A 72,089-nucleotide genomic window follows, 5' to 3' on the forward strand; every position below is an offset into this window, starting at 1 on the left:
TGCCAGACACAAGCATTGATGGTTCTGTTCGGGAAAAATCAACGCTCCATGCACGTTTTTCATGCTCCTCGTATTCCATGACACTCTGGATAAGCCCAAAAAATATTAGCATTTGTTAACGAACTAAAAACTTTTCTCAAACTGCAGATATTTGATAACCAATTTCAGTCTTGAGAATGGATAGTTTTTAGTGTTTATAAGCCAAAATAGTAGTTGATGAGTTGATGTGAGTGCCACATCTACCTGCCGTGTGGATACATCCCAAATAGTTACAATTCCATCGTAATCACTACTAGCTATATGGTTTTTGGTGAACTTGTTCCAGCTCAGGCAGCTAAGTTTAGATCGTGTTGCCATCTCCACAACAGGGCAGTGCACATCTGTAGGTTCATTAACAACCTGCAAGACAAGCATAAAGTCAGATTAGCATCTGGAAGGAACCTTTTAAACATGGCCTGGCAAATAAATTTCAGGTTTACAACTGAAATGATGCTCCGTGAGCCGAAGTTAATCTTGCATATATTAGCTGATTGATGCTCGAATATGTTTACTGCAGATACCATAGTACCATAGGAATTTGAAGTAAAACAACAGCGTGCAGTCCAGATTAAATGACCACAGACCATTCTAATCTGGCACAGTAATTATTTTTTGTGAAAATCATTGAGAAGACAACTTTATGACACACTTCCCCTGTTTGTCGGTCAATGTAAAACCTTGCATATTTGACTAATTCATATGGATCATACTAAAATCCTTCTTTTTAATTTGCACCATTGATCCTTAGGATGTTATACCACGTGGAGGCCAGAATATAATTCCTCCAACATTAATATCTCCACCGATAAAAGATATCAATACGTGTTGGACAAATGTAATACCATAACAGAAAGGGGAGGTGTATAGGGGAAAAGAAGCCTACCGAAGAGAAATCAAAAACTTTTATGCGCCGTGAAACTCCAGCAGTGGCAAACAGCTCATCATCACGATCAAATTCTATACTGCAACAAGGAGAGTAACTTCACATATTTAAGCAGCACCAGAATAGAAACAAAATAGAGAGAAGACAGGAAGACAAATCTGATTACAGAGGATTCTAGAAGTTACACGGAAGTATCATAAAATAAATAAGGGGTATCCCATGCTTGTTGATCTTGGAGGGTCAAGATACCAGAAAATCTACTGATTTCTTCAAAATGAAATATTTTAGAACTGAATTCTACAAGGACATATAACAATGTGTTTAAACTTCAATCCATTGAATTTTTTTCATATTGGGGAGTGTCAATAATCTTGATTAACCTGCAGAATTGGTAGACAAGGATCGTCTCTAGATGAACAAATGCATCCTCATTTCTTTGTTATGTGAAATTATCATCTGGATCGACACTTTTTTAAAGAACTGTATGCTACAGTAGCAAACTTATGACAGAGGTACTGGAGAAAAGATCCTTGTTTACTCCAACTCAAGAGTAATCATCTTTTAATCCCAATTTCTTTTTGTTGGGTAAGGTAATTGTGATTTGCCAACTTCGACTTTATTTCAGTTGAATTTGTATAAAACCCATTATCTATCAGCAGGCTTTACATACTGAGAGTCTGAGACTCCTGGGTGAAATAAGTAGGAACTAATTGTCCAGACTTCCAACTTACCTCGAAACAATATTGGCTGAGTTAAAGAGATCCCCATGTTTAAGTTCAGCAATTACTCGTAACCGACTGTTCCAAATAAGGCCATAAACCATAATTAGAAGACATGAGTAAACATGTGTAAATGGTAAAAAAATCTTAGTGGAACTGAAATGTAGGGCCTACCTGTACCGGGTGAACGTACTTAGAACCGACTGGAAATCTTCTAGGGCCAAACTATAACCTTCTCTAGTTATGTTAGTTTTATCTTTTGTTTCGTGGGTCTCTAGATGGTTCACCAACTGGCGTCTCTTTTGCAAGTAAAATTCTTGAAGTTCATTAAACTGCAAGATGACAATGATTCCTCAACGAGAGAATTTGAAAAGCCAGGTGCTAGATAATTTGAGCAAACAGAGACCCAATTTCCAGTATAAAAAAAAACAGTATTTTATGCATAAAGCCCATTCTTCCCAGACTTTCTATTGGTAAAAAAAACAAAGAGAAACCAACAAACAGATGAACATATAGAAGATAATTATTCACACTGGTTGTGGAAGATTCAAGCTCAGTTAGAAGGAAATAATAAATAATTAGACACATGAAATTCAATAGCGCGAAGGAATACATTCAAATTCAAATTTATGGTGAACATGGGAGCAGAACACTAAGTGGAACATCAACTTTCCGATGAGAATCAGTTAAAACCAACCCTACATTAGACTTGTGAATTTATTTAGTCTCTCCTTGTACAAAAACTCCATTATTTAATTCTAGAATAACTATTAAACCGGAAAAAAAAAATTATGCTTGCTTAGTGTTCTACAGCAAGTCTGTTACAATTAAGATACAAACTCATCTTAAAGTATCCAGTAGATAAGGATGCACTTGCATCATATTATGTTTATTAAAAAAATAAAAATATAGTTATACGTCGCAATCTCTAATCTTATAATTTCTATAGTATGAAGCAAATAGGACATGATAATAACAAATTGTCTTTAATATAGTTTTACGCCAAATGGTTGTGTTTTATTATTAAATAATTCTCTCTTAATTCTGATATTCACAAGTAGTTACTAAAATCAAACCGATTATACTTGACTGACTATAACACATACGACTAACACTGATTTCTCAAATTACTAAACAGTCTACATTGCTATATTCAAGAATAAGGAGAAGATGAGACAAGTAAATTTATCCGTGTATATTAGTTTTAATGTTCAAAAGAAAATTTATATACCGACTCCAAACAAGCTGCAATATACGAATGAATTAGTTACATATAAATAGTAAAAGATGATCATATGGACCAAGAATTTTTTGTGTATATTCTTCACCAGTGACTTATTGTGATTCAGCTATGTGCTGAATGCATGTCCAATCTCAAGGAAGGATGGTCCGGGAGATTAAAAACACCCTTAATTAAAATCACAACACAACAATGAACAATCATGATAAATTTTGTTGATGATATTTTTATGGGATGCATCTGTGAATAACTGAAAAGGCAAAAAAAAATACAATAAAACATTTTATGGAGATCTTCAAAGCAATTTTATCCCCAACAACTTACTCACATAGGTCTGATCAAATGCAGTATACGACAAGTCCAGTTTTCACATAAATTCAGGCGTTCTGCAGTTATATGATAATGTATTGTTTGCAGATAGGGGCTTGTCAACTGAACATTCGCTAACCTGTGCATGAACGCGCTTCTTTCGTGTAACAGCCATACCAGATTGGCTTATCTGTTGCGAAGTCGGTCCACTAAATGTTGCATCCTTGATCTGGGTTCCAAGGGGATTAATATGAACTTTTCCCTCATTTTTCTTGTACTGGATGTTCACAGAAGTCATTCCTCCTTTTGTAGTGCAAGAGTTGTATGCAGAACCTACAATTCTTTCCATTGAAGAAGTGCGAGATCTCATTCTGACAGGATCATCAGAGGCCTTCAGTTTAACAGAGTACCTTTCTCTTGCACGGTATAGCTCTATCCTACGTCGTTCCACTGCATTTAAGTCCTCCTTGACATACACGAGATCATTTTGCACCTAACAGAGAAGAATAGTAAGAGGAATCATAATGTATACAAGGAATTACCAAAACATTTCTCATTAGAATTGTAAAGAGTCTCTCTTGTTGAATTTCAACAAAGTGGACTTCATGTAAATGATATCCCATTCCATCCCATCCATATTTGAAAGATATTCCATTCAACAATATCTGCAACTAACATCATTTTCAAATCATTACTCATTTACCTAAACAATGAAGCATAACTGAACTCAATCGTCAGAAACATTAACTGATGACATCAACCCAAGGTAACAGAAGAACCACTGAGAAAAATGAGGCGCTTTCCCAAAATTCAAAGAGGATTCAAAAAATTTTTTATTGGAAATTATGAAATGCATGGCTCAAAATTCAGATTTGATTTCATGTTCTTTTGAAATCAGCTTTCACCCAGCTGGTTTCTTTTAAAATTCAAACTTAAAAAAGTTACAATTGAAGTCGATTTCTTACCGACTGACTTTATTTAAAATCAGCTTCTCCTCACTCAACTTACAAAAGTTTGGAAATTATTTTTCTTTAGTAGATAGTTTGGGAAAGTTTCATGAATTTTATAATAATCAGTAAATTACTATGCAATTATGCAAAATACATCAAATGTATTACCAGTAACCAAAATTTATCAAATCTACCAGCTAATGCATAGCTAATTCCTCCAATACCATACAGTTTCACTGGGATTTTGGAGGAGGAACTTTACTCCGCAAGCATACAAAATTAGTCAATTTAATTAGAAAAGCTAACAAATTATAAATGCCAAAGAAATATCTCATTATCATACTCACATAAACCACTTCTCTTACTTCAAATTTATTATGACAAACCTCATTGAGTTCATTAGCTTTTTGCTTCCTTAAGCAGTGTAAGAAATCCAGCAGAATTTGCATGTTTCTCTCTGCTTCTTCTTGTTCCAATTTTCTCTTTTTCTCTGCCAGCAGAGACAATAAAGAGTCTAACTCTTTCACTGATACTTCACAACCCTGTCTAAGGAGAAAATACATCAAGCCTCTGCAGAAAGAGCAGATATGGGAAGTAGCTTAGGATTGAGGAATTGCGTGCTTCACTAAATTAGTAGGATAAAACTATTACGGTTGAGTAAATAGAAATTAGGTTAACAAAAAAATTCCTGGTTGGCACCATAGTCAAAATGACGATGGGTTTTGTTACAGTAATATAGTCACAATAACTCGTGATTACGAAAACATGTTAAGCACAGATGCAGCAAATGCCATATCGGGGGGTGACAAGATAGTTATCCATTATTGTGATTTGTGCAAAACCGAAGAGTTGTTTTACTTCCATTACAATTTATACTCATCATACTGAATCCACTATTTAATGTGATGCATGCCCATTGAACCAATAAGTGCAGGATACTTAATATTATTCAGGTTGAGGCAGTCTAATGAGTTACATGTGTGATGTTAGGTGTGGATACAGAACCTAGAAAAGGAGTCTCAAAATCTCTTAGGCTTGCAATTAACAAAAATGAAAAGATTGAGAAGTAGTGATGGAAAATATCAGAATCTATGTAGAATCCTGAAAAAAGAAATTAGCTGCAAGACTAAGAAACCAACAATGCTTTTGACCAGTTGAATAGCTTATATACTTTGTATCTTGTGGAAGAGAAAAATACTCAAGTTTGTTACAGAAAAGAGAGAAGGTTAAAGAAATCTTTTATGCTCTCTCTATATTGGATTAAGGAATATTTTTCTGAGAGATATTGGTCTTTTGCTCATTTCTTAGACGATATGTACAAATATACATAAATAGATAATTTGTCGGCTCTGATTGGACAGCACCTCATTTTGAGTGGATATAATTTACCTTTCAAAAAGAACATTTTGATAAATCAGAAAAGGAAGAAAGTGTAGCGAAAAACAATAAATGAAAATACAACAAAATAAAGTCAACAGAACTGAATGTTCCTATCAGTATCTAATAAAACATACTTCTTAAATTTTTACCAGCTAGCTTGGAAGACCTAATGCTTCTAGTCAAGTTCCCCTTTTTTCAAAAATTGTTCATATGGAAAACATAGAAATACTGTAGATACAACAAATTTAAATTACTTGGATATAAGAAACAATGCCAAAAGGTATCCCTTTCAAGGTGTTTATAAGTGGCATACAAAAGAACATATACTAAAGTCCTTAATTTTATTGTGTATATATGTCTAACACCCAACACCCACGTATGAAACACTTCAGGAAAGAGAAAAACTAGCTGAAGAACCATAACTCTTCTGGATGAGAAGGCACCTAGAGGCTAGAACTCTTGAAGTCTTACCAAAAGAATGGACATTTGTGCATAATATCACAATGAACTGAGCACTCGATTGCAGTTTCTTTTAGTAAACTAGATGAATTAAGGATATAATAGCGATCAAGCATAGATGGCAAAGAAAATTTCTTAAACAATAGTATTCTGGAGTTAATTTTCTATAAACATTATATGATGCCCGATAAGAGCAAGAAAAGTAAGACCAATAGGCAGGGTGGGTGAGGAACCACAGAGAAATTATATCTACCTCAGATGCAGGAAGTTCATCTATAACCAATGACCAAGTAAAAGTAGCTAAAGTAGAGTAAAAACAACCACGGAAGCTAAGGAGAATGAAGAAACATACTAAAAAAGAAACTAAACCCCATTTTTATCTTAACTAAATAAAATTCAATGAATTTTTAAATAAGAATCACCTGTTCCAGTGACTGGCGAAATTGTTCTACAGGAGATGCAGTTTTGGATAGTTGACGAGCAGATGTCTTCTTCAGTAGCTACAAATTTGGTACAGAGAAACCTTATCACAATAAGCTGCATTGTGAAGCAAAATAATTTCAAGACGCAAACTAGGTAAGAAACCATGCAATTAAAGCAAGCAAATCGTTTCGAACCGCCGGTATATCATCACACACTCAATGAATGAAATCATCTCTCAGAGGTTTAACAATAAAATAAGTAACTTACGAATATAAACAGCAAAAAATAATAAAATAAATAAACACAACAGATTTTCATATGTGCAATTAAAAGTAAAAACAACCTAATTTTAATTTGAATCATGCTGCATAAAACAAAAATTGGCTAAATAGGAACAAAATCAACCTTATCGAGGAGGAAATTGGGGAAGAGCTGAGAAGGGGTAAGAAAGTGAGAGCAACAAGGGCAATCGCTCTTGTTCTGGAGATGAGTGACGATGCACATGTAGCAAAAGCTATGGCCGCACGCGGTTAAGAAAGCATCCTTTATCATCTGCATACATATAGGGCACATCAGTTCCTTCTCTTCTTCCTCCGCCTCCATAGCTTCATCTCCTTGCAGCTCCGCCGCCGGCACCACCACTCCGATCGAGCTGTCACCCATCCCTAGGCGATTGTTGTGAAGTGGATCGAGAAATAGGGAAAGATAATTGCGTCAATTGTTGTGCCTCTGGGGTTGGTGGGCCTCAATCTGACATTTTTTCACTTTTTTCTGCTCATCCACTGTTCACCAGAAATGCCTCATTCTCACTTTGTTATCAATTCTCCACTTAAATATTTTTTAAATGATTATTAAAGTTATTTTTCGTCCTTTTTTATTTTTTATTTTTTTTCCTCCCTAGAATGCTTATATTTACAAATTACTTTAACCTAAAAAAAATTATGAAATTTGATTTTTTTTTTAAATATAAGAACTTCAATTTTTAATCGCATAAAACAGTTTTTATTTTTGTTTAATAAATATCAAGTCGCGGCTATTTGCAATAGTAGGTTCATTAAGTGTAAGATCAAATTATTTTTTAATGTACAAATATTATTATAATACCAAAAGTACAATAAAAATTGTTATATTACAATATACTAAAAACCACAAAAATTTAACAACAATACCAAAATTATCATATTTTCCATCTTTCAAAATCTACAAAAAAGTTTTTCCATTCCTCTTACAAACCTCAATATTCAAATTCCTCAAAACTCAACAAACCTTTCAAATAGGCCAAATATGAAGTCAAAAAACATCAGAATGGAAGAATCTGAGGTGGAAGAATTCAAGGAGGTATGCATTTATATGTTTTATTAGTTAAGTTATCGATTTTCAAAAACATTTCGCGCAGATACGATTCGACATTTACATGTTGAATTTTGTCCCCAAAACTCACATTCAGATGTCGAGTGAAACATACTTATTTTGACATCTTAGCGTCCATCAGAATGCACAAAATTCGACGCTTAGATGTCATGTCCGGTGTACAGAAAATCAACATTTGGTTGATGTAAAAAAATATTGGCATTAAACGACCAGCAAATGTCGAGCAAATATACCCAAAATCGACATTTGCACGTCGAGTTCTGTAGTAGATCGACAATGTTCAAAAAATCAAATCTAACTCAAAATGATCAACTATTAAGCATAATCTACAACCTCGTACTTATTGAAAGTTATAAATGATATTTTAACAAAAAAGTTTGAATTAACAACACTCGTTAGATTTTTTGCCCTTTTAAAGGGGTTTGGTCTTCGGTGTTAGATTGCATGCGTATGTGTTGGAGCACTCTTCATCTTACTGTGAAGGATTGGGTAGCGGTGGCGGTGGCGGTGGCGGTGGCGACGGCGAACTCAGGCGGCAAAGGTGGAGGGGTTTAGACATTCATTTAATAGGGCTATCAATATTTTATTCTTGTGATACTCAATAATTTTCCTACGGGTGAATTGTGTTTTGCACCCCAAAAATGATAATGATTGGCAGTTTGCATCCTAAAAATATAGAATTAGCAAAATCCACCCTCAAATTATATTTCACGGCAGATTGCATCCTATATTTTTGAGATTTTAACCAAAAAAATCAATTGAAGAGGGATACTTTAACTTTTTATTCTTGAACGTCTTTTTGATTTTTGATTTTGTACTTTTAAATTATTATTTTGCTTGCACGATAAACAAATACAAAAAAGCAACTTATAGTTTTATTTTGTTAGTCGAGTTGAACTAAAAATTATATGTAAAATACATAATATAATTTTTTTCCTTTTAATTTAAAAGATAATAAAATAATCCCATTAAAAAATTAAATTATCGTGTATTTAGATTATGTATAATGTATTTAATTACTTTATTCTATTTTGTTTTTCAATAGTTTAATTAATGATTGTTTAGTTTATGTTATTTTAAATATATTTACTACATTTTTTCAAAAGAAACTACAAAACTCTAATTATATTTTTCAATCATCTAATTTCTATCAATTACTCAGTTCCTTACAAAAATTCAAATCAAATTAAAGTCAGATTATATTTTGGGCAAATTATGAGAAACCTCCTGAGATAAGATCTAATTATGAAAAATCCCTCATTTATGTAATTACTTATTACGAAAATTCCCCTGACGTATGTTGCCGTCTTACACAGCTCTCTTACGGTGTTACTTTTGACAAAATCTTTTTAATTCCGTTGAATATTTCTTAGAAAATGTCATTTTGACCTTAATGGTTAATTGGAAACATACTAATTACTTAGGGGCTAAATTATAATATATTTAAAAAATAGTAATTTTTTAAAATTTTAAAAATATAATATATTTCTTCATAATATAATTATTAAAAGGAAGATGTATATAAAAAGAATTAAACATATCTTCTAACATTAATTTTTTTTATTTGTTTTGTATTTTTTTTATATTTAATATTTTTTATCAAATAAAATTGATTTTACATATTTTGGAAAAATATTCTCGTATTTCAATGCCGATTCTCGCTGAATCATCATTTGTCAGGACCGAAGAGTGTAAGTTTCTTAGCTTGGACATGACATTTAGCACATGTTGCTATTCCTGGATCTAGAGGGGAGTACGTTCGGTGGAATAATTTCTTAGATGTTTAGAGCGATTAAGCACATGTTGCTATTCTTGGATTTAGCACATATAAGTCATCGCTTTTACTTCTTTCTTTCGAGGGATATTAGAGTGATTATTAAGAATTAAGAATTTAATTAACTTGTCCTCTCGAGATGGTTTTCTAGTTTCATTTATTTAAGTCGAGGTTCCTTTTAGAGCTTTTGATTCGGATTTGACGTCCTCTCTGTTGGTTTAAAAAAAATTAAGGGTAAATAGCACTTAACCCCCTTGTGGTTTGGATATTTTGCACATGACCCCCTTATGGTATGAAATTAGGCACATAACCCTTTTGTAGTTTGGACATTTTGCTCATGACCCCCTTATGATATGAAATTAGGCACGTAACCCCCTTGTGGTTTTGACATTTTGCACATGACCCCCTTATGGTATGAAATTAGGCGCATTACTCCCTTGAATGTAAAACTGTACAACACTAAATTACCCCTAAAGAGTACAGACTTTGTTTCGTAAAAACATAAAATTCGATAACATCTCTAATATAATATTCTATATAGAAAAATCGATTCTTCCAATGTCTCATTTCTGGGTCCAATTTAGAATAATAATCATAATCATAATAATATTAAAGTTTTGAAATATGTAGAATTATTTTATCGAATTATAATTGAACAAAGAAATTGATAGTTCATAATTTTATATCGAGGTTAATTCTTTTATATTTGATTTGAAGCATATGAGATTTTTAAATTGGTTTCTAAAATTGAATAAATTTTCAATCGCACCATAACTAGTATTATATACCTTTTGTGTTGTAAAATTAAAAAATATAGGGATTATTTTGTAGACCCCCCTCATTTCCAAATTATATAGAACTAACTACCAAGTGGATTACACTCTAGGTGAAACCCCCCTCATTTCGAAAATATTTTGACATACCCCCCTGGGCTACCCTGAAGTACCTATAATACCCTTCTAAAATCAGTTTTAACCCTAGCCACTCACGGTCTCTCTCTTCTTCTCCCAGATTCAAAATCCCGCCTCTACAAACCTCTCACCGGCGAAATTGCTTCCCGGAGCCATAACTCTCTCTCCGGTGGTCGGAATTCGATGGTTTAACTACCGTTGGATTCCTCTCGTCGAGCTCTTTCTTTTGGTGGTGATTTCATTCAGTTTCGAGCGCGAATCTGTTTCTGCAATTTTTTTTCATTCGAGGACGGTGGTCTTGCCGGAGCTTTATTTTGTGTTCCACCCGTCGAAATTTGACGGGTCATCCACCGTTGTATTCCTCTTGTCGGGATCTATATTTTGATGGTAATTTCGTTTATTTTTATCTTTTCAGATTTATTTCTATATTTTTTTGCATTTCCCAGCAATAACCTCTCTCTCTATCTCTCGATCTCTTAATAATGTTTGGTGATTTTTGAGTGTTTTGATGTTTTTATTCAAATTTGTTGATTTGCACTAAAGTAATTTCTTTTTGTTTTGATTTTGCAATTGCAGCTTAATGAAGGCCATTGATCCTTTCCTTGAAGGTGTCAAATTTTGTTTTTTTAAGTTACATCAGATCCGTTCAACAGACTGTATACATTACTATACATTACTATAGTAACATGTAGTTACATGTAGTTATATATGCGTATATTTATGTATTTTCGTTTTGTATTTTATTGGTTCTGATGTGATTTATAATAAAAATATTTAAATTTGTAAATTTTTGTTGGGGTTTTATGAATTTATTTTGTACAAGTCAGTATTTTATTTTTTTTTTAAATAAAAAAAAATATTTTTTTTATTTTTTAATTTTTATTTTTTAATTTTCAAAACAATATGTTTACAGTACTGAAAATAACTACATGTAACTACCTATAGTAATTCATAGTTATGTTCGTTTTTTCCCCATATATATATATATATATATATATATATATATATATATATATATATATATATATATATATATATATATATATATATATATATATATATATATATATATATATATATATATATATATATATATATATATATATATATATTTAACAAACAGATTTAAAAAAAAAAAAAAATAATAATAATAATAATAAATAAATCAGCGAAAATGATAAATGCAGGACCATAAATGCTGAATGCAGTTTGGCCGAAAATTGCACATAAGGGTAGTATAGTACTTTCGCGTCCCCAGGGGGGTATGTCAAAGGATGATTTGGGCTTGGGTTTATCTCTAGTTTATTTGGTGGCTAGGGGGTATGTAAAATAACCCCAAAAATATAATAATATATTATATTTCTCATTTTACAAAAAAGTACCTTAGGATTTTCATTTTATAGAATAATTATTTTCAAATTAAAAATAAGAAATTTTGACTTGATAGAGTAACCAACAAACAGTTGGTATGGTTGTAATTTAGCTAAACTTTAGGGGTAGTTTAGTCTTTTCCAATTTTTTATGTAAGGGTTTATCTAATTTCATACCATAAGGCGGTCATGTGCAAAATGTTAAAACCACAAGAGGGTTGTGTGTCTAAGTTCATACCATAAGGGAGTTATGTACAAAATGTCCAAACCACAAAGACGTTATGTGCCGAATTTCGTACCATAAGGGAATTATGTGCAAAATGTCCAAATCATAAAAGGGTTAAGGTGGTGTTTGCAAATGATTATTTAAAAGCAGAAGTTAGTGACTGTGAGTTAAGTCAGTTTTAAGTGCTTATTTTTAAAAGTTGGAGGTGCTTGCAAATATTCCAAAAAATGAACTTAAATAGAAAAAACAGGGTTATGGGTGCTCTAAAAAAATAGCTTAAATCAAATTATTTTAAGAGAAGCAAAAGCAAAAGTTGATTTTACAAACAGAAAACAGATTATATAAAAAAAAAAAAAAGGTCATAATCACTTTCAAAAAGCTTTTGCAAACACCACCTAAATGCTATTTACACAAAAATTGAATTACACATTATCTGCCATTCCCTAAGATATAATAATCAACAAAAAATAATCATTGAAGGGTTTATTTTATCAAGATTTGTTTTCCAGCCGTTTACTCATCTTATAAAGGTTTAGAAAAGAACATTGGTTCTCAAAAGCTCAATCAAATGCTTTTAGGATAAATTTTAAAAAACCAAGACTTGAAAGGTTAAAACAAATCGAAAAATGCTCAAATCATCTTCCTAATACTAAGTTATTCTACAGTTTGGTTCAAAGCATACTAAATTAAATTTTATAGTTGAAGATAGTGTAATCTAGCATAAAAGCCTGTATACTCTATCATAGTACCCACGGCTCAAGCAACTCACAACTTCTTAGTTTACACGACAACTTACTTTGGATATTATAGTCATCCATAGTCGACTATAGTCATTTTGGAAACCTTAGATCCGCTCATTTGAACCCTAGCCCCGACCATTCGATTCATAGTGTCACCAAACAATTGAAGCACCCCAAAATCGTCCCCAATGGCCCCGTAACATGTCAGATCTGTAACAACTAAAGAGATTAGGCCCATGATTCCCTTCTTGTACCAACTTACCACCCGAAACCAGTTGAGCTATACCCATGCAGGCGTAATCCAAACCTTCTTGAAAAGTTACAATATGATGTAAACCAACCATCGATGTTATTTGTATACATCTTTCATAAATTTCAACTGTGACAATCTTCCTGGTATTTCTTTATTAATCACTAGAAACTTTTACTATTTTTTCATATATGCTAGTCTAATTTTTTTTTTAAATACAAATTTCATTTTTTTTATGTACACAATTAAGATTTGGTTCATATTAGTAATTCACAAATAAGTGAACTTCATTTAAATAAAAATATTATTACTATTTTTTTCATCAATTTATTTGCAAATTCACATTCAAAATTCACATAAACAAATTTCTGACCAAAGAAACAATTCAATAATAATCATTATTATTATATAACATCACAAATTATGGGCAGAATCTCAAACTTTGTCACTATATGTACGTCGAGGGTAATACCGTCTTTTCACCACCCAACTACTCGTACTTTTTGTTAAATAAATAATATAAATATAATACATCGAATATAATAAATTATTTCGAGAAATATTAACTTAAATATAATAATCGTACACGGGTGCAGGAAAATCTTTTGTAAGGAATTCGCAGTTAAAAATTCCAGACTTCTTCGAAGAAGATCTGAAGGCTGAATTTTAGAGAGAGAAATCAACCCTATTTTTTTTTTTAATTTTTTTTTTTAAATAACAAATAAGAACGACGATAGAATAGAATTGAATCCGAGTGATGATGTTTGTCGCTCCTGATTTTCTTTTTTAATTATTAATTTTTAAAATATTATATATATTTATTTCCATTAAAAAGTGGCGTGATTTCTGAAAAAAAAAAAGAAATTCGTCAAATGATCATAATCACGCGCATGTGTGTTGAGTTGGTGTAGTATTGAAGTCGAAATCTGGAGTATAATTATCGTATTAAGTACAGTGTGTGCGTGTTTATAAAGTATTCGGATAATCGATGCCGGTGAATCGTAAATTCCAGAGGAATGCTTCAGCGATCGATTCAGTTGAAGGTATGTATCCAATTTTTCCTTTTTCCTTTTCAAAGATCAAACCTTTTTTTTTTTTTTTTTTTTTTATAATTTGGGTGCCTGATTAATTTTTTAATCGATTTTGTTTGTAATCGTTGATGATCGATGTGTTTTCCGTTTGCGGAGATAACGGCGATTGATTGATTGATTTGCGTATTCTATTTTTCAAAATATTAATGGATTGATTTTTTGATTTTTTTTATTTTTGTTTAAATTGCAGAGATGATGAGAAGGGTGAAGGTAGAAGGAAATGATGAAAATGGTGAAGTGGGGGATGAACCGGTTGTGTACCCGGATCGACCCGGCGAACCAGATTGCATATATTATTTAAGAACAGGGGCTTGTGGTTATGGAAGCAATTGCCGTTTCAATCACCCCTTCAATAATGCAGGACAAGTGTGTAATTATTATGAATAATTTCATCTATTTTACACTCTTACCTGTTCTTTGTTCGTCTATTTTTAAACGATTTCTTTGTCGATGATGGCTAGGTGTACGGTGTTAAAAACAACACCATTGAACTACCGGAAAGAGCTGGACAACCAGATTGTGGGGTAATTGCTTCATTTCTTTTTCTCTTTCTAATGTATTGTGGTGCGATGAGTTCATGTGTTGCGTTTGTATTTATATTTTTATTCTGGTAAATCCTCTTTAATTTTCGTTTCTTTCATCCATATTGCATACTGAAACCTAATCGTTTTGTTTGGGTAAACATCTTTTCAAGAAGTGATTTATTGTTACCTTAAAAAATGCCTTGTACACGGTAATCTTGACTAAACACAGTACCAGTTTGGTTATCACTATTCTATGATGTTCATTTTAGATTGATTTTAAAGAAAAAAAAATCCCCTTTACACTCGCAATATAATTCTTTTTACTAAGCAAACGAGTCATTGGTTCTTAGACTCAAAAAGCAGCAACATTGAGTCTGTTTCTTGCTCTTTTTTGGAGTAATTTGAATAGGGAGTTCATCCTCATTTTCTCTTCCTTTACGGTAATGTAGCATGTTACGTTTTGCAAGTATTGAATATTGACTGTTGAGTTATGTGCTTATTATTTTTTATTAGTGTGTGTTAATTTATCTTGGCATTTTGGTTGATATTTTCATTTGCTAGTCCTTGTCGTATAACTGGTGCTGTAACTTCCCTCTGATGTCGGCCTACTTTTTGTTTCAGTGACCTTCAAGTTCTTTCTTTTAAGTATTCACTGAACTTGTCAGCTTTGAAGACATATGTTTGATGAAATTGTAACTTGTTTTTGGGATTGTCTATAATTAAATTTCTTACTAAATAGGCAAAGTCGTGTCTACTTAGTACTTACTCGAATATGACGAGAGCTTACTCTTCTCTAAACCCTTGATATCCGTAGATGCCAATAACTTCTGTAAACGATCAATACTGTGGCGTTTATTATATTAGCTAAACTGTTTGAGGTATCATAGAATCAGCCATTTGATCTGCATTGCAGAAGCTAATAAGCTTACGCTTATTACTATTAATTCTAACATAGTTGTATGTTCAAACTGTTGGTATTGCATTAAAAAGCGACAGCTAATACATTTTATTCAATGGTCTATAAATGCGTCGAGTATATCCACTGGTTTTGTTTGGTACTCTCCCGTCAGGATTCTTACTGGATCTCTAAAGTAGGGGTCGATTCAATTTTATTTTTAGGGTAAAACTTGTTTTAATCGGTGACCGTTATCTTGCAGTATTATCTAAAGACAGGCACTTGCAAATATGGATCTACATGTAAATATCATCACCCCAAGGAAAGGCAGGCTGATGTTTTGACGAATATGTTGGGCCTACCAATGCGTCAGGTCTTTATTTACATCTATTGCCATGTTCGAGTATTCTCTTTGTAGTGAAGTTACGGGCTTAATTGTTAGTATGAATCGTGTATTTATTTATTCAGGATTCAAGGGCATGTCCGTATTATATGCGGACTGGAATATGTAAATATGGATATGCGTGCAAGTTTCATCACCCTCAACCCGCCCTAGCTCCAAATGTCTTACCTGCTGTTGTAGGAACTGTCTATGGTGCATCTGCATCGTCAGCTGTGCCTTCGTCTGCTGTACCTCAACTTTCAGCAAAGGCGACTTATTTCCCTACTTCTCTTCAACTTCCGCAAAGCTACATGCCCTTATTTATATCTCAATCGCAAGGATGGAATGCATACGCGGTATTAATATTCTGCTCTTTTTTGCTTCAAATATTTTTCGGGTTCCATATTTTTCTTCGTCTTTTAGTATGTTTTATTCTAGTAGTGAATTCCGATAAATGCAGGTTTGTTGCAATTTTTATAATTATAATTATTTGTTTCTTACGGAAGTTACAAATACTGTCTGTTACTGTGAATAGGGAGGCATGAATCATCTATCTAACGGAATGATGTCAGCGTCGTATCTGCCTGAAAGACCGGATCAACCAGAATGCCGTTATTTTATGAACCATGGGAGTTGTAAATACGGACCCGACTGCAAATATCACCACCCGAGAGAGAAATTAGCATCCATTTCTTTTGGCCCTCTTGGCCTTCCTTTAAGACCTGTAAGTTGCTTCGTATCTTCATCTTCACCATTACCATGTCTATGTAGTATTGCTTGCCATTTAGCCCAATCGATAAAAAATATTACAAGCAAAATGGTTTGTTTTGTAATAATTACAAAAAACTGCCATCACTTTGATGTCGTAAAACAATTTTCTTTGTCGTTGTGCTTAATTCATTCTCGTTACATTCTTTGTGTGACGACTAGTTGATCGTCAAAATCCACAGTAACATGTTCTAATGCTCTGAAGATAGCTGATTAATGACGAGTCAACTTGTATATGAAATGTTTCTATTCGTCCGTTTTCGGGTTCAACTTGTAGATATAAACTAGACTTAAGTGAAAGCACTTCACATTAGTCATGATTTTGCTCGTCTTAATCTTGGTTCAGTCCGCATTGCATTTTGAACTTGTGGCTTGTTTCCTTTTCTTGTCTTTATCAACCCACACGGTTTTGAAATAATAATTACTCAATAACTACGATTCGATACTTGCGTGCTTGAAATGCAGGGACAAGCTATATGTTCACACTACAATCTTTACGGGATTTGCAAATATGGGCCCACATGTAGATTCGATCACCCGATGGATGGAGGATACCATCCGTATGCATATAGTATGAGTCTCCCTCCTTTGGCGAATGCATATATCCCTAATATTAATAATACTCCCAATATTCAGAGAATTTTGCCAATAAACGAGACTACATCATCGAGTTTGAGTGAGTGGGTCAACAATGGAGCAGCTACTGCAAGTAACAACAAGAATCGTACAAAAAGCATTGAAGGAGATCCTTCTGATTCTCTTCCTTATTCTTCTAAAGCGTCTTCCGAGGTAATTCACAACGAATCCGATTGACAAACAGAGTGAATCGAGGCATTGCTTTATTTTTGCCTTTTCTTTTATTTATTTTTTTTCTTTTTCCTCCCTTACATACACATCATGTCTTTTGAGGTGAATGTACTGTCAAATCAAATTGAAGTTAATTTATCGGGAAGGATTTTCTATTTTTATTTTTTTTTCGTTTGTTCTTTTGGTTTCGGGGAATGAGGTGAGAATGAGAAGGATTGAGAGGAAATGCTCGTTTTGTATGTGTGTTTTTATTTTACAAAGAATTGTTACTGAATATTCTGATTTTGTTTTTCAGTTCAGTATAACAATTAAGTTAAGCCCCCAAACACTATTTAAATCAAGTGATTTCTAGAACAACCCCTATTTTCTATCTATACATATACAATTATTATTATTTATTATTTAACTATAAAAAGTAGGAATGTAGTTAGTGATTTCTTCCATTTTTTTTGCCAACATACTGCAATGATAAACAAGATTGAAGGGCAATACAGAGTAATATTGTTACTCATACTTTCTAAAAAAAAAAAAAAAAATCGTATATATCAGATTAGTTTAAATTATATGATATTAGATTAATTTTCTACTGACTAATTAATTATTTAGTTAATGTTCGGTTCCTGAGAGTAGAAATTTTATAACTAAGATTTTCAGTTTTAATAGTATTTAAAAAAAAAAAATTGTCACTGCCACACACACAAGTGATACATCTGACAGTAAATCACAGAAAAATATAATAGGATACCTATGAAAATTGACATTCAATCTCTAAAAGTTGAGTATTTTAACAAATTATGTGAGTAAACTTATAAATATTTGAAAATGAAATAGTTTAACATAATATGGTGAATTTTTAAAAATTGACTATAAGCTTGTAATATTGGTGAAAATGGCAAATAACAACAAATACCCAAATGAATATTCTCAAAGGTGCTCACAAAGGAATTTTTAACGCCACACTTTCAACCGATACTCGTCCACACCAACCGTCGAGTCTTGTTTGTGCCAACTTTCAATAGATTTCTGCACCAACCTTTAAAACTTGCTGTTAATGATCAAAAGCCCGTTTATTGTCCACAAAAACCACTCATCGATTCATTTGTGTATATTTTTTCTTTACATTTTTTCGTAAGCAAAAAATCGAATATGCAGCGGGGGACTTAGGCAGCGGTTCCCGCACTAACATAAAATGAAAGAAATGATAAGAATCATACAAAGTGTCAACGACCCAAAAGTGACTTAGTCAGGAAATAAAATCAATCAACATATCGATAACAAACCAACAAAAAACTGCAATATATAATAAAATATAACGAACGCCTAAGCCATAAAAGGCGAAAATACGATAAAGTTCACAATCGGAGAGTGAGGAGTTATCTGATTCACGAGACTTGTATATATTTGAATTTTGTAGATCCTACACCTAAATATACCTTGTAGTTTTACTTGATAATACACCACACAGTTGACAATAACCTCTCACTAAACATCATTACGGAAGAGACTTCTGGTGCTACTAGGCTAAAATTTATAGCTTTGAATAAACCATATTTTTGAAAGAATTGTGAGAAATCGGCCAATAACATGAGAATTATTAGAATTATATCAATTTGGTTTATTAATTATTTTCAATAAATGTTAACTTATAATTTTTGTTCAAGTGTCGTCTGAAATTATACCCAACGTGACATATTTGACCGCAATTACTTGTGAAATATTATGGATATTATTATTCCTACATGCAATAAAATTTCGAATACAATCGTTGAAAAATAATAGTGCAATTCGTTAAATATAATTTAAATGAGAGTAAATGATTTTTTTCCCTTCCAAGTATAGGTGGAAATAGAAACGAAAATTTTGAATTTCGCCAATTCTAATATGAAATCTTCTGATTTTGGAACACAAATTTTAATTTTGATTACAAAAAGTCCAAATTTTCATACTTTTTTCTAGATAGCTCTGGGTTAGGGATATATGTGAGAAATTAATCCAATTTTAATTTATAGTTCCGAATATTCTTTCTTTTTTTCTTCTCTCAAAAAATATACTTATAATATCAATATTATTATGCATTTCATATTATACGTGAACAAAAAAAATCCATTTATTATGATAAATTTTTTCATCTTAATTTTCCGATTTGCAATTTTTCCAATTTGTTTTGAACGAAATTGAATTTTATTTTCTCTAATTCCAACCCAATTCGTCCAACTTCCATCCTTGGTACTTTACGATTTGTTCGACCCTACACCCGGTGATAAACACCGGACCGGGTCTTCTGCTGCCACGTGTCTCTTTTTTGTATTTTATAATAGATTCTCCGCTAGGGTTTACCTTTAGGGGTTTTAGAAAAATAAAAAAAAAAGGAACACGTGGCAGCAGAAGACCCACCCGGTGTTTATCACCGGGTGTAGGATCGAAGGAACCGTACCTTACCCCCTGAAACCCGAACAAACAATTTTGCCGTTGCAAGATATCCCAACCAAATTTGGATGAATATGTTAATTTGGGAAGACCGTGTTCAAGAAGGTTTTGTAGAATCTACACCTGATGAAATACATCATATAGTTTTAAAACGTAGAATTAGATCTACACATAATAACACAGATACCCATGTGTATGTGTGCTTTGTGGCTGCTTATTTATGAAAAGGAATCGGACAAATGTCGAAAATTTCCTTTAATTTCAAATAAAAAAATAAAAAAAAAAGAATTCAGATAATCTGTCATCATACTCTCATTTACCTGTAAGTAAATAAATATGGTACCTACATGTATCCAGATTTACGTGCAAGGGACAGAAGCGTCCTTTGGCGAAGAATCGGAAATCTTAGAAGCAGCACTTTCTTGGAGTTTAGGTCTTCTAAGTGGCCTTTTTAAGAACTTTAGCACTTTATGAAATCTTTGTTGCTTAATTGTCCCCAGTAATTTCATCTGTTCTTCCCGCAGCTTTCTGTTCGCATACCATGCTCCACCGCGCCAACCCAAACCATATCTGCACATTTAATTACAAATCAATACAATTTCCCAATATTTTTTATATTTATTTCGAGCTACTGAAAATCAAAATTCGTTTTTTCTTTTTCCACATATCTACTGAATATTTTATATGGAGATCTTTAAGCATATTATCTGTTCTTCCTACATAATAATCTTTGCATCCTTCATGTAAATACAACTCATTAAAAGTTTAATAATACTAAAAACGAAAAAAAAAATTAAAATGCATATTTAACTGACCCGATAATCAAGCTGGTTCCAGCAGTTGCAACACAAGCTGGGATGCTAACAGTTCTTGAAACAAGTCTTCTGATTTCAGGCTCTTTCATCTCGTAATTGCTTTTCATCTGCCATAATAAATATCATACTCAAATTGAAAAAAATTAAAGGATAGAGAAAACGGCAAAGCAACGAAACTGACTTAGAAAGTGGAAAAGAAAGCTACATTAAATTGACGATACCAAAAACTATACAATATATGAACTGAACCCCCACATCTTTAATGAACTGTCATGCAGCATATTGCCAGAATAGTGTTGAATTAAAGTCAGTAGTCACAATATACCACTAATGCTTACAAAGATAATACAGTGTAACTTTCACTTTGAATTGTCACTGAACAAATTATGAGTTGATATATCAGAAGTCAGAACAGTTCATACATTGAAGATCCAGGTTTCAACACATGCATGCATAAAGAATACAAGATTGGGATTGAGAGGAGGCGGAAGGGGAAAACGAAGGTTATTATTTGGCGAAAGGTTGTATGGAAGGCAGTGAGGATAAAGCCATGATCTTTACACTGGAAGTAGATTGTAGATGTAGAATATAATCAATAATTCCATACTGGGGTAGCTAACAGTTCTTTCTAGACCAAATAGTTTTCTGAATCCCGTTATCGCTATCCACTTTACACTGGAAATAATAAACAAACAGTTTAATATTATAGTGACAAGGGAATAATAAAAAGATGAGTTTGAAATAACTGATTTCCAAATCTTATTCGTCTACTGGGCTCCAAGAATTTCATGGCTACGGAATTCTGAGTAAAGTACTCCTCCATGAAATTTAAATCATAGTGAACCTAAATTTTCAGACATGCCAACTAATTAGGTCAAAGCAAAAAAGGGACAAGGATTGGAACCAAGAGTATTGTTACCCACTCATGCTCCAAAGCATTCACAAGTCGAAAACAATTTTTTAAAACAATATTACACGTGAAAAGGAGGTTTCTGTATTTCTCTTAATTCAATGAATGCTGCAAGAAGCAATGGTAGAAAGCTTAAAATATTAGGAAATGCTTACAGCTTTCTCAATTGATTGAAGCCTTTCTTCAACTCTTGACTGATGAAGGTGCCGTAAAGAATAACCTGCATCAACATCCACGTCATATGTGTCGCAAGTCTTCAACAAACAGCTAAGTAGCAATCTGCCATGCCATTTTAATTAGTTCTTCAAATATATTTTCAATCAATTCATGGGCCATAAAAAGCCAAGAATCCGTATATTTTGGGTTTCCCTAATCTATTTCGAGTCACAATTCTCGATCGAAATGAACCGCACAGAGTGTACAAAAAGTACAATTCCCTTCATTTATCTTGTTTTAAAAGTTTCAGTCGGCTAGTATTACCGTCACATACACACTTAGAAATACTTCCATTCAAATTTTTGAACTCCAATTCTAATAATGCAGTTCCAAAAATCCAACACAACAATTAGAACCCTTAAAAATTCCAGGCACAAACAAAGATTGAACTTTCAGAAAATCCCAATTTCTGAAAAATACTAGAATTACATAGTTTTTTTAAAAAGATAAAAAAAAAAAAAAAAAACAACAGAAAAAATACCAGCCCATGCTGTAGCCACTGAAGCAATAGATGTGGAGATAGTGAACACCACTTTATGCCTCTCAAATAAATCCTGCAAATTAAAAAAATTAAAAACAACGAAAAAATTTGTCCAGAAATCCGAATAAAAAACCAAAATCCGGATAATTAATTGAATCGACCCCGAAACTCATTCAAATTATATACATAACTATACATACATAATTAATTGAGAAAAAAAGGAATCTTTATAGTTTACCTTAGTGGAGTTGAAAGTGGCCTGAACGGCAGAGAATGAATTGGAAGCTTTTGTTCTGAATTGGGTCAGAATTTGATGGTTCGCAATCGAGGAGCCCGACGCTCGCAATCGCGAAATTGTTCTCATAATTAATTTAATTTTCTTCCAAAAGGGAGCAGCGATGAATTCTCAATTTTCATGGAGAAAAAAAAAAAAAAAAGGGTTTTTGGGATTTAGATTATTAGTAGAGTGGGAGCATTTCAAGTTTAAACGATTCTCCGTTTCTCCTGCGGAAAATTGAAACTTGGGGAAGAATCTATTATTTGATTTCACTAAATATAATCTAATTTATTTCTAACCAAAAAAAAAAAAAGTTATATTAACCTAAGCTATATATAATATATTTGTATAACAAAAAAGGTTTATTTCTAGTTTTTCTTTTAATTGTTACTAGCATTTTAAAAAATGTAGCATTATTCATATTTTATATAAATCGGAGATTGATAATTATTAAAAATTATAGTTAAAAATTAGTAGAACAAAAATATTAAAAATAAATAATTGCAGAAATACCATTAGGATTTTTTAGGATTACCTAACGTTTCATTCTTTTATGTATAAGATATAAGATTATATGTGAAGAAATTGTGTTCATAATACTCAGAAATTATGTAGAGATATATAATTTTGTTGGCCCAAATAATATGGCATTAAATTTTGGATAACCAATTCATTCCGATAATTACATGAAATTGGTCAACTGGAAGGATCATAAGATTAAAGTCTAAGAACTAGTCTCGGATCTGTGTAGGGGAACTTTTGATAAACAAATTGGATTTTAGTTCATCGTCGTAGAGCATAAGTATCAAATAAACTAGGTTTAAGATGGGATTTAGCAACTAGAGTATTCAAGATGAATGAGGGAGTCTATCCATAGTCAATAAGGGTCTAAACATGGGTTATTGCAAATACCCAAGAAACATATCTAGAAATGAGCTTTTCCGCATTTCGGGCAACTGGGCTCAAGGGCCGGTATGATAGGTACTAGATTCAAAGGGCATTTTCCTTTTCACTGGCTGATTCGGCTATTGGCATTCTTCCACGTACGAAAGATAAAGCATGAGATGGTGACGACTATCGAATCTCTGGTTCATCTTGATCTGCCTCCGGTGCCTTGTCATCTACTACACGGAATGTCGTAGCAGAAGACATGCCAACATCGCATAACACGTTTGAACACCGAGTTGGTGCATCTTTGGAAGTGGTTTGTCTGTTCGTTGGCGTCTTTGGATATGAAAGGAGCATAGAGACACTGATATGAATAGAGCACAATGGACTCAGCCTCGGTCATTTCTATACATACGAAAAGAACTTTGAGACTTGATCCATTCTTCGGCATACAACCGAATTTGGGATGCCATGGAATTAGGCGGGATTCATTCTCAAAGAAAAGAAGAATGAAGAAGGAGATGAAGGGGTAGGTATCCCCCTTTGAGAGAATACACACCTCTCACAAAGAGAGAATCTTCACCTCTTCTAAAATTTTAATAGTTAACCCATTCTTAAACCTCAAAATGATCATTCAACCTTTGAAAATGGATAGTAAAATTAATTAGTGAAGCAAATGTGAGATCAATACAAGAAAGGTCAATATAATTAGCTTAATTATACTAAAATTAATTAGTGAAGCAAATGTGAGATCAATACAACGAAGGTCAATATAATTAACTTAATTATACTAAAATTGCACGCCGCTGCTGCTAGAGTGTTATGCTTTTAACTGAAAAAAAAGACGAGAGTATTTCGTCAAAATGACGAACAATAAATATTTATTGAAGTTTAAAACAAAAAAAGACCTTATTCCAAATGAAATTAGGTCGGTGCACTTTTACTCTTTTAGCAAATTGGTCCTATTTAAAATCTCAAATATATGATAAAACATTGAAATTAAAAAATGTAATGCATCACTACAATATTATAACCAAATGATCAATTAGATATGACGTGGAACACTCCCATTGGTCCGATCTACGTAGCACGGAAAACAGCCTTCCTTTTTATCTCCCTGAAAAATCAGTCCCTATTCAATTAGAAAGAAACAAAAAATGGAGAAATCGACACTGATCTCACTCATTCTTCTCTCCTTGATTGGAAAATTAGGGGTTTATGCTTTATACGGACCATCTTCCCCAGTTCTTCAGCTTACCTCCGACAATTTCAAGTCCAAGGTACACGCATTCATTCGTTTTCTCTCTGCGCTTGTCAGCCCTTTTTTTTTTTTTTTTTTTTTTTTTAATAGAAATTTTGTTGTAATAGAATTAAACCCTAATTTACGACTGTTATATGTTAAGTTGTTGATGTGAGTGAAGTTGAGATCTGATCAATTTTTTCTTCGATATTTGTTTCTGTAATGTGGTAATGGTAGCTAGCATGATGATTGATCCGAGTGGTGCTAATTAAATCTGAATTTGGTCATGTGTTTTTTTTTTTTTTACTTTGGGTGGATATCGGTTTTAATTTTTTGAATTTTTTTGAGACGGCGGCATTTAATTTGTATTGTAATTTTGCACATGAAATTGTATCATTTTTTTAAAATTGAAATTATGTAATGCAGGTCCTTAATTCAAAAGGCGTAGTTGTGGTTGAGTTTTTCGCACCATGGTGTGGTCATTGTCAAGCACTGACACCTACGTGGGAGAAGGCAGCTACTGTCTTGAAAGGCGTAGCGACTATCGCGGCTCTTGATGCTGATGCTCACCAGTCACTAGCTCAGGTGTCTACATTGATTGAATACTTTCGTTGTGGAGTTTGATTTCATGACAAATTGTCTTTCTTCTGTGTTTTTTTTACTGAATTATTTCCATCTAAAATTTGACCTATTCGAGAATTAACGTCGACAGACAGAAAGTTGGATCATTTATACTCTAAGAAACATGTAGAAACCTTTTGATGTTCAGCAGTTATGAGTATGTTGCCATGGTTCTTGCTCTGCCACTAGATACTGAAGCAAAGAAGACAAATTTCATGCACCCTTTGACTTGTTTCCTCTTTGTTTCTTACATTTCTTGCTGTAGAAGCTAAGGAACATTCTGGTTCAATGAGTTTTATTACTCAATTGCCACATGAGATGAAGTTTCTTGTACGTTTTTAGGTTTAGTTTTTCATTTGTTAGTGAAGGTGTGTTTATTTCCGTGTAAGATATGTGCATTGCCATGTTTTTGACTGATGGCCGTTTTTGTTTTATTGATATCCCCGCATTAACAACCATGTCTTTCTTTTAGTTTTTACCTTTCATCCTTTTTTGCTGTAGGAGTATGGAATCAAAGGGTTTCCTACGATTAAGGTCTTTTCACCAGGAAAACCTCCTGTAGACTATCAAGGAGCTAGGGATATCAAGCCCATCGCAGAATTTGCACTGAAACAGGTGAGAGTAATTTTTCGAGTACTTTGTCTTTTAGTCGATTTCTTATGTTTTGCCCTTACTATGCGATTAATATTGTACACCGATCTTTTATTTGTTTCTTAAATGTCAACATTTTATCTAAACACATGTTGTTTTCAGTTGACAAAATTCTAGGCACTATCATGCTGGCTTAGTTTTAAAGTTTTAGGCACTGTCACTATGTCTTAGGTCCTTCCTCAAGTATTATAATCAGATGTATTTGTCAGTAGACAGAGAATTATGTGATAACCTTAGGATCAAGTCTTTTGTTGTAGTGCATAGTGGCACTTATTTGTAGTTGGCTTAACACCTGGTCAGCGTAACTCATAAAGTCATTATAAAATTCTGAATAGTGTAAGTTTCCGAGTCAAGGACATTGCACTATTTCTGCATTTACTTTGGAGTAGTAGTAGTAATAATAAAGAATCAGGGTTTCGAGCAGGGACATGGATAACATTCCATTTCTATATTCGTTTTTGTTTAGGTAAGAGCACTCGTGAAGGAACGTCTGGAAGGGAAGTCATCGGGAGGATCCAGTAAGAAGTCAGAACCCAGTGCTTCAGTTGAATTGAACTCAAGTAATTTTGATGAACTGGTACTCAAAAGCAAGGAGCTCTGGATTGTCGAGTTCTTTGCTCCCTGGTGAGTGCCTTTTTGATATATATGTTTTCTTCCAGAGGTCTAACCCTTTTACGTGTGGTGAATTTTATCTGAATGTTCTTAACTGATGCTCTAATCCAAATCCCCTAAATCATTGTTTGGGCAACATTAGGAAAAGCCAAATCCCAAGGAGTAATATACTTCTGTGGTACTATTTATGGTAAATCTATAGTTATTCATTTAACCGACGAGACTGCAATGATTATTGCATGGTCTTCAACTTGAAATGCTCGAGGTCTCAACTTAGTGGACAGTTCTTAGATATTCCTGTAGCTTTCTCTCCTTATCTCTTATTTTTCGATTCCCTTCTCGTCAGTTATCACATCTATCTCCGCATGAATAACTGTGCCTCTGAAGGATTGGTCGAGTAAATTGCATAGTTGATTTGGGTGGAATGCCAAAGCTTTGAGGGACACATGATAGAACCATTAGGGCCAGAATGTTGGTTAAATCCAATGTAATTGACTGGAAGTGACTGGGGTCTGTGGAACTAGAACGGTGGGTGGGTCAGGGTGGTGGGAGATTTTTGGTGATTGTGATTGACGAATATTGGGGTCAGTAAGGTAATTATACACTAGGGTGGTGGGCTCACGTTGTGGTGTGTAGGTGGGTGGCTATATGATTTGGAAAAAAAATGATGCGGGTGGCAAAGCAGCCATAGTGGGTCCATGGACGAGGATGGTGGCAGGGGATTATATGTAACACCATAGTCTAGGGGAAGCAAAGAGAAGAAAGTGATGATAATGGGTGGTCACTTTAATGTTGATGTAGAAGCAAGTTTTAGTGGGAAAATGGGTAAAAGGACTACGAGAATTTGAAAATAAGGACCAAAGGAGCCAACTACCAAATGAGATAGGAACAGTCTGGGGACAACTCCTGCTATATGTAAATTTATAGTATTCCGAAAATTTATATTTCTTGCTTTTTTTTTGTTTTACATAGTTGTTACCATTATCTTCAAATTTGATTGTTTCATATCTTTTGGTTTGATGTAATTTGCTGCTGTGAAGGTGCGGACACTGCAAGAAGCTTGCTCCTGAGTGGAAGAGGGCAGCCAGCAGTCTGAAGGGCCAGGTGAAGCTGGGTCATGTAGACTGTGACGCCGAAAAAGTAAGTCCAAAGACTGTGAACAACCCCCCCCCCCCCCCCCCCCCCCCCCCCCCCCCCACACACACACACACACACACACACAGACACACAGACACACACATGACATAATACACTTAGCCAAAGATGATTGCTGGCGGATGCATAAATTGCTCCGTCTTTTTGGCCGATTGGATATAGCTAGTTGTTGGTCTCTATAACTTAGGAAGTTATAATTAGTTGATTGACAATGGAATGGCATAGTTCTAATAAATATGAGTTTCCAGTCTTTGATGAGCAGGTTCAATGTGCAAGGATTTCCCACTATCATGGTGTTCGGTGCTGACAAAGACAGTCCATTTCCATATGAAGGTGCCAGATCAGCATCAGCAATTGAATCATTTGCGTTGGAACAGCTTGAAACAAATGCTCCCCCTCCTGAAGTGACTGAATTGACTAGCCCTGTTAGCTCTCTCTCTCTCTAGAACACCTTTATTTTAGTTGTTATCAAAGGGGCCTTATTAATTGCTGTCATTCTATAGGATACTTTGGAGGAGAAATGTGGTTCAGCTGCCATCTGCTTTGTTGCCTTTTTACCTGACATATTGGACTCCAAGGCCGAGGGCAGAAACAAATATCTCGATCTTTTGTTATCTGTTGCAGAAAAGTTCCGAAAGAGCCCCTTCAGGCAAGGAAATCACCCCATATTTTCATTTTTTCATCCTCAAAAAAACTGAGTAACAATGTCTTGAAAGGAACAATTCTATTTCACACGACTGACTTAAGTTTGATGAATGATGCAGTTTCCTTTGGGCTGCTGCGGGTAAGCAATCTGATCTTGAAAAACACGTCGGAGTTGGAGGCTATGGGTATCCAGCTTTGGTAGCCCTCAATATCAAGAAGAAAGTTTTTAACCCACTTAAGAGCGCATTTCAGCGTGCTCAGATTATGTAACCTACTCTCTCTCTCTCACACACACACACACACACAGACACAGACAACACACACTCAATCGAGTAATGATATAGAATATATAGTAATTAAAAGCCTCTCTCTTTCTCTCTCTGATGAATAATATATGTATGTTTTGTCAGAGAGTTTGTGAATGAAGCAAGTCAAGGTGGAAAAGGAACCCTGCCTTTAGAAGGAAGCCCTGAAATAGTGAAGACAGAAGCATGGGATGGTAAAGATGGAGAGATATTTGAAGAAGACGAGTTCTCCCTTGAAGAACTTATGGGTGACGATGACACTCTTGTTACTAAGGATGAGCTCTAGTTTTACAATTTTCTCTTTTATTTTTAGATTTAGAGAACATTTAATTGAGCTAAAAACAGTTTTGATTGTTGAATTTAGCAATTGCAACTCTTCTGATTGCTTTATTTTTTAATACAAACAGTCTTACTCGTCGTCTTTAGGGGTTTGTACTCATGTATGTGTTATACGTGTGTGTGCACTAGAATATAATCGAATGGTAAACCTTTTTACGACTTCGCTCCAGTCACTATATGGTTCGAGATATGGTCTTAATACGAAATTGTCCTCTCCAAATGAATCACATGAACTGCAATTATTTACAATAATCATAGTTATAGATCTCTCCACACACACACACACACACACACACACACACACACACACACACACACACACACACACACACACATGTGTTCTAGTGTATCAAAGGAACTTGTGCAAAGCAGTCTTGACCAAATGATCAGCAACAAGTCTATTAGTCTTCTCGGTAGGATGAAATGCATCCCAAAACACATATTTGTTTGCATCGGAACATGTAAACGGGTTGCGTTCGTCACAAGCATATCCCATCTTGAACATCCCCGTTGCGCAACATGCCATTTGAGAAACATCATACCCTGCAAATAAGAAGGCCCATATTGCAAGAAAATATAAACATTTGAGAAATTAGTTGCTCGTTTTTCGTTTCAAGAACGAAAAAAGAACTTACCGTATGCGGATGGGTTCGTGATTATTTGTAGAAGTATGTAATAAGGATTGGAGAAAACCAATTGCAACCCTGGTATTTTTTTGTTTAACTTGGTCACTAAATCATACAACTTCCCATTGAAACTCATAGCCACTATGTTATAATTCTCCATGCATCCATTTCCATTAAATAGATTTTGTGTTCTTTCTAAGGGCATACAACCCATCGGAGGAAGCCCTCCGAGGCTTATTTTACGTGCACCCAAGCCGTGAAGATTGATGACAAATTTTTTGGCGATTCCGATGAGAAATTGTTGGTACGCATCCACCGTGTACTGCGATCTTCTCTGCGAATTAAATGTGTAATAATTTTCTAGAAAATCGTTCGTTCCGATACTTATCATGTACAACGCCTTGGTGATAGTATTGTGGGCTTTCGCATCACCAAGATAGGCTTTTAGTCTCTTTTGGTAGTCTTGTTGGAATAAACTTGAATAAATCCCATGGAACCGTCATGCCGAATCATCAAGAATATTATGCATAAATATAAATCGGAAGCGTACCTTACTCCGGTGGAATTGATATGAAACGACCATGGATCTTCCAGATCATCATGTACATCCGAACCCGAGAGCCCTTTAGACTTCTCTTCGTTTTCTTTATGTCGATGGAATACATAGAGAATGGAATTCGTACATGTGACCCGGGGACCATGACCAATATATACAGATAACCTAATGGGCTATCTTGTGTAATTTTATTTTAGCCCATCACTATAATAAAATTACCCTAATGTCTCTACACATTAAAGGCCCACACCCTATTAGACACATTAAAGCCCAATCTAGAAAAACTTTAGTCGATCACTTTAACGGGCTTAATCTTACGTGACAGTCTTGCAACACATAATATTTCACATATAAGTCCAACGTTGGATTAATGATCCAACAATCTCCCACTTGGACTATATGTGTAACTTTATAATTATAGGTTGCATAAATAAATTTTGAGCTCAACTTTGCTGTCATTACTGAAGTGTGTCTATAACCAATCTCGTCCATCAATCATGCTAACACTGAATCAAAGGGGCCTTCGTTCACATTAGTCGTAACGGGACCCAACAATGGTCACAATATCAACAGAATTGAATGACATAGATTATGATGTGGATGTGTAGCATGGAAATGTCATGCAATGTGACCTTAACATACCTATTTCCAATTGGTCCTCCTTAACGAGATCAAACCTTAACAAATCAGAGTGTGAATAAACCAAAACCTTATTTCTGCAGAAATTATCCTAAGAGTATCCTTAATCCGAATTAACCCAAAAAATTGTGTCTACGCCAAAATAACACATTTATTATAAACTCCCACTAAAACCGAATATCCTTAAATAATATGACACCCATACGAGCAATATGCTCATGAGACCTTTTGGGTGACATCCTTAGTGTGTACACATAATGGAGTTTATATCGACGTATTTTATAGACACCTATCCACTCTGTATATTACAAAATAAGATGCTTTTATAAACTGGTTACCGTAGTTAAAAGAGTTTTGGTGTTGGCTAAACACTCTTACTTAAATTCTCTTTTAAATAGGTATACATTAAATGGATCTATAATTTACAAGCATCATACAAACTCGAAATCAAAAAATCAAATGATCTCCCAAATGAACTGATTTCGATAAATGAGCATAAATGACCTTATATTCTCTATAATTACTGTATAACCCTTTTGTTCCTTTTCAAAGATCCACTTTAAAGAGTTATTAAATATCTGTCAAACTTTATGTACGATTTAGCCGAATGCGTACATACCGAAGTATGCATATAATTTCCCAAAGCTGACGCCATAGGGAACCTTTTGCATTCTTCTTTACCGTAAGATCTTTATTGGGCATTGAGTGAGATGTGCATCATTATCTCCCACATATCACATGGTATATACAAACATTAACTTTATTTACCTCACAAATATGAGATAATCATTATGAGTTGTAACACCTTTTAGGGAATCCTAAAACTCTAAAATAGAGTCCGTATTGAGTGAAACTCTAGGTGATTAGACTTTGTTTATAACTTTTTTCAACATTGTCTATTAAAATCAAACGGTCTCAAACATACATTTGTGACCAAATGATTTCACACTTTTGACAATTGATAAGATCTTAAATGTCATTATCATCTTAAGTTTAACTCAATTTAATACTGTATTCTCTTAAGGTTGTTGAGTTTATCTTTAAGGAGCAATTTCCTTTATGTGGGACAAGAAATTATTTTTATTATTGTCTATAGCAACAAAATGAGAAAAATAAATTCTCTCTTTCATAAACAATGAGTATAACCCTTTTCCCCCCTTAAACTCAATATCCTTAAGAGATCTTATACATCCCGTCTTTAAAACCATATGTTGCAGTCTTTAGTGCTTCTCTTAAGATTAGAAGCAAAACCTTACTTGTCATTTGACATACTTTGGAGACTCATATCTTTAAATAACAGATAAAGCGGACATGATTCTGTTACTTTTGGAAAATCTATTATGATGTCTCTACTGCAACAATGTGTCATTCTATGGGATAGTAGTTAACTGAGTACTTTTAGTCTTTTCTCGTTTATGTCATTTTATTCCTACACATAGTCAAACATGAACTGACAAAGAATTCAGTTATCCTTTAGGTTTTGAAACAAACCTTATGTTGACTATAGATGTAGAAAGAAAAATCAAACCATATGCACTATAAAGTTAATAAATCGTAACTGTAGTGCTTAAGCCGAAAGTGAGATGAGACTAATACTGAATGTACTCCTTTATATTTCTTTTCTTTTATTAATAATGAAACAAGATTAGTCAAAACTATACTTGATTCAAACTTGTCATTTTAATAATAAAACGTATCAAAAGTGCCTTAAGAAATATTCTAGTACTTGCCCTATCAATCTTGATGCCCCTACATATTTCTTAAATAGTGCACCAAATGATCTTAATACTTATAATTAGAACGATCATATTCTTTAAGTCCCTTTTACCTTAACCTTAAGGAAACTTTTAATTCCGAAGTAACTAGTTGGTCGTTCTATTTAAAAGGTAAAATCAAGATCTATGCACCCTAAATAATAAGTAAATTGTGCTATAAAGCACAAGAACCAAAATTAACATTGACAGAGAATACAGAAGCGGAAGCATGAACTAAATAGAGAACATAAACAAGAAGACATGCTCACAACTACTATTATGTCATAAAAAATATCAAATAGAATCTATGTATGTATGACATAATTAAACGGAAATGGGTTCATTTATCATAAAATACCTAGCCCAATGTTAACATGACGTTATGGACGACTCGTTAACTTTTTAAGCGGCAACTTTTTATAAATAAATATTGACGGTAAACTATCGTGTCAAACAATAAATCTACCTTAGGGCCAATTTACAGTTCACATGAAATTCTAATAACCGTCACATATTTATTATATATAACCACAAATTCAAATAAAGGTATATTCCATCTCAAGATATCGGGCACTCTATTAATAACTTATCTTTGGACAATGATATTAACTTGTAAGTGATATCTTGGTGTAGTAATCAAACACTGACAATAAGAGCACATCGAATAATAATTCTACCTTAGGGCCAAACTATTATTCACATGCAAAACACCAAATAATCGCCACGCGTTTACCACCACAATGTGCACATGCAATTCTGCAAAGTATTGGCCTACCTTAGGGCCGACACAATACCCACATTATTACATGCACAAAACCTTTTGTATTTTAAAAACAAATTAAGTTTCACAGGAGAGCTCACTTAGGCGAGATGCTGCTTCTCTTAATTCAAATCAAAATACATAAACCAAACCAATATTTGAATTTTAACTGAATTTAAGCCTTTAGACTTTCTCAAAAAAAAACAAATTTAGTCAGAGGCCTAATTAAATTACCTTATGAACCCAAATCCCACGTTATTTAGATTTAAAGTCAAAATAAAGTCAACTAGAAATCTTCACTTTATAACCCAAAGATGAACCTAAATCATAAATCGTAAAATTCATATTTGTTTGAATTTGAGATTAAAATAAAATGAGCTCACAAATTCAACCTTATTAGATTTAAAGCCAACAACAAATTTCGGACAAATAAATCCATATTCTTATGAATTTTCACAAAACAATAAAGACTCAAAGTTACAATAAAGTCACGAGTCTACGTGCCAAATATCGATTGGGTCAAAGCTTATTGAGTTATACATGATAACCCATACATATATTGACAAACAACCATTACTTTAATGAGTCAAAACCTATTGAATTATAATAATTCATATCCATAATTTGACTAATTAATCCAAATTTCAATCCAAGAAGACCCGAACTTTAGAAATCTGAAATTCCCCAAAATAAAATGCCTCAGGAAACTAAAATTGAAATTCAAACTGAATCTCACTTTATTGACCAAACAAGTTCTTAAAGAGAATTAAAAATAATTCACTTATTCGTTTGATTCTTCGTAAAACATAAATTTCAAGTGGCCCCAAAAAACCTTAAATTAACTTTTTATTCCTTAAAAAATTGCCCTTGCCCAAAACCAGAAAATCTTTCAACTTAAAGGACTGAATTGAAATTTTGAAAGAAAGCCTTTGAGTGAAAAGGGATCTAAGATTCAGAAATACTTAATTTGGGGGTTAAAAAATATATTTTCTGAATGTTTATCACAGTTTTGAGAGAAACTTTAAAGCTGGGGACTGAAATGCACTTTTCGAAAGCTTTGAGGGCTGTAATACAGATTTTACATTATTTAAAATCGACCCCGGCTCAAAATCAGGAATAACCAAAATTGAAATAATGCTAAATATCTCAAACTTAAACTAGGGGACCAAATTTGAAATTACAGAAACCCTAAATCTGGGGTTAAATTGTAATTTCCCAAAATTCCATTCTACCCAATTTTCTTTCTTCAGACCCGCCGCCACCACCATGACTGTAACCTAAGCAACACCACCGCCGAAAACACACAACTCACAGTTTCTCTCCGTCGGCCACTAAAGATCCCTTATTAGCGAATCCCCGCCGCCAAGAATTGCGAAGGACAATGACTTGCGTTCGCTATATTGGCCGCTGGAAACGGGAAGAAGACCTAAATTTTAGAGGACCTAAATTTTGCTGTGGTGGTGTTGGTATGGTGGTGGTGGAACCATAGGGTGCCGAAGGATGGCTTGGCCGGAAAACCAAATCAGCCGCCATTGATTTACCATTGCGAATTGGAATTTCAGATTTTGCCGTAAAACTTAATTCTTCAATCTTAATTCAATTCATGAGAATTGACTGAACCATAAAAACTTATATCCAAAACGGAATCAATCAATAACAATAGAACAATTTCAAATAATTGAATTGTATATCAGATTGGGATTCGGATAAGTAGATTCAATATTAGCCCTAATTTCAGAATTTAATGTCTGACCAAATTTTTTTTTTTTACATCTTAATCAGGATTACAGAACACAATTATGGATTCAGATTTCGATAACAATTTACATAATCAAATTCATAATATCATATCTCATTTAACACCTAAAGCCCCGATGATTCAAACATGGTCGGCTCTGATACCACTTGTTGGAATAAACTTGAATAAATCCCATGGAACCGTCATGCCGAATCATCAAGAATATTATGCATAAATATAAATCGGAAGCGTACCTTACTCCGGTGGAATTGATATGAAACGACCATGGATCTTCCAGATCATCATGTACATCCGAACCCGAGAGCCCTTTAGACTTCTCTTCGTTTTCTTTATGTCGATGGAATACATAGAGAATGGAATTCGTACATGTGACCCGGGGACCATGACCAATATATACAGATAACCTAATGGGCTATCTTGTGTAATTTTATTTTAGCCCATCACTATAATAAAATTACCCTAATGTCTCTACACATTAAAGGCCCACACCCTATTAGACACATTAAAGCCCAATCTAGAAAAACTTTAGTCGATCACTTTAACGGGCTTAATCTTACGTGACAGTCTTGCAACACATAATATTTCACATATAAGTCCAACGTTGGATTAATGATCCAACAAGTCTTTGTAGTATTCCAATTCCCTCCATAAAGGAATCACCCCCTACAAAATTGAAATTTTGTTGTGCATCATAACATTATTCTTCAAGATTGATCAAGAAACTAATTAAAGAAGCAACTCTCATTTTCATTTGATTGGTGTAAATTGTAAATGCAATGCTTCTCCTCTTGTAGTAGGTATGTTTTTCTTTCTTTTTTCAATAAATACTTTCATTTTGAATCGGTATGAAATCATTCATTTCATGAGTTGGTTAAAGGGTCGGGATACCTAGGGTGTTCATTCTGTAATTCTTTACCGAACCGTACATGAATTTCAGTAAAATAAAATTTCGGTATTTCAAAAATTTGTACCCTTTATTCGGTTCGGTACAGATTTTTACCAAATAAATTTGGATTTTTCAGTTCGGTGACGGTAAAACCAAAAATATATTTTATTATTTTTAAAAAAATGTAAAAAAATAATTTAAACTAATTAATTCTTGAATTCAACATTCAAAATTTCAATAATCGACACTGGAAAAAAAAAGAGTGAATATCAATAGAGGCTAATTTTTAAATAATTGAAAAAAATATTAATCTAAAAGTATTTATAATTTGTTATAACCTTAACGGATTTTAAATAAAAGAAAAAAAAATTATTAAATATTTCGGTATTCGATACGGTGCAGTACCGTACTGTACCGAATATCGGAATTCCAAAAAAATCTTTACCCACTGTCGAACCTAATTCTTAACTCGTGACCAGGTGGCTCGTGACCTGTGGTCATGTGGAGGTACAAGTATAAGCCAAACACGACATGCTCATATTTATACAATTTTATATACTTTTTATATTTTAATATAAAATTGCCTATTCTTAGATTTAAAAATAGGGTAAATTACACCTACACCCCTGAGGTATACTTAAATATTTTAAGGTCCCTACGATATCGATAATTACACTCACCCCCCTGAAACGAAGTTGGAAACTCTAACGGGATAATGCATTGGATGCATTATTCCGATATGGTTCTAATGGACTATTCCTTTTAGCTAGTGGTGGGTGATGGTGCTCGAATTTCTCACCCTCAAGACCTTCTCCGAAATCCTACTTTGAGCATTGCCGGAGAATCCACCACTAGCCGGATCGGATAGCGGTGGCTAGATGTATAAAGAATAAAATAAAGTTTGTAGAGAAAAAGTAAAGAAATATATTATTGATGTATTAAAACCGTAACCCTAATGAGGGTTTTTACATGTGTTTATATAGGTGAGTTAATAGAGGCGTATGAGTAGCCAATTATCTCTAAATTGCACGTTTCCTTCTTAACTTATCCGATATTATCGCATTTCCTTGTATAAAATATCTCCTTTCCTTCTTCTTCGAGTCTTTCCATGCAGTCTGCACCTTGTCCTACGAGTTAAGGCCTAATTTGGGCCACAAATTCGTACAAACTCCTCCGGCCCAGCTTGTGTTTTCTCCGCTGGCCTATTTCCTTGGGCCAAACCCAAGCTTGCCAAAATGGGCCCCATCATCTACTCCCCCCTATTCTCTAGTGAACCTAGCGAAGTGGTTCGCTTGAGAATATGAAAAGTCAAAAATCGAACATCCCATTTTTATTTTATTTTTTCGCTTGCTTTTAGCTTAAGTCACCCGTTTCCGCTTTTCGCGGAGCCTTGACGTTTTATGTTTATTTTCGAAACACGCGATTATTGAAGTATTAGTGTTTTTATTTTTGTTTGATTTTCCTAACCATAAGTGGTCAATATTTTGTTCAAACGAGTGTAATAAGCTCAACTGTGTGAACGTTCATAACTTACTTTTCGGGCGAACACAACTACCTTTTGGGCCGAAGCCTTGGGAATCTTGCAACCCTTCTCAAATACTTTCAACTACCTTTCGGGCCGAAGCCGCGGGGATCTTCCAACCCTTTTAAACACTTTCAACTATCTTTTGGGCCGAAGCCGCGGGGATCTTCCAACCCTTATCAAACACTTTCAACTACTTTTGGGCCGAAGCCGCGGGGATCTTCCAACCCTTTTAAACACTTTCAACTACCTTTTGGGCCGAAGCCGCGGGGATCTTCCAACCCTTATCAAACACTTTCAACTACATTTTGGGCCGAAGCCGCGGGGATCTTCCAACCCTTATCAAACACTTTCAACTACATTTTGGGCCGAAGCCGCGGGGATCTTCCAACCCTTATCAAACACTTTCAACTACCTTTTAGGCCGAAGCCGCGGGGATCTTTCAACCCTTAGCGAACTTTTTTTTTTTTTTTTTTTTAATATAAAACATATAATGAAGATACATATGCGAACTCATGCATGATGAAATCTAACAGATAATTGAGCTTAAGATAAATTGAATCAAAAGAATTTATTATTCAAGAATTTAATTTTGAAATATAACTGCGAACTTTTAGAGACATATGCGAGCATATAATAGCTTTTCGAGACACTTTTATATAATTTGGACTTCAATAAAGGCGAGCTTAAATAAATTCAAGCATCAGCGAACAAGTTCAAAGTCGTGGAGTCATGTACTAGGATGTTGAAGTAAAATTCTAAAAGAATGGTATAGTCAATAATTTATAGCAATGCTTCATTAGGTTTCATGACAGGTGAATCTTTGAGAGAAATAGACATTTATTGTAGTTTAAATAAGACTAATGCGAGTATCCTTAAATAAACGGGGTTTACCAAACTCAAATGAGACCTCATAAGAAGTCAAATTGAAGCATACTTGCCCTACTAATGTGAGCTCGATAATAAATTTAAGTTTCAATAGATCCATGCTATAAGGGATAGTATTGAGTCGTATAGCGAGCAACCGATTTAATTTAATTTTTTTTTTAAGATAGGTATCACATAAGCTATTCGAGGTATAGTTCTTGTTTAATACAAGATATATAGCAAAGATGTACATGCAATCTTCTTTAATGATTGAGGAGCACTACAATTCACATATCATGCAAATTTCAAACTTAAATGTAGAAAGAACTTTATAAAGAATTTCTGCAAAATATTGAGGCTAAAGAAAAACTTATCTTGCGCCTATGGCGAAACGAGCTTTCATGAGTTCGAAACTAAGGGATTGATGCGAGCTCTATGGAATGAATGCGAGCTACAAAAAATCGAGCCTCGAGGTCGTAGCGAAAGACTATAGCGAAATAGCTCCTTCACTTTATGAAGATTATCCATCATGATTAATTTCCTGTTTCAAAAGAGCACTAAGTAGATAGAAGAATTAATTACCGTCAGTCAGTATCACCCGGCTCATTAAAATAATTCTTGATCAAATAATAGAAATCTCTCCTTGTATAATTTAATTATTTCATGCACTGAGACACAAGCATTGACAAAGTTTAATAAACCCTATTGCAAGATAACTGCAAATGTTAGTAAAAATAATAATGAAACAGCTCTTATTTAATATACAATTTATATTTAAAGTTTATAGAAACAATCATCTTGGGGTAAGGAAATTGATAATCAAATAACAAATAAATCAGGGCACCCCATTAAAAAGTGAAACAATTGACAGAGATAATATATATAACAAGTGGATTAATAATCAAAATATGTCAAAGAGAAGATATTAAAATATGCAAAGGGGAAGAATTCCTCCCTTGTTCATTCTGCATACAATTCACATAAATAATATAATCAACAATTATTCTATCGAAAATATTAAAATATTAAAATATTCAAAATATTGGAATCTGCTAGCAAATAAGAAAAAATATGCCCACGTCACATACCCCAGTTATATGATATCTAATACACAATTATGGCATAAAATATATATCATAACAAATTTAGTAGAATATGAATAAGGATATATGGGGATTCCAAAACCCTAACATTGTGATAAGTAAGAAACCCTTTAAATTATTATGCAAATTAATTCTAACAAAAATTTAAAAATAGAAATACTTATCGACGATTGGTAACAATATGCGCTTCGTTTCAGCCATGATAATTTTAGCACTCAACGTCTCAACTCGATTCGATTTCCCACAGACGGCGCCACTTGATGGTGCTCGAATTTCTCACCCTCAAGACCTTCTCCGAAATCCTACTTTGAACATTGCCGGAGAATCCACCACTAGCCGGATCGGATAGCGGTGGCTAGATGTATAAAGAATAAAATAAAGTTTGTAGAGAAAAAGTAAAGAAATATATTATTGATGTATTAAAACCGTAACCCTAATGAGGGTTTTTACATGTGTTTATATAGGTGAGTTAATAGAGGCGTATAAGTAGCCAATTATCTCTAAATTGCACGTTTCCTTCTTAACTTATCCGATATTATCGCATTTCCTTGTATAAAATATCTCCTTTCCTTCTTCTTCGAGTCTTTCCATGCAGTCCGCATTTTGTCCTACGAGTTAAGGCCTAATTTGGGCCACAAATTCGTACAAACTCCTCCGGCCCAGCTTGTGTTTTCTCCGCTGGCCTATTTCCTTGGGCCAAACCCAAGCTTGCCAAAATGGGCCCCATCAGTGGGGATGACATAGAGTTATGAGGAGTTATGGGGTGACATGGCTCCCCTAATATTTCTTAAATCACCTATAACTCTTTGTTGTCTCCACCACTTCCTGAAACGAATAGTCTGTTAGAACTCTATCGTAATAATGTATCCAATGCATTATGCCATTAGAGTTTATAACTACGTTTCCAGGAGGTGAGTGTAATTATCAATACTACAGGGACCTTAATGTTATTTAAGCATACCTCAGGGGTTTGGGTGAAAAAAATATATTTTGGGGAATTTGGCGGGGCAGTGAGAAAATATAATTAAAAAAAATAGATGATAATACTACATACTAAAAGGGAAAGTTAGAAAGAAAGTTACGAGAACATGAGAAGTAGCGTTATCATAACCACTTAATTCCAGCAGAAGCAAACGTGACCCCAATGCCAAAATCTGTAATATTATACGCAGTATCCAAGTACGCCGGAACCGACCGCCGGAGCCCCAACGCCTCAGAGATGAAATCGGTTGCGATCCGGCCGTTTGAAAACCTTCCGGTGGGTTTGCCGCCGGCGAAATCACGACCGTACGGCTGGAAATTGCTCCTGGTACTTTATTATTGGCTTTTGTTGCACTTGCGGCAGCGGCAGCGGCGGCGGCTATGAACATATAGTTGCTTCACCGCCCATGTACATGATGCCATTCTACTTTGTATGTTTTTTTTTTTTTTGTGCTTGTCTGTATTTATAGTGAATTTGGGGGAAAATGATGATCAGAGGAGAATAAATGAAACCGGTGAGCTAAATTTGTGGGAAATTTAATGCCGGTTTGGCCCACTAGTTGTGGTATGACCATGGTTCGTCGGAACGGAACAGTGCATTGTCGCGGACATTGCCGTTTCAGTTCCGTTGCAATGTCGCGGCTGCGTCGCGATTGGAACGGATATATTTTAATTAAAATGCGAAAAATTAGAATTAATGTCAAATAAGTTTTTACTATTAACATTACCGTAGAATAATATACAAACTATCATTAAAATTGCAATTTTAATTTTAGAACAATTTTTTAAACTTTGAGAAATAGAATTAAGGGTGAAAATGCAAATTTTGAAAACTTAAAAAATCTACTGATAATCATGACAGTCGTTCCCCAGCCCCAAATCAAACTACATTTAAAGTGTTTCACCTAATTGTAATTTTTTAAAACTTTTAATTAAAAGTTAAAATTCTTAAATCGTCGTTGGAGACCTGAAAAAGTAAATTATGATGATTCATGCCGTTCCAGGCCGTTCCGGTACCCGTGACAACCGCGACCATCCAATTTATTGCAATGTCCCGGTGTTCCGGCCATTTTTTGCCCATTTGGCAATTTTTTTGTTGTGGAACGGTTTGGCTACGGTTTCCGGAACAGAGGGCACCGTTCCCGTTCCGTTCCGGCCGTTCCGACCGTTCCGGCCGTTACGACCGTTCTGGCGCCGTTTCGGCCAACCATGGGTACGAGCAAGGTTCTAAAATTGGTCGATATAGACGATCAATCGGTGTTCGAGGCGGAGGCGGTCTAAATTTTTTACGATTTTAGTGTAAATGTTTGAAAAATCGGTTTTTGCCTATAAGGCGTTTTTAGGCGGTTCGAGGTGGGTTGAAGCGGTTAAATCTTAGAAGCGGGTCAAACTTTGGTGGCAAAAATGGGTCAAAAATCGAGATTTTTTTTTTCTGAAATAATTTATTTTTGGGCTTTTAATAAAAAAAGATTTTATGCTTTGTTCTATTTGTTAATGTTAATTTTTATTTTTAAAGGACCTAATAATATATGCTTTCAATGCTCAAGTATAATTTTGGATGCACAAGATTTTTGTTTTATTTTTATTTTGTAAGAATTTTTATCATATTATGATCTTATTATTATTAAAAAAATTATTATGTGATTATGATATATAAATGATTATAAATAAAATCATATATATATATATATATATATATATATATATATATATATATATATATATATATATATATATATATATATATATATATATATATATATATATATATATATATATATATATATATTACATTAAATTTAAAAAAATCGATTTATTTCTCATTTATCACCAATTAATTACCACCGCACCGATTAATTATCAGGCTGTGCCTAACCAACTCGGGTCCAATTTCCCCCCTTTTACAACATTGGGTACGACCCATGAACTGGCTTGTTGACCATGGACCGGTTATACGTTGACCCTATTAGTGCAGTGTCGGATTGTGGCCTTTGAGTGAAAAAAATTGGTATTGCGGCCCCCTTCTCTTATCCATTGGACTTTGCTGCGCTGTCGCCAATATAAGTCCTCATCCTCGTATGCTTCCAATTTGTGTTTGAGTAATCGAATTTCTTCTTTGCGTTCCGCCGTGATACCCATCTCCGATAGCTGCTGAATACGTTTCCTTAAATCGGCGATGGCCATTCTACAGTCCTTATTTTTCTGAATGATGGCATCGATCGGATCAGTGCCACCACTAGCCGTCCAAGTTTCTTGAACTACCGCCTCACAATCCTCCCGTTTTAACCAAACCGCTTCAACCCTAAAAGGCCTTCTCTTCCTGCCCCCTTGAACGACCGAAGTTGCGTTAACGACAAAACGGATTGGTACATGGTCAGATCCTGGGTAACTCAAGTGCTGAACTTTACCATTCGGGTGCTGCGATATACATTCACCATTGGCGAAGACTCTATCCAAACGACAACGTACCGTGTCATCCGCAATTCGATTGTTGGACCAAGTGAATGGAACCCCCTCACAACCCAAGTCAGTGAGCCCACACACATCAGTCGCCTCTCGAAACTGTTCAATATGTAGCGGCAATTTAGGGTTTCCACCATCCTTTTTCTCGTTGCTAAGAATTTCGTTGAAATCTCCACATACGACCCACGGGAGGTCTCTACTTTCTTTAATGCTACGTAAAAGTTGCCAAGACAAATACCGTCGGGAGGGTTCTGGCCGGCCATATAAACCGGTTATTCGCCATTTGCTATTATGATTTCTGTCCGAAACCTCCGCATCAATATGGTAGTTCGAATAACCAATAAGATCGACATCTACATCTTTTTGCCATAATAACGCTAAACCACCTGACTGGTTGTTCCTCGCTACAGCAACTCCATTCAGATTCCATCTTCTTTTTAAATTTTCGATAACCAGTAGTGTTGCCTTCATTTCCGAAAGAAACACGAGCAGGGGCCGAAACTCCCGGAGAATGTCTCCGAGTACATGAATTGTCAAGGGAGCCCCGAGCACTTGACAATTCCAGAATATGCAACTCATAATTCTCGGCGGGACTGCACCGCAGTCTCCGCTGTTGAGGCCAGATCTTCATTACACAAGCTTGAGTTATGTCGCTTTCCGGAAACATGTCGATCAGAGAGTCCTGTTTCAGTAGCTTTCTTCTTTCGATTCTGTCCGAAAGAGCGGTTTTGGCACCCATATCGAATTGAATAGTGTGAGTAATCAAATTTAACTCGTTACCAATCACCATGGCAGGTTGAACTGGTCTTGTCTCTGTGGAAGTATGCTGCATATCATTCACCTTTTGTCTTCCGTAGTTGAATATATCAGCACCTCGGGTTGTGATATGTGATGATGCGGTCGCAACAACCAATTGGTTGGTGAGTGGCTGCAAAGGCCGGCGAGAGGAGTCCCATACCAATTGTGTCAATGCTCGCATCCATAATCCATACGGTAAGTTATCGCCGGGGTCTGTAAAATTCTCCTCATACCTCTCCGGACAACGGTTTTCAGCATGTCCAATGCGTCCGCACAAGAAGCAAAAGTTCGGGAGGCGTTCATAAGTAAATGCCACCCACACCTTTTCACCGTTGAGAATATGAAGATTCATGCCCCTTTTTAGACTTTTGAGAACATCAAGTTTAACTTTGATGCGGAAATACTGACTCATATCTATAGTTTTAGGGTTCAACAATTCAACAAACTCTCATATCTTTCCGCCAAGAAGCTGCACCGTCTGCTGGTTCCGTGTGGAAAAAGGAATATTGTGGAGGCGCACCACAATCGTCATCGTGTTTAGTTCCATAAGGGCTGGATATTGATCGGCAATGAGATCTTGGAACAACAAAGCGTTCTTTTCCAACAACCAAGGGCATCCCGACTTTGCATGCTCATAGTCTAACCGATGTTCGAACCGGATAATGAATCTATTCGGCTCCAATGGTACAACTTTGGATGATTTACCCGGTTGGAGGAGGCGAAGTATGTTGGCTCTAATGGTGTGTGACGAGATATCTCGGGTAGTGACAATCCAGCCGATCAACTGATATGTAACATTCAATATTCTGGTACGCGAACTTTCGGTTGTTACTGTGATCCCCTCTTCCTCATCAGCCGTAAGAGTGAGACCTTTTTCCATAGTATATGTTAATCCATCCATTTGAGGGAGAGATAGATATGAGTGTTAGGAAGAAGAAAGCAGAATTGTGAAGATGTCGTTAGAGTCCCGTCAGAAAAAATGAGGCGCAACAAGTTAGGGCAAGGAGAATAGGGAAACAAAATAGGCAGTGGAAAAACAGAAAAAAAAACCAAGATGGGAAAAGAAAAACCCTAATATTTAAAAAAACGCAGGAGATAAAACTAAACAATAGTAAAGCACACGATTGGATCTTCTGACCAATCTGATAAAGGATAGTTCAGGCCACCTAGAACCAGCGATAAACGAGCCAACATCCAATAACCCTAGCCTCTCAGTAGAGAGAAAAAACTCGCCTTTCAATAGAGAGAAAAAATTAGGGGTTTTTAATGCGATAAGGGGGTATAACCCTCTCATACAACTTTCTTATAGGCATAAATCCAATTTTTTATTTACTATTAGGGATAACCCCTCATTAAGCTTAATACCTCATTTACCTATATTATATTTATAGAAGTATAATTAAATTATTGTTGCATAATCAAATCACGCTAATTTCCCCCTAAAACAACTCTCCTTAAATCTCTCACCAACTCCTCAAAATCTCTTATGCAAATCACATCATTTCATTTTTTTTTCATTATTTTGTTACAATTTCTTTTCTAATTTTGATTTAATTTCTTTTTTCATTTTTTAAATGGTTTTTCTTTACCGCAAGTTTAACAAAAAATTGAAATCCACTACATACTTATTGAAAACCACTATAAATTCATCGAAAACCACAACACAATTAACATAGAAATCTCGATGAAATTATCGTAATCAACTTTAATATTAATATAATCCACTACAAACGTATCGAAATCGAATAAAAATTTACATAATCCACTACGATTTAACGTAATCCATTACAAAATTATCAAAATCCACTTTATAGGTTAAAGTAATCCACTACAAAATTAACGTAATATATGGTTAATCCACTACAAACTTATCTTAGAAAAACACTTATACATCAACATCAAACTTATCAAAATCCACTACAAATTTCCGAATTTATGATAGTGTTGCTCGTGGTTTTCGTTAGGTTAGAGTGACCCGGTGATAAACAATACAAACTTTTCATCACCCAACATCGTCCCACTTGCTGCCATCACTTCGCTTGTGCAAGAACCTAAACGAAAGAAAAAGAAGACGACCATGTGTCAATTTAATTCATTCACTAAAAATCGGTCTCGAAATCAAGAATATCAACTATAATCTCGTCAAAACCCACTACAAAAATTATCAAAATACACTAAAATATTAACATAATCCACTACGAAATAAGTTAATCCACTATAAAAATTACAACAAAAGTATAATAACAAATAGTGACCTAAAACATGAATGAGGCACAAAGGTATATTGGAAATCTTATATAATAGCTCATTCAACAATTCAACTGGTTGCCACTTCTATTTTGTTAACCATCATATTTAATTTATTTATGGATATAGAGAAAAAATGACCGCGACAGAAACAATAGCAAACCAATATCTTAAACAACAACAAACCTACAGGAAAACAACAGCAGCAACAACACTAGCTGCAAATTAGTAACCAAACAGCAGCAAATTGCAACAAACCCAACAGAAAACAACAGCAAAATAGCAGCCAAACAATAGCCAATTGCAGCAAAAAATACAATAAATAAATTACAATTATAAGTTTTTGGAAAAAAAAAAATCCAAATTTTGAAAATATTTTTGGAAATAATGTGAATTTTCGATAATATTTAGTGCTTCACCTTATTAATTCGCTTATTGTATTCCCTTAATAAAAATTAAAGAAATAAAAAAATAATTGCTCACCGATTAATATTGATTTTATTCTTCTTTATTGGTCACCGATCTTCAAATCAAATTGAATAACAAATCTATGAATCTGAAATCGAATAAAAAAAACCATGAATCTCAAATCAAATTGCACTCCCTTTAAGGTGGTGGTGGCGGCGGCCGCGACATCTCTACTGGTTGGGCATCTACAGAGATCGGAGGGGGCGTACTAGGGAAGTCCCGGAAAGGCTTTGATGAACCAGCACAACACGGAGGTGCTCCACCATAGGAGCAAGATGCCTTTTTTCCCTGTGAAAATAGTGGTCGGTGGATTTTCCTGGCGAGAATGGCTGATAAGTGTTCGTTTTGCATGGTTTTTGCTTATCAAATTTTCGAGTTTTGGTCTTCGTTCGTCCGAGTTTCGGCTTTATTTGTATATATTATTGTGTTTCTTGTTTTACCTCTATTCCTAGGTTTTATTAGGTATTTTTTCCGAGTCAAAGCCATTTGAAAGCGAAATCGAATTTTCAAGCCAATTTTGGGGCCAAGAAGACCCAGATCGCGATACAGGAACTGCGTATCGCGATCTGGGGGTTGTCACAGAAAGAAAAAACATCAAGACCCAGATCGCGATCTGGGGGGTTATACAGAAGACTTTCTACTCAAGATCCAGATCGCGATCCAGAACTCCGTATAAGCGATCTGGGGGTCTCACAATGCAAATTTGTTGAAGACCCAGATCGCGATACACATATATGGATCGTGATCTGGCATGGCGGTGGGCAGTTCCCCGAGGCTGCCAGATCGCGATCCAGACAACCCAAATCGCGATCTGGGCACGCTTTTTGAGAAAGATATTTTGTTTGCAAAGCTTCTTGAGGAAGCTTTGCATTTTACTATAAATAGAAAGGCCCTTTCATTCTTCATTTCTTCTTCGAATTTTTACGGTTTTTCGACAGTTCTTCGCGGGAATCATCAACGGGGGTTTCGACTTGGGTTTTTCTTATGCAATTTCTTTACGTTTTGTTCTTCATTTCTTGTGTACATTCTTTTGACATTATGTTTGTTATGAACTAAGAACATTCTCTTCTAGGGTAATGAAACCTTGTATATAATGATTTCGATCGTCATTTCTATTATCTATTTGTCGTGTTTCGATTTCGTTTATGTTTTCCTGTATTAAATGCTTCTGATTGTTTGATCAGCTCTCGGATTGATAAATAGGAATGAACTCGAGAGAGGATTTCTTGTTTGAAGTTAGGAAAACATAGTTCGGGGTGTGGAAACGGACACGTGATGCACTTCGGGTAGCCCTTAAGGACTTGACATAAATGCTCTCTTAATAACAGGTTCTGAACGGAGACGTCGGACCTGTGGGTAGACTTTAACTACACTGGAGATAGGGGTTAGAGTACATTAGCGTCTGGTTTAGTGAATAGAAATGTGACTTTAGATAACGGATTTGTAGATCGTTGTTGATTATACATAGGTGGATTTGGCCCTAGAAGTCCCTGTTAAATTGAAGCCCTCCCGTGTTGAATTGTTGCTATTTCATTTACGTACATTCTATATTGCATGTTTACGATCTTGCATGCTTTCAAATTAGGGTTTCTCACTATTCCAATTATTTACGATCGTAGATAATATAACGATAATATAATTACACTACTCAGCATGTGGATCTACAAGGTCCCTGTGGATCGATATCCGGAACCGCTGTTCTGCAAAATGCGATACTGTATACTTGCGGTAATTTATACGTGAGGAAAACGCGTATCAATGGCGGTCGGCGAAGATCGGCGGAGAGAGATGAAGAGACAGAGTGCGGTTGAAAAGAGAGAAATAAGAGTTGAAATTGAGAACGTGCAAAATAAATACGGAACTAGTATAATTAATTCCAATAGTAATATACGACCACATATACATAAGGGTATTATAGAAATAAACATAATAAAAAATATTGTTTAAAATACATTCAGATTTATCATAAAAATGAGAATTTTTTTGTTCCATACTAACTACAAAAGCATATGAGGAATTTTCTCAAATAATCCCTAAATAAGGAGATCGTGCTTTTGAAATTATAGTTTTAAACAAATACTGAAAGAAAACACTCATTAGCAAAATTGATTAATATTTTATTTGATTTATTTCTAAACAATATTTCAATTTTTTAGTATTTCCAAAATAGTCTTTTTATTACTTTATTTTATTAGTTTTCACTAATTTAATGTATATATGATTTTAATTATCCTCGTTTAATGGAAAGAATGTGATTGGCATATATGTTGTGTGATTTGTAAGGTGTATTCGAGCCAATGCAATCTCAAAAAGAGATGAAAATTAAATTGAATTGCTCGATATTTGATATTAGATCGTATGTTAAAAGCGTGTCTTTATAACTCGATTTATTAACACACCGATTCAAACTTGAGTACATTCGAGCTCGAGCTCAAACGCAACATTCATAACTCGAAGACAAAAAAAATAAAAAAAATCAAATAAGTTTGAAAACAACCGTACATTCCGCTTGAGTCGATTCCTTTAAACATCTTATTATCCTAAAACATATATGCACGTAATAGAAATAATATTTGTACACATTAATATTTTTTTTTTCAATACATTATCATTTATTTTACAAATGATAATATATTATAGAACATAGAATTCCTGAAGTAATTAGTTCATCATGATGAATCAATTTGTATCGCCACCAATCGGAAGATGGTCAATGCCCAACAACTTGCGGTCCTGGCGACAGCCGAGGCTAGCCTGGCAACCCCTCCTATAGGGGTTTGCAGCCACCGGCGTCGACTTTGGTACAGGTTTGTGAGTATATCCAATCATTTTGCCTCTGCCGCCTTCCGCCGGCGATGTAAGAAACATCGCCACCAAAAGCACCACCAACGCCATGCTCACCAACAACTTCCTCGTCGACGTCGCCATCGTTAACTAATTATTTGGTTTCTCAATCGATCAAGTAATTAATATATTTATACTAATTAGGTTCTAATTCTTTTGTTGTTATTATTTAGTTATTTAATTTGAGGTGGAAATGGAACATAAGAATTCGACCGTTGAAAAGTTATGGACTGAAACTAATAGTTTAGGGAAACCGTGGAGTGGATTTCTGGTCTAAGGAGAGCCTCCTAATATTTGTTACCACCTAATTAATGTGGCTTAGTGGATCTATACTAATAAAACAAATTACTCAATTTCTTCTATAATATCTATCATTTTTGAGATTATTTTCTTTCTCTCCATATTATCTAACATTTTACCATTCTAATTTTGCATTAATTATATATTTTTTAGTTATATCATTATTAACTCTCCAAAAAACTTATCTATTTTCTAAAATCAAGACTTATCTATTGAGATTCTTAAAACTTAAGCCAATGTGAAATACGACACATATTTAGGAACATATGGAGTATAAATATAGTATTGAAATCAAAAAACGTTAAGAAGTTGCTTTAATAATTAACTACTTCAATAAATTGATGTTAGAAATTTTTCACAATGATCAACATTAAAAATAAACAGTGTTGTTAATTTTTAGGGTAAATTACACCCACACCCCTGAGGTATGGTTAAATAACTTTAAGGTCCCTGTGGTATCGATAATTACACTCACCCCCTTGAAACGTAGTTATAAACTCTAATGCGATAATGCATTGGATAAGTTATTACTATAGAGTTCTAACGGACTATTGGTTTCAGAAAGTGGTGGAGACAACAAAGAGTTATGGGTGATTTAAGAAATATTGGGGGAGCCATGTCACCACATAACTCCTCATAACTCTATGTTATCTCCACCACTAGCTAAAAGTAAGAGTCTATTAGAACCCTATCGGAATAATGTATCAATTGTATTATCCCGTTAGAGTTTCTAACTACGTTTCAAGGGGTGAGTGTAATTATCGATACCACAGGGACCTTAAAATTATTTAAGCATATCTCAGGTGTGTCGGTGTAATTTACCCTAATTTTTATTTTGTGCAAATATTACATATTTGTGGTAGATTCAATTTTTTATTATTGTTATACTAAGTGTTGACAAGTTCATAACATAGGGTAAATGGCAAATAGGCCCATGACAAGGGCACTTAATTAAAAGAGGGACATCCAACTTTTTTGTCTTTCAAATAAATCCAGCCCATTCAAATTTATTTGCAAATAAGGAAAATCCTTTTATATACACAAAAATTACCCCCAATTCATTGAAACTCAATTCAACTTCAATTTCATGATTTACACCCCAGTTTAGCCCAATTTTATCAATTAACAAATTTTAACCCTAATTTCAATTTTGACCCCGCCACCACCGGAGACCGCCGGTCGCCGCCGTTGACCGGCGTTGACTTTTTTTTTTTTTTTTGAAAAACTTTTTTTTTTCCCGAATTTTTTTTTTCCGGCCGGTCAACTGCCGTTGACCGCCGGGTCTCCGGCGTTGACTTTTTTTTTTTTTTTTTATAATTTTGTTTTTTCTTAAAAAAAATATTTTAATTAATATTACTGTCATGGCTCCTAAATTACTGTCTCCGGCAGTTATTTGACGGTCGGAGACAGTGATTTAACTGTTAATTGATTTTTTTTTCTTCAAAAATATTTTAATTAATATTACTGCATTCGTTGCTAAATTACTATCTCCAACAGTTATTTAACTGTCGGAGACAGCAATTTAATGTTAATTGACTTTTTTATTCTTAAAAAAAATATTTTTAATCAATATTATTGTATTCGTTGCTAAATTACTGTCTCCAGCAGTTATTTAACTGTCGGAGACAGTAATTTAACTGTTAATTGACTTTTTTATTCTTAAAATAACATTTTTAATTAATATTACTGTATTCGTTGCTAAATTACTGTCTCCAGCAGTTATTTAACTGTCGGAGACAGTAATTTAACTGTTAATTGCTTTTTTTTTTCTTTAAAAAAATTATTTTAATTAATATTACTGCCTTGGCTGCTAAATTACTGTCTCCAACAGTAATTTAACTGTCTTAGACAATAATATTAATAATATTACTGTTCGGGAAAATAATATTCATAATATTACTGTCCCAAACAGTAATATTAATTAAAATATTTTTTTTCTAAGAAAAAAAAAGTCAACGCCGGAGACCGGCGGTCAACGGTGGTTGACTGGCCGGAAAAAAAAATTCAGGAAAAAAAAAATTAAAAAAAAAAAAAGAAAGTCAACGCCGGAATCTGGCCGGAAAAAAAACATTTCAGAAAAAAAATTATTTTCTGAATTTTTTTTTTGGGGTTAATGTGATATATTTGTTTAAATTCGGGGTCAATGTGTAATATTATGGAAATTAGAGCATAATGGGTGGAATTGATAAGAATTATATTATGGAGGGTATTTTAGACTAAAGACATGGGGATGGGTTTAATTGAGAGACTGAATTTTTGTGGACCAAAATGCATTTAAGTCCCATGTGATGAGCCTTTTTGCCATTCGCCCTAAAACATAATTAAAAGAGACACGTATTTAATGTGGTGATGATACCATTATATGTTGGGTGGCCGTTCAAATAGCATTAATATTACAGACCTTTAATCAAATGAATTACATGTTGGGTTTCGGGCACGCATACGCAGCGGAAAACAAAAATTTTACGTGATTTAAACCACTTTAAAGCACACAAGTACATGCCCGACAAATTAAATCAATTAATTGCGTACCTTTGCGCTTCCAGCGAAATTAAAAACAACATACATGCTAATAAATTTAACCGAATTTAAATCAATTAACATGCTCGCAATTTAAACCAAATAACATGCTCGCAACGATTTAATCGATTACACATAATCACATAAAATCATACAAACACAAGCATGAAATCATAGTTTAAATTAAACCCTAAAACGAAACTAGGGTTTCGAGTATTTACCTCTTGACGCGTGAGGTAGGAGCGAACGATTCGTCGTGATTACTACGGAAACCAATCCGTAGAATCGGGGCAGCAATGGAGCAGCAGCAGCGGCGGTGTGGCAGCTCACGGCGGCGCGTGTACAGCACGCGCGGTTGTGCGAGGCGGCGCGTGGGGCAGCGTGCGGCTTCGGCTCGTGCGTTGCTCCTCGATTCTTCGATCTACAGTCTTCCTCCTCTCGGATTTCACCTCGTATACTTCGATCTACTAAATCGTGGCACTAGACACGAAGTAGTTAGAATAAAACGGAAAGAAAATAAAGGAGAAAGAATACCGAACAAAAGCCGGCCGAGGAACGGCCGTTTCCGGCGACGGAGCGGCGGTGGTGGCGCGGTGGTGGCCGCGCGGAAGAGAGGGCGAGAGAGAGAGGGTGGCCGATTAGGGTTAGGGTTTTGTGTCTTTGTGCTAGGGTTATAAATCATGTATTTATAGTCCCTAGCATGAAACCCTAGCGGGCTTAAGTTGGACTGGGCCCAACAGCTTAAGCTCGTTAGTTTCTTTAATCGCTCGTATCTCTCAATTCAATGATCGAAAAATTGTAACGATTACAATTTCCGAGTCATTATAATTTTCTCGTCATTACGAGTGCCATCTCTTATTTTCCAACTTTCCAAAAGTGGAAACCCTAGTTCAGTGGACTTTCTAAATTTGGAAACTTCCCGATTTAGAAAGTTCACTAACATGTTCGCTTATTCCTTTCCTTTTCTTATTCTCATTCATAATTCCAAATTACGAATGTTGGACTCAATCATATTGACTTCCAATTATGCAAAGATAAACTATTTTATCTCTGACCGTTTATTCAAAGATCTCATGTGCACGAGCAGTGTGACCCTCGATGGTTCAGGTGTAAGCTAGCCGTGGGCCCACAACTCTTTGTGGTCAAAACTCGTCCCCTTCGAGTTACAATTAAGATGAAGCTCGTTTCACCTTAATCACCCAACGAATCAAGATTGGCGTCTAGCAACTACGCGTCATGATTCCCTAGATACAAATGAAGTGCCTGCAAGAACCTTCAGATATAGTTAACGTACAGTACGGTCCCTTCGATTCATATGTCCCGATCGAACTAGAGGCATTGGTTCATCGAGACCTCTTTATATGTTCAATAACGGTGCGATCGTTCTAAGTGTTGTAATCCTTACGTGCATGACTTAAAGAATCGAATTCTCTAATCATCACTTAGTCAGCTCTGGCCAGAGACTTAGAATGATTACAAACTTTCAGAACACACAGGACATCCAAGACTATTCTAGCGATCGAATCCCCGACTACAATGCACAGACCTCCCACTAGATTTCGGACTGCACGAACACTGGCCCTTGGGATGGTCCTCGGTGGAACTCAGGGACAGGTCACGATACAGCTGGTCCTCTAGTGAAGTCACGGTGATGTCTAGGTCATAAGGACTAATGGTGTACAACTATACCATAGATATCTCTACTCGATTATTGGGAACCACTTAGAGATTTCTAGGGTGAGGGAGTTCAGTGAACTCGTCAACTTACGAGCACCCACTTGTGCATGCCGATATCACAATACCGTTTACTGATGAGATGCAGTACACATACACTAAGTGCTAGTCTTAATGGGAAAGGCCGATATCCTCATTAGTGGCGTAACCCTTCGACTAGGAACACGTTTAACAGTTATAATACTTAAGTAAATATCTCACGATCCTAACGATCAATTACTAGTACTTGTAATAACTGTAAGGACTATATCTATGCTTGTGACAAAGGGACAAAGATATAGAATGCCAATGTGTTTTATCATTAATACGAATAAAGGTTCGTTTATTACAATAATAAATACGAAAGACCACAGCCACAAGTTGGCTTGTTGGTCACCTACTCTAACAATCTCCCACTTGACCTAAAGCCAACTACCCATAAACCGCAATCCCATCGACTCTCGATGTTTCTCATGGACCGATCTTGGTAAAGGCTTCGTGAAGGGGTCTGCTACGTTCTCTTCCGAGGTGACTCGTTCTACCTTAACTTCACCTCTATCAATGATCTCTCGGATCACGTGATACTTCCTCAGAATATGCTTCGACTTCTGATGAGATCGCGGCTCCTTAGCTTGTGCCACGGCTCCGGTGTTATCACAGTACAACGGTACTGGATCACTAGCATCAGGAATGACACCCAACTCTTGGATGAACTTCCTTATCCAAGTCCCTTCCTTTGCAGCTTCGGACGCTGCAATGTATTCCGCTTCGGTAGTGGAATCGGCCGTCGTGCTTTGCTTGGAACTCTTCCAACACACGGCACCACCATTAAGCGTGAATATAAATCCAGAATTCGACTTCGAGTCGTCCACATCCGATTGAAAACTAGAGTCAGTGAAACCCTCTAATTTCAACTCGGCACCCCCATAGACCAAAAATATATCCTTAGTTCTTCGCAAGTACTTGAGGATATCTTTCACGGCTTTCCAGTGAGCCGGGCCGGGGTTAGACTGATATCTGCTTGTGACACTCACAGCATACGCAATATCGGGTCTAGTACATAGCATGCCATACATTATGCTTCCTATGGCAGAAGCATAGGGCGTCCTTTTCATCTCCTCGATTTCACTAGGTGTTTGGGGACACATAGATTTCGAGAGACGAACCCCATGGGACATTGGCAAGAATCCCTTCTTGGATTCTTCCATGCTAAACCGTTTCATAACGGTGTCTATGTACAGGCTTTGGGATAAGCCAAGCATCTTTCTTGCTCTATCTCTATAGATGCGTATTCCTAATACATAAGATGCTTCTCCCAAATCCTTCATTGAGAAACGTGTGGACAACCATGCTTTCGTTTGTTGCAACATTCCTACGTCATTCCCAATGAGTAGAATGTCATCAACGTAAAGCACTAAAAATATCACTGCCCTCCCACTAACCTTCTTGTATACACAAGGTTCCTCCGGATTCTTCTCAAAGTCAAACTCTTTGATAGTTGAGTCGAATCTAATGTTCCAACTACGGGATGCTTGTTTCAATCCATAAATGGATCGCTGGAGTTTGCAAACCTTTTGCTCACTTCCAGAAGATATGAAGCCTTCCGGCTGCGCCATGTAAATTTCTTCCTCAATATCTCCATTAAGGAAGGCGGTCTTCACATCCATTTGCCATATCTCGTAGTCGTACCACGCAGCTATGGCCAGCAAAATCCTAATGGACTTCAGCATCGCGACTGGCGAAAAGGTTTCCTCATAGTCAACACCTTGCCTTTGAGTGTATCCTTTTGCTACCAATCTAGCTTTATAGGTCGATACCTTTCCATCAACTCCAATTTTCTTCTTATAGATCCATTTGCAGCCTATAGGAACAATTCCTTTGGGTGGATCTACCAAGGTCCATACCTTGTTGGAGTACATGGAGTCCATTTCGGATTTCATGGCAGTTAGCCAATGTCCCATGTCCGCATCCGATACGGCCTCATTGAATGTTCTTGGATCGCGTCCAAGATCAACATGATCTTCATCATTTTCGAGGAGGAATAACCTATCCGGCATTTTCCGAACTCTTTCGGATCTACGTACCGTAGGTTCAGGAGGTATATTAGTGGTTTGTTGTATTGGTTCGATTACTTGTTCTTGCGTTTGAACTTCACTTTGTGGTTCTTGAACTACTTCAAGTTCTATCATGCTGCCCTTTCTATCGGATAGAAACTCCCTTTCCAAAAAGGTGGCATTTCTCGAAACAAACGTCTTTGCTTCTTTGACATAGTAGAATTCGTATCCCATTGAGTCTTCGGGATACCCCACAAAATAGCACAAGTCGGATTTACTATCCAACTTATCTCCCACTAATCGCTTCACATAAGCGGGACAACCCCATATCCTAATATGTTTGTAATTGGGTTTCCGGGAATGCCAAAGTTCATAAGGTGTGGATTTAACTGCTTTGGTGTTAACTCTATTCAGCAAATACGCGGCAGTACGGAGTGCATGACCCCACAAGTATGCCGGTAAGTTTGTGAACCCCATCATTGATCGAACCATATCTAATAAAGTTCGATTCCGACGTTCGGACACTCCATTAAGTTGAGGAGTTCCCGGTGGAGTCCATTGGGACTGTATCCCATTTTCTTTTAGATAGTCAATGAACTCGATGCTCAAGTATTCCCCACCACGATCGGATCGCAGCTTCTTAATACTTCGTCCGAGTTGCTTTTCCACTTCGTGTCTAAAATCTTTGAACCTTTCAAATGTTTCAGACTTGTACTTCATCAAGTACACATACCCATACCTAGAATAATCGTCGGTAAAGGTAGCGAAGTAGTTATATCCACCCTTCGCACTAACACTTAGTGGACCACATACGTCTGTATGGATCAAATCCAAAAGACCTTCGGCTCGTTCCATTACCCCTTTGTAGGGTGACTTGGTCATTTTCCCTTTAAGGCAAGATTCACAAGTTTGTAGTGATTTCACGTCCTCCAAAGAGAACAATCCTTCACTAACAAAATCGTTCATCCTTCTTAAAGAGACATGACCTAATCTAGCGTGCCAAAGTTGTGCGGGGTTTTGATCTATCTCCTTACGTTTTGCTGATATAACGTTAATAGGTATTTCACTTGGATTTAGTTCATATAAGTTGTTTAATAGCCGTCCTTTGCAAATTAAATTCTCATTCTTTTGTATAATGCAAATCGAATTTCCAAAAACAAAAGTAAAACCTTCAATATCTAATACAGGAATAGAAATAAGGTTTCTAATGAGCGACGGAACAAATAAACAATCGTTCAAAACAATAGGAAAACTAGAATCCAAAACATTTAAGTAAATAGTCCCAATGGCTTCAGCAGCAACTCTTGCTCCATTCCCCATCCTTAGGTAGGTCTCACCCGCTCTAAGTCTTCGACTTCTTGTCATTAGCTGCAAATCATTGCACAAATGTGAGCCACAGCCCGTATCCAATACCCAAGAAGAAGAGTTGACAGACAAATTTACGTCAATGAAATACGTACCCTTTTCAGAACCTTTCTGCTTTAGGTAAGCCTTGCAGTTGCGGCGCCAATGTCCTTTCTTTCCACAGTGATGGCAAGCATCATCAACTTGTTTGCTAACCTTTGCTTTGGGGCCCCCACTGCCTTCACCCACTTCGAACTTGCTGTTTGGGAAGGAAACTCTTTCCTTTCTCTTCTTTTGGAAAGAACTCTTCTTTCCAGAAGGAGCAGCAATGAGAACAGACTTCTCTTTCTTAATGGTGGACTCGAAGCTGACCAACATGTTCATTAACTCATCCAAGGGAGGATCTAGTTTGTTCATGTTGAAGTTCACTATGAACGATTCATAGGAACTAGGAAGAGACAACAGGATCAAATCCAACGAGAGCTCGGCCGGGAGGGTGACATCAAGATTCACTAGCTTTTCAAGGAGAGTGATCATTTTGAGACAGTGCTCGTGGACCGAAGTCCCTTCGCGCAGTCTCGCTGTGATCAACTCCTTTGTAGCAGCGTACCTCGATGCCCTAATATTCTCACTATACATGCTATCGAGATGAGCCTTTATATCGAAAGCATGCAAGTGAGACTCATATTTCCTCGCAAGCGCGGGCTCCATGGCGGCTATCATATAGCACCTAGCATGAGTGTCATCTTTCTTCCAAACTTCATAAGTTTCCTTTTCAGCATCAGTCGCTGTGGCAGGTATAGTGGCGGGAAGCCTCTCGTTCAAAACGTAGAGACGCCCCTCAACAGTTAGCACAAGCTTAAGACTACGCAACCAATCTAGGTAATTAGGGCCATTGAGTTTATTGTCGAGGATTGACATTATGGGATTCTTAGACATAGTTATCTGAGACATATAGAGAAGAGGATTATTAGAGATTCGCGTTAAATGATTGTTACAATTAAATGTTTGGACTTATGTTATTTAATTGTTCTCCCACTAATTTTATCGAGTTCCACTTCCCTCTAGTAGACAAACGAGAAAACTGATTTTTCTTAATGGGCTTTAGGTCCAATAGACAAATATAACCCGTAGTTAATCTAGCCCGATTATATTTGCCCAAAGGTAGATCACAATCAATCATATCCACAATATGACCCTAAATTAATTTTCCTCACACTTGATAATGACCTAAGTTAATCTCGCGAATATCAAAATCGTCGTGTGTCAAGTCTAACCTACCAATCAAAGATGCTCATAGAACTCGATTATGCCAAACTAATGCAGTCCCTAGTTAATCTAGCCGACCACGTTAATTCAACATAACCCTTTTCTATGGCTACCTTCATCATTATGTCAATTGAATTACAGCTTACTCTACCATAGCACTCCCCGCTAACACGGCTTACTGCACTATAGTAAAGGGCTACACATAATCCAACCGTTGGCAGAAGGAAAGAAATAACTCAACAGATTGGGTTTTTCTTTATAGCTTGAAATGATTCTTAATTAAAAGAATGAGGGGTTTTGATTAAGTGTTTTATCTCATCAGAAGGTTTTGGATTGGTCTATGTGATTCCTACATCTATGTTCTCTAAAGGTATATGGAAAACGCATATTGTCCTAAGAGGAACATACGACCTAATTTCATAATTAATTACATTAATTAATTATCGAGTTTTCAAAATAATTATAGAACCTCAACTAGCATAAGTCATTCAAATAATGTTGAGGTACTACTAATTAAGTTGAATTTATAATCAATATTATATATGTGTTCTATTAATTGAAATCAATTTAACAATTTAAATTAATTAATTAATCTAACACCTATTTACTAAAATAGATGATTGTCGATCCAATTATCTAATTGGGATTAATTGAAAATAATTTTCCAAAAATTAAAATCAATTTGTTTTAAGTTTAATTTTAGAAATCTGAAATAAAATTTTTTTTTTTTTTTTTTTTTTTTTTTTTTTTATTTTTCAGTGGTCCGGTTCGGCCCAACCGGTCTGACCGGTTCGGACCGAATCGGGCCGGTTCTGTCCGGTCCAGCTGACCCAAATCAGTGGGCCGGGTCAGTCGGACCGAGAACCGGTCTGACCGACCCGAATCCACTTGGATTCGGTCAATTAAACCGCACACAACCATCGAACCGGCCGGTTCGGCCGGTTCGATCCGAACATTTAAAAAACGACATTTTTAAAAACAATTTCAGATCCGATTTTCCAATTTTAAACAATTTTAAAGCTGGAAAAATTCTAAACAATATTTCAAAAATATTTTAAACTTACGAAAACTCCCAATTACATAATACAACAATCACTACTTTAATAAATCGAACATGCATAAAATCATAGCATATTATACAACGCAATTAATTACGCAACGAGCTCTGATACCACTGTTGGGTTTCGGGCACGCATACGCAGCGGAAAACAAAAATTTTACGTGATTTAAACCACTTTAAAGCACACAAGTACATGCCCGACAAATTAAATCAATTAATTGCGTACCTTTGCGCTTCCAGCGAAATTAAAAACAACATACATGCTAATAAATTTAACCGAATTTAAATCAATTAACATGCTCGCAATTTAAACCAAATAACATGCTCGCAACGATTTAATCGATTACACATAATCACATAAAATCATACAAACACAAGCATGAAATCATAGTTTAAATTAAACCCTAAAACGAAACTAGGGTTTCGAGTATTTACCTCTTGACGCGTGAGGTAGGAGCGAACGATTCGTCGTGATTACTACGGAAACCAATCCGTAGAATCGGGGCAGCAATGGAGCAGCAGCAGCGGCGGTGTGGCAGCTCACGGCGGCGCGTGTACAGCACGCGCGGTTGTGCGAGGCGGCGCGTGGGGCAGCGTGCGGCTTCGGCTCGTGCGTTGCTCCTCGATTCTTCGATCTACAGTCTTCCTCCTCTCGGATTTCACCTCGTATACTTCGATCTACTAAATCGTGGCACTAGACACGAAGTAGTTAGAATAAAACGGAAAGAAAATAAAGGAGAAAGAATACCGAACAAAAGCCGGCCGAGGAACGGCCGTTTCCGGCGACGGAGCGGCGGTGGTGGCGCGGTGGTGGCCGCGCGGAAGAGAGGGCGAGAGAGAGAGGGTGGCCGATTAGGGTTAGGGTTTTGTGTCTTTGTGCTAGGGTTATAAATCATGTATTTATAGTCCCTAGCATGAAACCCTAGCGGGCTTAAGTTGGACTGGGCCCAACAGCTTAAGCTCGTTAGTTTCTTTAATCGCTCGTATCTCTCAATTCAATGATCGAAAAATTGTAACGATTACAATTTCCGAGTCATTATAATTTTCTCGTCATTACGAGTGCCATCTCTTATTTTCCAACTTTCCAAAAGTGGAAACCCTAGTTCAGTGGACTTTCTAAATTTGGAAACTTCCCGATTTAGAAAGTTCACTAACATGTTCGCTTATTCCTTTCCTTTTCTTATTCTCATTCATAATTCCAAATTACGAATGTTGGACTCAATCATATTGACTTCCAATTATGCAAAGATAAACTATTTTATCTCTGACCGTTTATTCAAAGATCTCATGTGCACGAGCAGTGTGACCCTCGATGGTTCAGGTGTAAGCTAGCCGTGGGCCCACAACTCTTTGTGGTCAAAACTCGTCCCCTTCGAGTTACAATTAAGATGAAGCTCGTTTCACCTTAATCACCCAACGAATCAAGATTGGCGTCTAGCAACTACGCGTCATGATTCCCTAGATACAAATGAAGTGCCTGCAAGAACCTTCAGATATAGTTAACGTACAGTACGGTCCCTTCGATTCATATGTCCCGATCGAACTAGAGGCATTGGTTCATCGAGACCTCTTTATATGTTCAATAACGGTGCGATCGTTCTAAGTGTTGTAATCCTTACGTGCATGACTTAAAGAATCGAATTCTCTAATCATCACTTAGTCAGCTCTGGCCAGAGACTTAGAATGATTACAAACTTTCAGAACACACAGGACATCCAAGACTATTCTAGCGATCGAATCCCCGACTACAATGCACAGACCTCCCACTAGATTTCGGACTGCACGAACACTGGCCCTTGGGATGGTCCTCGGTGGAACTCAGGGACAGGTCACGATACAGCTGGTCCTCTAGTGAAGTCACGGTGATGTCTAGGTCATAAGGACTAATGGTGTACAACTATACCATAGATATCTCTACTCGATTATTGGGAACCACTTAGAGATTTCTAGGGTGAGGGAGTTCAGTGAACTCGTCAACTTACGAGCACCCACTTGTGCATGCCGATATCACAATACCGTTTACTGATGAGATGCAGTACACATACACTAAGTGCTAGTCTTAATGGGAAAGGCCGATATCCTCATTAGTGGCGTAACCCTTCGACTAGGAACACGTTTAACAGTTATAATACTTAAGTAAATATCTCACGATCCTAACGATCAATTACTAGTACTTGTAATAACTGTAAGGACTATATCTATGCTTGTGACAAAGGGACAAAGATATAGAATGCCAATGTGTTTTATCATTAATACGAATAAAGGTTCGTTTATTACAATAATAAATACGAAAGACCACAGCCACAAGTTGGCTTGTTGGTCACCTACTCTAACATTACATAGATTAATATGTTGGGTGGTGATGAATTACTCCTGGTGTCAAACTCACAGATCCACACCCAGCAGTCAGAACTTCATCCTAGTGCTCAGATCTCAGCCTCACTCCGACTGCAGTCTCAACCCAACCCAAAACCCCAAGGATTCGAACTCACACACAGTGTTTTCCCAGATCTGTTACCCTCATTCACAGAGGTCACGAAACCACTCACAACAGAGAGGTTTAAGACAAGAAGGTAGAATATAGGAATTTTTCGTGGTGTTCTTCATCTTCAAGAAGAGATGTATATATACCCACACAGCTGCAGCAAGAAAGGCAAGAGAATCGACCGAATCTCCGACCACCATGGAATCCGGCGAAAGATTCAGCCGTAGAGAAGAGAGAGAAGAGAGGAGGTGTAGCTGTTAGGGTTAGGGTTTGAGGATTAGAGAGAGTGGGGTGATATATATATATATATGGCATGGATGGCTGAGATCTAGACTCATCAATCAACGGTCCAGATTGAATCTGCTTGGGCTTTAAGTGAGCTAATGGGCCGACACCAAGGGCTGCACAAAGTGGACAGCAATTTTGGGTCAAATAAACATTTGAGCCTCTTTTATCTAACAATCTCCACCTGGGACCAAATGGACTATCGGGACAAAATTGGGATATGAGGTCATCATTGCCGTTTTAAATGTACCTGCACAACACAACACGAAGTCAGCAACGTACATTAAAAAATTAATCACACAGATTAAAAATAGAGGCAATCACGAAGACAACCCTATAATTACACACAATAATTAAGACTGAGAGATTAGGCTCAAGCTTTTCAAGCAAGAGCGAAACTTCTCGAGTGGGAGACACTTAATACCCATATCTGCTGGATTAAAATGTGATGGGATTTTTTCCAGCTTGATAATACCATGTTCCACAATATTAGTAATGAAATGATACTTAATCTCAATGTGTTTAGTACGATCGTGGAAAACCGGGTTTTTACATATATGAATTCCCGATTGGCTATCCGAGAAAACAGTGACATTCTTTTTAAGAAAACCAATTTCGCGTAGAATGCCTTTAAGCCATAGAGCTACTTTCATTGCCTCGGTGGCAGCGATGTATTCAGCCTCGGTTGTAGATAGAGCTACAATATTCTGTAATTGCGATTTTCAACTAATGCATGATCCACACAAAGTGAAAACGTAAGAAGTGGAGGATTTCCTACTGTCTCTATCATTTGCAAAGTTGGAGTCAATGTTGAGTGTAGATTTTACGCTCAATACACTTTACGTAGATCTTTTGTTTAGATTTAATTATATTTGTGCTTTAATTGATTGATTTTGTGTTTTATAGGTGAAAAACGAGAATTAGGTGTCCATGAAGGAAAAAAGATCAAAAAGAAAGGAAAAAGTTGCAAATAAGGAAACAAATCAAATTGGAAGAAGGAATCTCGCCATAGCTTTGACAGTGTCCACCATTTCGAGCATATCTCTCTTATACGAACTCCTAATTAGGTGATTTTGGCGGCATTTGAAAGCTAATTTCAAGGGCTACAATTATTATTTACACAACATTCCAAAATTCGGACTCCAACATGGTACAAATCGACGAACAAATCCTGATGGGGGAAAGTGGCGGAAATTGATTCCTATTAGGTTTCCACTACTTCCTTATCAAGAAAAGCCTATAAAAGCAACAAATCTCTACACCATAAGCACGAAATTTTACACCACAAAACGCGAAGAACGAAGATCAACGAAGACTCAAGCATAGTTTTTCTTATTTCTTTTATTAATTCTATTTTATTTATCATAAGAATTACGAGTAGCTAAGCTTTTAATCTAGGATTTTGTTGGAACCCTATGTGGGGATGGTGAACCCGTTTTCTTGAGATTATGCAATTATGATTTTATGATTATTTCTTATACTTGTTATGATTGTTAGTGCATGAACTTGATCAATTTATGTGCTTTATCTGTGATTATTGGGATTGACTCGACAGAGCTATTTTGATAATTAGACGGTAAGTATAAGAGCCTTCGAGTAGTTTTCACCGGATGAGTGTGTTAATTGCATGTATTATCGTAGACATATAGATAATACCTTAGGTAGCCGTTTATGAGACTTGTTATTTAATGCTTTATTCATAATTGGTTTGCATAGACATATAGTGAATCGGTTATAAATAATAGACTCATAATACACGCGACAGCGGGTTATGAGTAAATTAGTGTCTCGGGTTAACAATCATGAATCATATATTTCATAATTGAGGGGTTTTGGGTGAGAAATTCTTGCATAGGGGGAAGATAAAATCCTAGGTCCGTTTTTATTGATATTTTCTCGTGTTTTATTGCTTTCATAATTAGTTTAGTTAGATTTGACAACTTTGCGTAGGCTGGATAAAAATCATAATTGTGAGTTTGGTACTTAGGATTAGATAATTTGAGTATTCCCTGTGGGATCGACATCCGACTCTCACAAGTCCACTTTTACTACTTGTTTGCGATACGTGCACTTCCGTGTTAGGTATTTAGCACCCAACAAGTTTTTGGCACCGTTGCCGGGGACTACGGCTAAATTATCTATTTATCCTAATATTAAATGTGAGCAATTTTTCTTACTTCAGCCGTTTTATTTATTTTATTTAATTATTTTATTTTTATTATTTTTGTTTTAGGTACTTTTTGTGCGACAATGAAAGAAGAAAGTAATCGTAGGGGAGAGGACCAAGGGCGCCTACCGAATGCGGCGGGAGAAATCGTCAATGAGCAAGAGCACCGTCAGCTAATTAATCCACCACCTCGTCAACGAGCATTGCATGAGTACACCGTTCCAACACTCAACGGGTTTCAATCAAGCATCCAGCAGCCTCCCATTGAAGCGAACAATTTCGAAATTCGAGCGGGACTTCTCACTATGCTCCAAAACAATGGGTTATTCAGCGGGTTAGCTCATGAAGATCCGCATCTCCACTTGGTCAATTTTCTCGAAACGTGTGATTCGCACAAGATGAACGGAGTATCACCTGAAGCACTGCAACTCCGCCTTTTCAAGCACTCTTTGCAAGGAGCAGCCTGAGAATGGTTACAAACTCGTGCACCGCACTCCATCTCATCTTCGCCCCAGCTAGCACATCTCTTCATGAATACGTACAATTCCCCAACCAAAACTGAGAGAATCCGGAGAGAAATACAAAACTTCTTACAAGAAGCCGGTGAAGCGTTGCTCGAGACGTGGGAGCGATTCAGACAATTAATTCGGAGATGCCCAAATCACGGTCTTCAAGAGTGGCGGCAACTTCAAATATTTTATGATGGATTGCAAGATAATTCGAGAACGGTGCTCGATTCAGCAGCTGGCGGTATGTACATGAGCTTGACGTATTCGTCTTACGAACTTTTGGAGCGGATCGCAAGGAACAAATACATGCGCGCATCGGACCGGTCAAATAGCGGAGCCATAAAGACGGGAGGAATTTTGGAGTTCGATGGGGTCACCGCAATCACCGCCCAGTTAGAAAAGCTATCCAAGCAAGTAGCAGCTTTGCAGACTCAGCAAGTCCATGCAGTCCAAGGTCCCGACCGATTCTTAGAAGAAACGGAGTCTCTAAATTACGTGAATGACACCAACCGACAACAGAGGAACCCGTACTCCAACACTTATAATCCGGGATGGAAAGATCACCCCAACTTTGGATGGGGAGGAAATCAGCAAGGACAAAGGCCAGCTCCCGGATTCCAAAATCCGCCTCAAGCTCAACCTCAAGGTGGAGATCTCAAAAATATCTTGGCGCAATTTATGACAACCACTCAAGCCGCCATCCGAAATTTGGAAACACAAATGGGTCAACTTGCAACCCAGCTAAACGCGAGGCCATTGGGAGCACTGCCGTCGAATACGGAAGATCCTCGAAAGAGCAACATCGAGCAGTGCAATGCAGTAAGTTTGCGAAATGGGAGGCAATTAGAGGAAGGTCTTAAAAAGTCCGTAGCGTCACCGTCTATAGCAGATGAGCCCAAGGAAAAAATCGAGGTCGGGCCAAGCCACACAAAGATCACAGTAAGTGAACCTACTCCCAAGGTACCCTTCCCTCAACGTCTTAAAAACTCCAAGCTTGATATGCAATTTCAGTTATTTTTGGATTATCTTAAAAAATTGCATGTTAATATTCCTTTTGTTGAGGCACTTAAGCATATGCCGAATTGGGTTAAGTTTATAAAAGAACTTGTATCGAAGAAGATGAGGCTTCCGGAGTGTGCAACAATAATAGACTTAAATGAGCAAAGTAGTGCTATCCTTGCAAATAAAATCCCACCGAAACTTAGAGATCGGGGGAGTTGTACCATTCCATGCACAATAGGTACTAGGTATTTTGGGCGAGCGTTGTGTGATCAAGGGGCGAGCGTAAATTTAATGCCTTTATCAATTTATGAGAAATTGAATTTAGGAGAAATTAAGCCCACTTCCGTGACCTTGCAGCTAGGCGATAGATCTTTTACTCACCCTTTAGGTATAGTTGAGGATGTATTGGTTAAAGTAGATAAGTTCATACTCCCGGCTGATTTTCTAGTACTTGACATAGAGGAAGATGAAAATATTCCCCTTATCTTAGGACGCCCCTTTTTAGCAACCGGTAGATCAATTATTGATGTAGGAAAGAGAGAGCTAAGAATGAGTGTGGGGGACGAAATGGTGATCTTCAAGGTGTACCGGGTGGATGAAAAGCCTATTACGGCTAATGGATGTTATCTTCTTGATGAGGTAAGTGATTCTAAACTTTTTCCTATTAAATTACATGATTTAAATTTTTTTGTGGATACTAATGTGCATGTAGGAGAACAAAAGAAAAAGGTTGAGTTGGTTACAACACCTACTCAAAACACCTTGATAAAAGACGATGTTGACAAGCCTCATGACATCAAGAAGAATAAATTCAAGGGCATTCCTAAGCGAACCAGTCGAAAGAAGAATCGGATCAACCCATTTATTCAAGACTTTCTCCAAAAGGAAGTTAGGAGATGGGTTCAAAAGCTAAGGAATTGAAGAGAAGGAACAAAGTCTGGCTGAAGACTATAAACTTAGCGCTTCTCGGGAGGCAACCCGAGATATTTGTTTTTATTTATTTATTTATGTTTCTTGTTTTATTTTATAAGCATGCAAGCTAATTAAATAAGCAATTTTTTTTAGCGCGGCCGTGCGGAATTTACACTGAATTCTCGCACGGCTGTCCGAGAAAGAATAGGCTACTGCCCAGAATTCAAGTTTCGCACGGCCGTGCGGAAAATAGTTCAAAATCTCATACGGCCGTGCGAACTTCAACAGAAGATTAATAAAGGCGAGGGTGGAAGTGCAGCCCGGACATGGCCAAAACAACTTATTCAGGTGTATTATATCCTTAAACTTCGTGTTAATTACATTGAGGGCAATGTAATTTTTAATTTTGGGGGAGGATAATTACTTGTTTATGTGCTTTAATTTTTTAGTTTGCATGCCTTAGGGTTTTTTATTATTATTTTAGTTGTTTTAGTTTATTTATTGCTTTAAAAAAAAATTGTGTTTGAGATAAATGCTTCGATGAATCATGATGATGAAAGATGGTCGATTTTTAATGATGAAATTGCTTGCTTTATCTTGATTTTGATCGAATTTTGGTGAGCTTTTGATTCAAAGTGTCGTAAGAAGGAGTCATTGTTAGGAATCTCGAATTATGCGTTGCTTTGGTTGAAAGTTTTGTGTTTTAAAATTTGAGTTAATTTATGTTATATCATATGCTATTCGGTTTTAGAACTTGCCTTAGGAATTTACAAAGTGAAATATTAAATTGTTGAGCAATTTGGGAAGTGATTTAGGCCATCTTTGAACCGTTTGAGCCTTTCAAGCCTACCTTTAAATTTTTATCATTCGAACCTTGATTGAGCCTTGGAGAAACGGTGTTCTTTCTTTTAGCCAATGTGTATAAGGTAGAATAATTGCAGATTTTTGAAAAATTAACCCTTGGAGTTCCGTCGAATTTTTTTTATAAGGTCCTTCTTCTTCTTCGAAAAAAAATATAAAAAAAAAATAAAAAAAAAATAATAATAATAAAAAAGAGAAAGAAAAAGAAGAAAAAGAGACTAGAAGGGGAAGTAAGGACTAGTTGTTGAATTGTTTTGAAAGCTCGATCCATTGTCTTAAGAGCAAAAGTGGAGACTTTTGAACTCTTAAAAATCGAGTTTATTAAAGTCCTTAGAGGTGAATTCATTGTTTCAAACGCCTATCTTTCAAAATTTGGCGTAATCATCTCAATTCAAGAAACATAGCCACCTATACCCATATCTCCTACCTCGAACCAAAAAGCCCAACATTTGAAAGCCAAAAAGTCCCAATGATCCCAATAGCTCAATTATTTGATACTAGCCAAGTAAAGAAATTTGGTGAGTATTTGGAGTTGAATATTAATATGTAAGTATAAAATTTCTCAATTTTTAATGTACAAATATGGGATACTTGAAGCGATAGCATGGTTTGTGGTTTTTAGCAATGGTGAGTGAATACGTATCTTTGAATTACGAGCTTGTAAATTTTTGAGAATTGTCATGATAATTGCATGTTCTGAAAAAATGAAAGTTGACCATTAATCTATGTGATGAGAGGCATTTGTTGAGAGTGTTGCTGTGAAAGTTGCTAGTTTTTGCTTGAGGACAAACAAAAGATCAAGTTTGGGGGTGTGCTAAGTATATATTTTTATACTTTATCGTACCTTTTTATTTGAGCTTTTGGTGTGATTTAACGATAATTGGTGGTTAAAAAGTTGATTTATTGTATTTTAGGTATAAATTGAAGAATTGGAAAAGTTTGGGGTCAAAACTGCAAATTTGGAGAAAATATGGGCCAAAAGTGAAATAATCAAAAATATGCTGAAATTGGCTGAAAACAGGCCCGCACGGCCGTGCCAAAATTATCCTATTTTTGGCACGGCCGTGCCAAATGCTTTATTTGGGCAGAAGGTTTCGGCGATTCTCGTGCGGCCGTGCGAGAATTGCACTGATTTTCGCGCGACCGTGCCAACACACGCTGGACACAATTTTGGACTTTTAATCACACAAGGAAACCTAAAATCATCTACCAAGTTGGGACATCTATATAAGGGCAAACCAAGCACGAATTAGAGGACTTTTGACACAACCTTGGAACGAGAGGAGCGAGAGAACAAAGGATCGAAGACGGAGAATTGACAAATCTTCATCGCAATTCTTCCTTTATCTATCTTTTCTTAATCTATGTCGTTTTATATTTTTATGATGTTTTTCGTAGAGAACATGCGTAGCTAAGTTTTTAATCTAGGATTTTGTTGGAACCCTATGTGGGGATGGTGAACCCGTTTTCTTGAGATTATGCAATTATGATTTTATGATTATTTCTTCTACTTGATATGATTGTTAGTGCATGAACTTGATCAATTTATGTGTTTTATCTGTGATTATTGGGATTGACTCGACAGAGCCATTTTGATAATTAAACGGTAAGTAGACGAACCTTCGAGTAGTTTTCACCGGATGAGTGTGTCAATTGCATGTGGTGTCGTAGACATACAGATATCACCTTAGGTAGCCATTTACGAGACTTGTTAGTTAATGTTTTATTCATAATTTGTTTGCATAGACATATAGTGAACCGTTTATGAATAATAGACTCATAATACACGCGACAGCGGGTTATGAGTAAATTAGTGTCTCGGGTTAATAATCATGAATCATATATTTCATAATTGAGGGGTTTTGGGTGAGCAATTCTTGCATAGGGGGAAGATAAAATCCTAGGTCCGTTTTAATTGATATTTTCTCGTGTTATTTGCGTTCTTAATTTGTTTAGTTGTTTAATTGATTTAATTTGACAAACTTGCGTAGGCTGGATAAAAATCATAGTTGTTAGAATTTGGTACTTAGGATTAGATAATTTGAGTATTCCCTGTGGGATCGACATCCGACTCTCACGAGTCCACTTTTACTAATTGTTTGCGATACGTGCACTTGCGTGTTAGGTATTTAGCCCAACAGTCAACATAGCCAATAAATCAATTTCACTTTTAGATTTAGAAAAATTTAGGCCACCATGCAAAGAATATTTCAAATAACGAAGAAGCCATTTCAAAGCTTCCCAATGCGGCATACCTGGGTTCGACATATAGCGACTCAAACAACTTACCACATAAGCTATATCAGGGCGAGTGCTTACCATCAAGTACATCACATAACCTATTGCATTGGCATAAGAAACATTTTGCATAGAGTCAATTTCAGTTTCATTCTTGGGGGACTGATCCTTACTTAATTGAAAATGGGCAGCTAAAGGCACGTTTGCAGGTTTAGCATTAGACATGGCAAATTTTTCTAAGATTTTACTCACATAAGAAATTTGATTGAAGAACATCAAATTATTATCTCGATTGTGATCAATGTTCATGCCCAATATTTTCGTAGCATCCCCTAAGTATTTCATGTCAAATTGTTCACTTAGACGCATTTTCACATGATCAACAGATTTCACACAAGGGCTGATTATGAGCATATCATCAACATCGATCAACAAGAAAATAGGCACAAAGTGAGTATCTTTGAAGTAAAGACAAGGGTCATAGTCACTTTTCTTAAACTTTAACGAAAGCATGCAAGAATTGAATTTCTTATTCCGTTGCCTAGGTGATTGTTTCAAGCCATATAAAGATTGTTTCAGCAAACACACATATTCAGGCTTTTTAGCATCTACGAAGCCCTCGGGCTGTTTCATGTAAATATGCTCATCTAACTCACCATGCAAGAAAGCAGTTTTTACATCCATTTGTTTTAATTCCCAATTAAAATGCGCAACTAATGCAAGCATAATACGAACAGTGGTAAATTTAACAACGGGAGCAAAAATTTCAGTATAGTCTATACCTTCCTTTTGCGTGAAACCTTTAGCAACAAGACGAGCCTTATACCTAATGGAGTCTATCTCATCCTTAACCTTAAACAACTATTTGCAGTCTACCAAAGAGCAATTAGCAGGTTTAGGAACAAGAGTCCAAGTTTGATTAACATGCAAAGAGTTCATTTATTCTTTCATAGCATTTAACCATTCAGCTTATTTATCAGATTTTAGAGCATCCCTAATAGTTGTAGGTTCATTGCTATCTATAGATTCAAACACATTGAAAACATGGAAGCAAGATGAAAGCTATCAAAACGTTGTTGAGGCCTAGCATTTTCACGTCTAGGTCGATCTCTAGCAAGATGATAATCAGACAAGTCATCCACATTAGGCAAGTCATGTTGAAAATTTTGGTCATGCAAACTTTCAAGTATTTCAGATTCAATATCAGACATATTTTCAGATTCAACAATAGGCAGCTCCACCTCATTTGGAGTAGCGCCACCTCATTTGGAGCAGCCTCCGAATTCACAGCATTATGCACAACAAGGCAAGGAAAAATAGATTCATTAAAAATCACATCACGACTAATAGAAATTTTATAGCTATGTTCCCCTTTAACCCAAAGTCTATAACCTTTAACCCATTCGGGATAACCCAAGAAAACACATTTCACAGAACGAGGTTCAAGTTTATCACTTTTAAGATGCATAAATGCAGCACAACCAAAAACAGGTAAGTTGGACAAATCAACCTTTTTACCCGACCAAACACATTCATGCAAATCACCATTCAAAGGCACAGAGGGAGATCTATTAATCAAATAGGTGGCAGTCAAAACAGCCTCACCCCAAAACATAGTTGGTAAACCCGAAGTGGCGAGCATGGCTCGAACCCTCTCTAAAAGTGTTCGATTCATGCGTTCAACCACCCCGTTTTGCTGAGGGGAGTAAGGAACAATTTTATGCCTTTTAATACCAGATTCAGAGCACATAGCATCCATTTCTTGATTCCAAAATTCTGTACCATTATCTGTCCTAAGGGTTTTTATCCGTTTTTCTGTTTGATTCTTAATATAAACTTTCCATGTTTTGAACTTCTCAATTACATCAGATTTTTATTTCAACAGGAAGACAAATACCTTACGAGAGAAATCATCAATTATGGACAGAAAGTAACGGTTCCCACAATGTGTAGGAACACTGGCAGGACCCCACACATCACCATGCACATACTCAAGAATATCAG

The 72,089-nt window shown here is 35.8% G+C and overlaps 6 protein-coding genes across 8 annotated transcripts in view; 2 read left to right on the top strand and 4 right to left on the bottom strand.

Moving 5' to 3' along the window:
• The window catches only part of LOC105951260 (E3 ubiquitin-protein ligase COP1), a 10,141-nt gene extending 1,772 nt beyond the window's left edge, over nucleotides 1-8,369 (bottom strand). The window contains exons 1-9 of one of the 3 annotated variants that reach the window (XM_088821967.1): nucleotides 6,808-8,369; nucleotides 6,402-6,516; nucleotides 4,527-4,710; nucleotides 3,330-3,683; nucleotides 1,816-1,973; nucleotides 1,654-1,719; nucleotides 923-1,001; nucleotides 244-399; nucleotides 1-85 (exon numbers count right to left, since the gene is read on the bottom strand). The exon at nucleotides 1-85 is cut by the window's left edge and continues 14 nt beyond it. In XM_088821967.1, coding sequence (XP_088678093.1) covers nucleotides 1-85; nucleotides 244-399; nucleotides 923-1,001; nucleotides 1,654-1,719; nucleotides 1,816-1,973; nucleotides 3,330-3,683; nucleotides 4,527-4,703 — 1,075 coding nt within the window. In that variant the 5' untranslated portion in view covers nucleotides 4,704-4,710; nucleotides 6,402-6,516; nucleotides 6,808-8,369. The remainder of the gene's footprint in view (nucleotides 86-243; nucleotides 400-922; nucleotides 1,002-1,653; nucleotides 1,720-1,815; nucleotides 1,974-3,329; nucleotides 3,684-4,526; nucleotides 4,711-6,401; nucleotides 6,517-6,807) is intronic. The other 2 variants (XM_012974658.2, XM_088821966.1) reach the window with 2 other exon arrangements.
• A 5,224-nt stretch (nucleotides 8,370-13,593) lies between these two features.
• On the top strand, nucleotides 13,594-17,785 carry LOC105951261 (zinc finger CCCH domain-containing protein 3). Its single transcript, XM_012974659.2, has 7 exons — nucleotides 13,594-14,087; nucleotides 14,326-14,501; nucleotides 14,597-14,659; nucleotides 15,817-15,927; nucleotides 16,023-16,292; nucleotides 16,472-16,660; nucleotides 17,170-17,785. The coding sequence occupies exons 1-7, from the start codon at nucleotides 14,033-14,035 to the stop codon at nucleotides 17,515-17,517; spliced, it is 1,212 nt and encodes a 403-aa protein (XP_012830113.2). The 5' UTR covers nucleotides 13,594-14,032; the 3' UTR covers nucleotides 17,518-17,785.
• Nucleotides 17,786-20,132: 2,347 nt separating this feature from the next.
• On the bottom strand, nucleotides 20,133-22,902 carry LOC105951578 (triacylglycerol lipase-like protein). Its single transcript, XM_012975034.2, has 5 exons — nucleotides 22,599-22,902; nucleotides 22,361-22,433; nucleotides 21,819-21,883; nucleotides 20,754-20,860; nucleotides 20,133-20,508 (listed from the first exon to the last, which is right to left on the bottom strand). The coding sequence occupies exons 1-5, from the start codon at nucleotides 22,722-22,724 to the stop codon at nucleotides 20,298-20,300; spliced, it is 582 nt and encodes a 193-aa protein (XP_012830488.2). The 5' UTR covers nucleotides 22,725-22,902; the 3' UTR covers nucleotides 20,133-20,297.
• A 1,624-nt stretch (nucleotides 22,903-24,526) lies between these two features.
• Nucleotides 24,527-29,252, top strand: PDIL2-2 (PDI-like 2-2). Its single transcript, XM_012974660.2, has 9 exons — nucleotides 24,527-24,805; nucleotides 25,192-25,350; nucleotides 25,888-26,001; nucleotides 26,504-26,661; nucleotides 27,690-27,789; nucleotides 28,053-28,229; nucleotides 28,308-28,453; nucleotides 28,569-28,715; nucleotides 28,860-29,252. Exons 1-9 carry the CDS (start codon nucleotides 24,683-24,685, stop codon nucleotides 29,038-29,040), a joined length of 1,305 nt encoding a protein of 434 aa, XP_012830114.2. The 5' UTR covers nucleotides 24,527-24,682; the 3' UTR covers nucleotides 29,041-29,252.
• Nucleotides 29,088-41,616, bottom strand: LOC105951515 (GDSL esterase/lipase At2g04570). Its single transcript, XM_088821288.1, is given in 6 exon segments — nucleotides 29,088-29,636; nucleotides 29,729-30,178; nucleotides 35,808-35,850; nucleotides 40,648-40,680; nucleotides 40,682-40,877; nucleotides 41,543-41,616. Coding segments are annotated over 6 exon segments (990 nt in total). The 3' UTR covers nucleotides 29,088-29,442.
• Nucleotides 41,617-42,496: 880 nt separating this feature from the next.
• LOC148768608 (uncharacterized) lies at nucleotides 42,497-44,219 on the bottom strand. The gene is made up of 2 exons (XM_088821289.1): nucleotides 43,463-44,219; nucleotides 42,497-43,413 (listed from the first exon to the last, which is right to left on the bottom strand). Exons 1-2 carry the CDS (start codon nucleotides 44,217-44,219, stop codon nucleotides 42,497-42,499), a joined length of 1,674 nt encoding a protein of 557 aa, XP_088677415.1.
• Between the last annotated feature and the right edge of the window lie 27,870 nt (nucleotides 44,220-72,089).

The sequence above is a fragment of the Erythranthe guttata genome, chromosome 8 (genome assembly GCF_056151865.1).
Source record: "Erythranthe guttata isolate IM_541 chromosome 8, IM_541, whole genome shotgun sequence".
NCBI classification, from domain to species: Eukaryota; Viridiplantae; Streptophyta; class Magnoliopsida; order Lamiales; family Phrymaceae; genus Erythranthe; species Erythranthe guttata.

Excerpts from the sequence above, each read along its gene's own strand:
- LOC105951261 (XM_012974659.2), top strand. The coding sequence starts at position 14,033 with ATGCCGGTGAATCGTAAATTCCAGAGGAATGCTTCAGCGATCGATTCA. Across the intron at positions 15,928-16,022 it reads TGGGCCTACCAATGCGTCAG|GATTCAAGGGCATGTCCGTA; the intron begins GTCTTTATTTAC and ends TTATTTATTCAG. Across the intron at positions 16,293-16,471 it reads AAGGATGGAATGCATACGCG|GGAGGCATGAATCATCTATC; the intron begins GTATTAATATTC and ends TACTGTGAATAG.
- LOC105951578 (XM_012975034.2), bottom strand. The coding sequence starts at position 22,724 with ATGAGAACAATTTCGCGATTGCGAGCGTCGGGCTCCTCGATTGCGAAC. Across the intron at positions 22,434-22,598 it reads CCACTTTCAACTCCACTAAG|GATTTATTTGAGAGGCATAA; the intron begins GTAAACTATAAA and ends TTTAATTTGCAG. Across the intron at positions 21,884-22,360 it reads AGTGGCTACAGCATGGGCTG|GTTATTCTTTACGGCACCTT; the intron begins GTATTTTTTCTG and ends ATGTTGATGCAG.
- PDIL2-2 (XM_012974660.2), top strand. The coding sequence starts at position 24,683 with ATGGAGAAATCGACACTGATCTCACTCATTCTTCTCTCCTTGATTGGA. Across the intron at positions 26,002-26,503 it reads CAGAATTTGCACTGAAACAG|GTAAGAGCACTCGTGAAGGA; the intron begins GTGAGAGTAATT and ends GTTTTTGTTTAG. Across the intron at positions 27,790-28,052 it reads TAGACTGTGACGCCGAAAAA|TCTTTGATGAGCAGGTTCAA; the intron begins GTAAGTCCAAAG and ends ATGAGTTTCCAG.
- LOC148768608 (XM_088821289.1), bottom strand. The coding sequence starts at position 44,219 with ATGAGTCAGTATTTCCGCATCAAAGTTAAACTTGATGTTCTCAAAAGT. Across the intron at positions 43,414-43,462 it reads AAATGAAGGCAACACTACTG|CGAGGAACAACCAGTCAGGT; the intron begins GTTATCGAAAAT and ends GAGTTGCTGTAG.